Here is a 60,948-nt window from a genome sequence, read left to right on the forward strand (position 1 = left end):
TTTTTTTGTATTACCATTTTTTCCAGAAAAAAGCACAAAAATAAAAACAAAGTCGGGATCAAAACGACTTTTTAATTAATGATGAAAATACATAAAATAAAAAGGCCCTAAACAAGTTCACTTTCGTCTTGGGTGGGACGAGAGGATTTTTTTTGAAAAACATAAAGCAACAAACAAAACATATTATTTGAACAAATGAGTAGTAGAAATAAATATCAGCAAAGACCCAATTGCAGCTAAACATTCCATGTACCACCCGAAGCTCATGAACCTCTTGCTCAAGCTGATCCATCTTTTTGTGTTTGTACGAGTGTTTGCATATGCGAGCCGAACTTGGATAAAGACATCAGACCACTTTACTGACGGATTGACCGTTTGTAGATAGAGACAAAACATGAGACACGGACTAGAAACTATAAATGCACATGATGTATGATATGTTTATGCAAAAAATGTACAATTTTTTTTTTGTTATCGAAGGATTAGTCAAGGTGAATTGTAAACATCGCAGATGAACATGATTCCATTTGAAAATTTGTAAAGATATTGCAATCGGTTCTTTTTTTCAAAAGGTAAGAACGAAACCAAGGAAGAAGTTCTTAACAAAAGCCAAAAGCTTTAGTTAAGATTTTAAAGTTTGTATTTCTTGGTGTTCATCTTTACAAGGTGGAATATCTCTGATGTTTACACAAATTTATCTAAATCATTCGATGTTTTGATGAGAAAAGTTTTTTTTATGCATGTATGCATGATTATGCTACACAAACAGTGAAAACGTGGTGAGGTTTAAGTCCATATGTTGGAGCCAAGGATAACAACGCCATTTGGTAAGGACTATGGTTTAATTTGCACTTGTATCACAGGTTCTACCAAGTTCCCAAAGTCTACAACCCCCTCCGAATTTTATCAGATACCGAGAAAACACCCGGTCCAACAACGTTCGTAGGAAAGTCTCGTTCGAGTGTAGTATCGCGTGTCGACTAATTCCGAGAAAACACCCGGTTAACCACCGCACTACGTCTTAAAAAGCCAAGATGGGTTTAAGGGTTACTAAAGGTTCTTAGTGTTCAAATGGAAACTTAAGAGTAATAAAGTCTAAACGTGAAAACACACGCCGACATATATCACTTCAAGCTCCTCCGCTAAGTGTGGTTATCTCACATGTGTCAAGACACAAGTATACCCTCGGTATGACACTATGAGTTTACCACTCCTATCTTATATTTCTCTCAAGCCCGGGTGTAAGACTTATCTCACCACTCACGTTTAAGAAATGAGAAGAACAAACATACACGTAATTTCTATCTTTTATTTTTTTTAAAAATTTTTTTTTGCAAGCTTAGCACAAAATTTAAATAATGCCAAGTTAGGCTTAAACCTCTTACTTTTTCTCCCCAGTGAAGTCACCATTTCTGTCGCGTCATTTTTCGAACGGTCGAAATGCCATTTGATTGGCGTTCGACCCGCTTTTGATCCTTCACGGGTACGTAGGCAAAGGGCACGCGTCCTTCCAAATCAATAAAAATGTAGATAAATTAGGTCTCTATTTTCTTTTATCATTTCACATTCCATTTTTAAAGCAAGCAAGTTTATAGCACAAAAGTTAAATAAAATCAAGAGGTTCTCGTAGAGTACTACGAATATTTAGGGTGCTTAACACCTTCCCTAAATATAACCAACCCCCGAACCCTTAATCCCTAAAAATGTGGTATTTGAACCTTTTTCCACTTTCTTTTGAAAAGAATTAAATGTTCAGTCGTGAAATCAAAAGCGGATCGAACGCCAATCAAATGGCATTTCGACCGTCCGAAAAATGACGCGACAATATGTATATGAAATCATTTATGCATGAGATAAAATTACTTATGATACATTTGAGTTATTATGTGTGAGTAGAAATGCATATACATATTGAAAAATATTATGTCCATGCATTTCATAATAAACGTGACCACCAGAGAGGAGTCACGAGGTGCACACCGGAGAGGTGGCACGGGGTGCGTTTTTAATAACCACCTTATCCCGTAGTGGATCATTGAGTCTGATAGATGGGTAGATACTCATCTCCTTATGTGGAGTTGCCACAACCCTCTGCGGAGGTGTATTAATTCCGGAATCATTTGCATGTGATGTCCTGTCATAGGCTTCACACTCATGTAGAGTCTGCATTGCATTAGGAATCGAGTCTTAATAATATTTATTAATCTTAATTTCTACTTGTTTCCAAACATGGGTTAAAATGATATCTTTAATCCATGTATAATGTTTTCTCTGTTTATGCTTCTTGTATATTTGTTATTTTCGGACTGGTGACCCTTTTAGTGGATATGTGGGCTATACGCCATTAGATTATGATGATTCCGATGGAGTCGAGATACGACGGCGGACGATGATGAATCCACCACCACGGATGCGCGTACTATTTCGCCTTGGGGGTTTAACTTAGCTTCGGGATAGATAAAGTTCACAGAGGACGTACTCGAGACCAGTCGCATAGTTAGTAGGAGAAATCCTTTAGGGTGAGGTCATTGGTAGGTCCAGTTCCCAACTTTATATTTTTTATAGTTAAAGATCAGCTTAGGGTCTTTTTTATTTTAGTGAATACTTTTGATAGGAAATTCTCCCTCTGAGTAGGGATGTAATTGTGTCTTGTAAATTATTCTGTTGCCAAACAAAGCTCTATATAACTCTGACGTTCATTTTTTAAAGGAACATTTAATTTATTTTATGAATAAAATTCCATAACATGTGTTTAATAAAGTTTAACGCTTTTCTTTCATTTAAAAAAAATAAAGACGCACAATATTTGGTGCTGAAAAACGGGGCGTTACACAAAGTGTATGGAAGTTATAAACACAAGCCAAAAGTAGAAAACAGGGAGAGAAAGAAAGAGAGAACACAAAAGAATTGTCCATTCTCGTCCTCCAAACAAACTGTTTCCCAATCAACCCATGGTATTTTACTAATATCTCTACCTCCCCCAACATACACACACACAAACAAAAAAAACATTCAAAAATAGATTCAATAGAGGATATGATACATTTGGGAGCCTTAAGGAAAAAAAGAAATCGGAATGGATAGCAGGACAAACTTTAGAAACCCCTAGTTAGACAGCATTTTGGATACACATGATTCGACACAGACAAAAACGTCAAGTTGGAGTTAAAACTTGTCCCTATGATAGAAAGTTGTAAGTTCGACGGATTGTGTTTGCACTTGGCATAGAGGTTGCAAAGTCTTTTAGCTTCGACAAAGGAAATTCATATTATTCATGAAGGACCAAATCAAAATGTCAAAGACACGTGGGAGATTGTCAATAAATTGCAAAACATGTGTCGAAGGCATTTAGTTTGTGACTGTTATTTTTAGTTACTTATTACTAGTATATAAAGTAGCTTTGTATAGGAAAATAAGGGTCACAAATCAAAATAAAAAATCCTTTATCTCAAAGTATCCAATTTAAAGCTAGAAAAGAGTAACAAGAGAATGTATGTATGATTTGATGTACCATTCTTCATTTATGCAATAAAAATGCTTTTCTTTTAAGGTGTTTACCTTCATTTCTGAAGTTTTATTTCTTTTAATTCTGAAAACCTTTTCAACTTTGTCGAAGGAGACATTTATATTATCTATTTTCGGATTTAAAATTATGAACATGATGAATATTCAAACTTTTTTGAGAAATAGTTGCACAAATATATCCTAGGATTACTAGTGTGATCATGCAAGCAATTAATCTAAAATTAGTGATTGCTCACCCAAAACACCCCTTAAATATAAGATTCTACTATTCAAGCCTCAAAAGACTGGGATCACCGCCAATTAGATACATAAAAAGAGTTCTTCTTATTTTACAACTCAGCACCAAAGAAGCCTCAGTTAACCAAGAATCAGGGACATTCACCCCATCAACATACCCTAATTGAATAACTGATGTATATATAGATACATTAGTCATTCAATTAATCTACAACGTGAATTTTTTTTCTTATAATAAAGATCGGAGGGAGTACATAGAACTTGTGATGGAAATAGCTCATGCCAAGACAAAGGGTTCACTTCTCAACCAAGCTAGACTTCTTATTTTGAACCAGCAAGACTTCATATTTTTGCTTTTTTTTTTTTAATTTAGGTAAAAGTGATGGTACCCAATTTAGGGCAATGAAGATTTTACGATTCAAAATGAGCACTTACAAAAGTATTTACATTTACTTCCTTAAAAAAATTAACGACTTAAAATTATATATATACCTATTTGCAGTTACAAAGATTATGTCATATTGCTGTATAAAAAAATTGAGTAAATCACCAATTTTCCTCCAATAATTATAATTTTTTCACGGGAAAAAGTTTTATTCATTTCATTAGATAATAAGTCATTAATACAGGTGGTACATCAATAAACAATTGAGAGCTAGCTTCTGATGGAGCTCCTTGTGCTAACTCGTTAGCGATTCCATTTGCTTGCCTCCGGCTAAACTCAAGCGTAGAGTTGTTAAAAGAATCTCTAAGTAGGTGCTTACAGTGACAAATAATGCTGCCAAAGTCGTTGTTATCATTGAAAGCATCGACGATGACCTTAGAATCAAGAGAAAAATTCATCATATCAAGCCCCAAATCATCCATCCATTGCAGCGCTTCAAAAAGCCCTAATGCTTTACTGCCATCTATCGAACATAATGGGGAAAATCATGGGATTTCGCTAGCACAAAACAGTAATTGGCATCACAAATATGTTGGTGATTTCCAAAATAATGGAATCACTTTAGATCAAAATTTGTAACTTTTCACCAAGAGTTGTAACTCTTCATGGGAATCTTTCATATACATTGGAACCTTTGGCAAATAGGTGCTTAATGAAATTTTGCATTGATTCAAGTGTATATGATTATAACATTTGGCAAAAGGGTGGTTAATGAACCTTAGCATTGATTCAAGTGTGTATGATCATAACCTTTGGCAAAAGGGTGGTTAATGAACCTTCATTCAAGTCAAAGGGGTGCTTTCTCTCATGTGAAGGGTCATATAATGCACTATAAATGCATGGCATTTGGGCATTAGTTTGACAGACACAGAACATGAATTTTGTTGCATTAACAACATAATTCTTCATCATTCTCTTACCCTAAATCATCCATCAATTCTCTAATGCATGAGTGAATTGCTGGAACCATAAATCTGTAAAATATTGTCAGGAGATACGCTAGGTGTGGTTGTGCAATACACGTCAAGGAACTTATAGTATCCTGAAGGGGATTCGCCGATCATTCCTTATTGCATCCAATATACAGTTATTGGTGGGGGGCGAATCGAACCTAAAGGTTATTGTGGTAACCCCATGCGCTTTAAGTTTTACATGCATAACCATTAAACTTTTCAGGTTTCAAGTGCAGCAGCATCTTCCCAACAATCAAGATATACAACAATCTTTGGAATTTATGTGCACACTTCATCATGTTCATCTTCATCATCTTCTTGATCAAGTTATTGCAGCAGACCCCCCAACACAAGCTCCAACAATCTTTAGGTTCGGTTTATGATTTAATGTGATTAATGGCTGCAAAGTTATCGCTTGAAATCCATTTGATGTTAATTTAAACATGGGATAATACGCATATAAGTGATGACGTATTAGTAAATATTTGGTGTTCTAAATGCATGTGTATTTAATTACGTGAACTTCTTGTTTTCTGATTGTGAGTACGCAATGTGATTGCTTACATGATATATAATTGTTACTGCAGTTTCTATTTGTATGTTGGCCTTTAAATTATCTTGGTAGTTTCATACCTTGACTCATAGAGTAAACGAAATTGGAAGAATAATAAAGATAAAAGTTAAGATACTTGTCTATCTTAGAATTAACATATGGTGCTATACTCATATATGCATGAATTAGAAACTCTTTAAATATGCATCAAGTTAAGATAAATATTATCTTGAATTTGAGTTTGGTAATTTTTGAGCTTAAAAATTGTTCAAATACAATGATTGTTGTTTTATTCATTTAAAATTAGTGTATGTGTTTCGGTCATAAATATCAAGTGGTTGCTTTAATAATATTATTTGCTTTGTGTAAGAAATTATCATCATTAATAATATTGTGTTGATATTGTATGTGCATGATAATATGAAAAATAATTATTAATTTCTTGTTTATCATGACATTAAAATAATTTGGGTATGCTTTCAGTTATTGTAAGTTGATATATGTTCATGGAAGAAAGTCATAGAGAATATTAATGATTTTGGTTCATTGTTTATTTTTCTATGTGATTGTTTATTGAAATTTAGCATTGAACATATTTAAACATAAACTTGAATTTAATACAATGAATTTATGATATATGTATTAGTTATATGATAACTAAAATCAAAATGTTTGTGTTATATTGAATTTTATGTGGAGTATATGACTTGCATGTTTAATCCCATCTTTTGAAGTTGGGTTATGACATTCTTTTATGATCAAGTTTTATTTTGCTATGTATATGTTTAAATGCAGTCAATGTATGATATATCTTGACTAGATATAAAAGAAAATTTGAAGTTCAAATTAAAATGCATGTTAAATATTGTTATAGCAAAGGTGTAATGACATAAACGTTGTGTATTATTATAGTATACTCAATTGACAAAAGTGTCATGGTTCGATGATAGTTGGTGAATACTATCAAGAGTATATAAGTTGATCCATAGACATAGCTATGAGAATACAAAATCTATGTGAAGAATTGAATATTCAAAGTTTATAAAAGTTAAAAGAAAATCTTGCAATTATTTGACGAAATGATTGACAAGGAATGATGTCTTTGGAAATGATGTTGAATACATTGAAGACATTATTAGGGATGTGGTGCAAACCCAAATCTAATTGATCACCAATGGTGGAAACTCAACCCACACTTGAGTAGCATCAAGTCTTGGGTTCAATGGTGAAAGTACACTATTAGAGTGATTGAAGTACTTGACAATAGATACATCCCAAGGGGTAAAAGTACTTGGACCATAAGAAGAAAAGGGTAGGATGAGGTTTTCATTTTAATGGACATATAGCATATATTTGCTGGAATATGCATATTTATGGGGCATTCCCGATATAGTCTACCTATGTGAGAATGAAGTTGGGCCGCTTCACGGATTTCAAGGGTTTGACTCTTAAATTCTCATGAAAAGGGATATATGAGACAATGCCTTCTTAATGTGTCATCTTACAAGTATCTTTATCAATGATATTGAGATTCTATGTGTAAGTTATCCACACTTGTTCTAATGAATAGTTGGTTCAAAGCTTGCCTACCATACTATTTGGGAATGAGCGAAAACTTAACTTACTAAGTAATGGTTCAAATCACGAGATACCATTATCTGAAGTCATGAAATTTCCGAATTTCTGAGATTTAGTATTTTGAAAATGGTGGGGGGTTGTTGGTGATTTCCAAAATAACAAAATCACTTTAGATCAAAAGTTGTAACTCTTCACCAAGAGTTGTAACACTTCATGGGAATCTTTCATATACATTGAAACATTTGGCAAATAGGTGCTTAATGAACTTTTGCATTGATTCAAGTGTATATGATTATAACATTTGGCAAAAGGGTGCTTAATGAACCTTAACATTGATTCAAGTGTGTATTATCATAACCTTTGGCAAATGGGTGGTTAATGAACCATAACATTGATTCAAGTCAAAGGGGTGTTTTCTCTCATTTGAAGGGTCATATAATGCACTATAAATGCTTGGCATTTGGGCATTAGTTTGACAGGCACAACATGAGTTTTATTGCATTAACAACATAATTCTTCATTATTCTCTTACTCTAAATCATCCATCAATTCTCTAATGCATGAGTGAATTGCTGGAACTATAAATCTGTAAAATATTGTTAGGAGATACGCTTGGTGTGGTAGTGCAATATACGTCAAGGAACTCATAGTATCCTGAAGGGGATTCGCCAGTCATTCCTTATTGCATCCAATATACAGTTATTGGTGGGGGCGAATCGAACCTAAAGGTTATTGTGGTAACCCCATGCGCTTTGAGTTTTACATGCATAACCATTAAATTTTTCAGGTTTCAAGTGCAGCAGCATCTTCCCAACAATCAAGATATACAACAATCTTTGGAATTTATGTGCACACTTCATCATGTTCATCTTCATCATCTTCTTGATCAAGTTATTGCAGCAGACCCCCCAACACAAGCGCCAACAATCTTTAGGTTCGGTTTATGATTTAATGTGATTAATGGCTGCAAATTTTGGGAGAGATGAAAGCTTATATTTTCACCCATGACTACAGTGAACGGTAAACAAATTCCTTTTATGAATATATGTTATGCAAATTTATGGATAAATATTTCATATGTGATGTGTTTGTGTTAAATTTATTTGTGGTTGTAAATAATATATGCATGATAAATTTTGATATGTATGAAAGTTATCGCTTGAAATCCATTTGATGTTAATTTAAACATGGGATAATACTCATATAAGTGATGACGTATTAGTAAATATTTGGTGTTCTAAATGCATGTGTATTTAATTACGTGAACTTGTTGTTTTCTGATTGTGAGTACGAAATGTGACTGCTTACATGATATATAATTGTTACTGCAGTTTCTATTTGTATGTTGGCCTTTAAATTATCTTGGTAGTTTCATACTTTGACTCATAGAGTAAACGAAATTGGAAGAATAATAAAGATAAAAGTTAAGATACTTGTCTATCTTTGAATTAACATATGGTGCTATACTCATATATGCATGAATTAGAAACTCTTTAAATATGCATCAAGTTTAGATACCTATTATCTTGAAATTGAATTTGGTAATTTTTGGGCTTAAAAATTGTTCAAATACAATGATTGTTGTTTTATTCATTTAAAATTAGTGTATGTGCTTCGGTCATAAATATCAAGTGGTTGCTTTAATGATATTATTTGCTTTGTGTAAGAAATTATCATTATTAATAATATTGTGTTGATATTGTATGTGCATGATAATATGAAAAGTAATTATTAATTTCTTGTTTATCATGACATTAAAATAATTTGGGTATGTTTTGAATTATTGTAAGTTGATATATGTTCATGGAAGAAAGTCATAGAGAATATTAATGATTTTGGTTCATTGTTTATTTTTCTATGTGATTGTTTATTGAAATTTAGCATTGAACATATTTAAACATAAACTTGAATTTAATACAACGAATTTATGATATATGTATTAGTTATATGATAACTAAAATCAAAATGTTTGTGTTATATTGAATTTTATGTGGAGTATATGACTTGCATGTTTAATCCTATCTTATGAGGTTTGGTTATGACATTATTTTATGATCAAGTTTATTTTGCTATGTATGTTTAAATGCATTTAATGTATGATATATCTTGACTAGATATAAAAGAAAAGTTGAAGTTCAAATTAAAATGCATGTTAAATAATGTTATAGCAAAGGTGTAATGACATAAAAGTTGTGTGTTATTATAGTATACTCAATTGACAAAAGTGTCATGGTTCGATGATAGTTGATGAATACTATCAAGAGTATATAAGTTGATCCATAGACATAGCTATGAGAATACAAAATCTATGTGAAGAATTGAATATTCAAAGTTTATAAAAGTTAAAAGAAAATTTTGCAATTATTTGACGAAATGATTGACAAGGAATGATGTCTTTGGAAATGATGTTGAATACATTGAAGACATTATTAGGGATGTGGTGCAAATCCAAATCTAATTGATCACCAATGGTGGAAACTCAACCCACAATTGAGTAGCATCAAGTCTTGGGTTCAATGGTGAAAGTACACTATTAGAGTGATTGAAGTACTTGACAATAGATAAAGCCCAAGGGGTAAAAGTACTTGGACCATAAGAAGAAAAAGGGTAGGATGAGGTTTTCCTCTTAATGGACATATAGCATATATTTGCTGGAATGCATACTTATGGGGCATTCCCGATATAGTCTACCTATGTGAGATTGAAGTTTGGCCGCTTCATGGATTTCAAGGGTTTGACTCTTAAATTCTCCTGAAAATGGATATATGACACAAGGCCTTCTTAATGTGTCATTTACAAGTCTCTTTATCAATGATACCGAGATTCTATGTGTAAGTTATGCACACTTGTTCTAATGAATAGTTGGTTCAAAGCTTGCCTACCATACTATTTGGGAATGAGCGAAAACTTAACTTACTAAGTAATGGTTCAAATCGCGAGATACCATTATCTGAAGGCATGAAATTTTCGAATTTATGAGATTTAGTATTTTGAAAATGGTGAGGGATTGTTGGTGATTTCCGAAATAATAGAATCACTTTAGATCAAAAGTTATAACTCTTCACCAAGAGTTGTCACTCTTCATGGGGATCTTTCATATACATTGGAACCTTTGGCAAAAAGGTGCTTAATGAACTTTTGCATTGATTCAAGTGTATATGATTATAACATTTGCAAAAAGGGTGCTTAATGAACCTTAACATTGATTCAAGTGTGTATGATCATAACCTTTGGCAAAAGGGTGGTTAATGAACCATAACATTGATTCAAAAGGGGTGTTTTCTCTCATGTGAAGGGTGCGATCGCGATTCAATTGAATTCCCTTTTCATAATTCTGCTATTGCGATTCATTATGTTGCAAACATCTACTGTGATTGCGATTCACCTTGTACAGGAGCAATAGTGGGCAATAGTGCGATAAAAAAAACAAAGGTGTTATTCCCTTCTTTTCAATTTTGTTTCAAACAGCAACGTGATCGTTCTGATAAACATAAGGCAATCAATCTGCTAGGGCTTTCCGATTGTTGAAGGTTTTATCTCCATTGTTGTGAGAGTTTTTGTGTTTCTCTTCTCTTAAGAGTTTTGTGGTTCTGGTTTTCTTGAGTGTGGGTACCATGACAGAGGTGCATTTGGAAGACTTATCACTGAGTGACGACGAGGGACTGAGTTTCGATATCGAGGAGGAAGAGAATGCTGAACATGATCCTCGTCTATGTTTGGTCGGTTGTTTTCTTGTTAATCGTCTCGTTCGACTTAAAGAGATGAAAATACGGATGTCTGAGGTGTGGCGACCGGTGAAGGGGGTGGCGGTGAAGGAAGCGCAACCAGGGCTATTCTTGTTCCAATTCTTTCACAAATTGGATATGGAGGAGGTACTTATTGGAGGTCCGTGGACATATGATAGTCACTCATTGGTTTTGGAAAAGCTGCGAATAGGAGTGCCGTTGAAGGATATACAATTGAACTATTTGAATCTCTGGGTCAGGGTTTATAATTTGCCAACCGGTATGATGAAGGAGAAAGTCGGAATGGGATTAGGGAACTATATTGGTGAGTTTTTAGAATACAATGGAAATAACAATTCTAGCTTCTGCCGTGAGTACATGAGGTTGAAGGTGAGGTTTGATATCAGACAGCCATTGAAGATAGGGAAGAAGATCAAGGCGAAAGGGGGAGAATGGTTTGTGGTGAATTTCAAGTATGAGAAGTTAGGAACCTTTTGCTTTGTGTGTGGGGTGCTAGGACATAGTGAGAATAAGTGTGAGGATAGGTTCTCTCAGCCAGATGTTACGATTCCAAAACGGTGGTCAAACGTTATTAGGGAAAATCCATGGAAGCCAGGGGGAAGACGTCATCACAGTGGTTGCGGGAAGATGGGGGCTCTAAGGCTGATGTGGTAAAGGAGGGAGGGAGGAGAGCCGAAACAGATGGACAGTCTGAGTCCAGTAGTCAGCAGGCATCTCCGACTTCTGTGGAGAGAGTGACCACGTGTCAGGTTCTGGCGGGTAAGCAAACTGGTTCTACGCTTATGTCAGGTGGGGCCATCATTGGTGTGAAGGAGTTAAGGCATGTAAATGCTCCTTTATTGACTTTTACTAAAGATATAAACTCGGGTACATCATGTTCAGTCATTTCCTCAGCTATTGATAACCAAAATCAGGTGCACAATACTAGTCAGAAGGAAAATAGTGCAGACATGGAATATCAGTTTCAAAGAAAACGTATGCGAGAAGACAAACAACTTGTCGAGGATTCCACAAATCAGACAAACCAGCATTTTTTATCGGCACGTCCTGGCAGCCAGGACTGCCGAGACCAATGATTATTTTAAGTTGGAACTGTCGGGGATTGGGCAGCCCGAGTGCAGTTCCAAATCTACGAAACCTGGCCCGAGGACACAAACCAGACATTCTTTTCCTCACTGAAATGTTGGCTAATACGCGCAGCATGGAAAATATATGTGTCATGTTGGGATATGACTCATGTTTAGCAGTTGATGTGGAAGGCAGGAGCGGTGGGCTGGCAGTGTTTTGGAAAGATGTTTCTAATTGTCGTGTGTTAAATTACTCTCGAAATTTCATTAATATGATTGTGGAGGATAAAGAAGCTGGTGATTGGAGATTAACTTGTTATTATGGTTTTCCTGAACGTGCTCGTCGTCGTGATGCTTGGGATTTACTTCGGGAGTTGCGGGATATGTCATCTCTTCCGTGGTGTATCATTGGGGACTTTAATGACTTGTTGTCTCAACAAGATAAGGCTGGTATTCATCCTCATCCTAATTGGTTGTGTATGGGTTTCCGTGAGGCGGTTGATGATTGTGCCCTATCCGATATTTGTTGGAACAAAATGTGTTTAACAATGAACCTTAAAGAGTTTTGATGATAACAAGGTATTAAAAATTGTAAATTGGACTTGCTAATATTTGTTCAAGTGTACAGGACCATAGTTAAAAATTTACATCATATAATGGTTCTGAAAAACAAAAAGAGAGCTAAGGAATCAAGAAAAGGAAGCTTGAAAGCATCTGAAGAGAAGCATCTGAAGAGAGGCATCTGAAGAGTGCATCTGAAGACAAAAGTGCTCCTGAAGAATGATGACGTCATCAGAAGCTGAAAGTCATCAGAAGCTGAAAGTCATCAGAAGCTAAAAATCATCAGAAGCTGAAGTACGTCAGAAGCGGATAGTTCAGAAGCGACCTCATCAGAAGGTGAAACTCATCAGAAGCTGATTATCATCACAAGCTGAAGATTCAAGGATCAACACTTCAAAAGATGTCTATTGGATTCGAAAACACTGCAGAAGACTACTGGAACTTTGCAACGGTCATTTTGGTAAAGATTTGAAGGCTTTGGAAGCTTATCTTCAAAAAGCGTTGACATTGTACTTTGTACGAACTGTACAACCACCTTCTCCACTACTCTGTTTTGTGTCCACGCTACAAGACAAGAAAATAACTCCAGAATACGGCTACGCCTGTAAAGATGTTCCTTCACAATGGGAATGGATTTCAAATTGGTTCTTCATAGGACAACAACCAAATCAGGCAAGAGATCATTGATGAAAGATCAAGCTTCAACAACGACTCTTTTGGATGTGCTGGCAATTTCACAACGTCTCTTTCACACCTCTGTATAAAGGAGTGAAGACTTAGACATTTGGTAATGCTGAACGAAAGACTCTCAACATTTTTACAAGTGTCAAACCTCTGCTGAAATTGTTCTGCATTCACTTAGAATTTCTGTTTCTCAAAGTTCTTATCCTAGAAATTCTTAAGTCTTAGAGTCTGTATCTGATTGTATTGTGAGCACCTCTGATTGTATATCAAGTGTTCAACCTCAAACATTATTCTTTGTAATCTTGTTTGTTTAGAAGTCTCTTGCAGTTGTGCTCGAGCATAGAAGTCTCTTGATTGTGTTCTTGAGCATAGGAAGACTTTTGCGAAGTGTGCTTAAGCAAAGGAAGTCTCTTGCTGTGTGCTTGAGCAATTGTAATCAGATATTACATTCTAGTGAAATCTCCTTGGAAGTGCAAGGGGAACTGGACTACTTCCGGATTGTGGAAGGAACCAGTATAATTGCTTTGTGTCTTTCTTCTTCGTCTTCTCTCTCTCTCTGTTTTATTCGGCTGCGTTCAGATTCTGTTTATCACTTTAGAAGTTGTTTCACTTAGCTTCTGACTAGTGTGTTCAGTTTTTAGAGAAAACGAAGAAACGTCTAACACAATTCAACCGCCCTTCTTGTGTTTTTCTCACCTTCAATTGGTATCTAGAGCCTTGGTCTGATAACTCAACACTTAACAGTGTAACAGAAAAAGATCTGAGAAAAACATGTCTAGTGGACCATTTGGCTCTGGATCTGGGCCTGACCTTACTGCTGTTGCAGATGATTATGACAACAACAAGAAATTCAGCGTAGGAAAGAGTCCTAAGTTCAATGGAGACCCTGCAGAATTTTCTTGGTGGAAAACCAAGTTCTATAGTTTTGTCATGAGCGTAGATGAAGAACTATGAGACATACATGAAGAAGGTGTTGGTGACTTGGTTCTTAATGAAGAAGGAGCTGTTGTTGATAGAAAGAAACATACTCCTGCTCAGAAGAAGCTCTACAAGAAGCATCATATTATCAGAGGAGCACTTGTCACTGCTATTCCTAAAGCAGAGTACATGAAGATGAGCGACAAGTCCACTGCTAAAGCTATGTTTGCTTCTCTCTGTTCAAACTATGAAGGTAGCAAGAAGGTCAAAGAAGCAAAAGCTCTTATGTTGGTTCATCAGTATGAGTTGTTCAAGATGAAGGATGATGAAACTATTGAGGAGATGTACTCAAGGTTTCAAACCTTAGTCTCTGGACTACAAATACTGAAGAAGAGCTATGTTGCTTCTGATAATGTGAGATAGATACTCAGAAGTTTGCCTGCTAGATGGAGACCAAAGGTGACTGCCATTGAGGAAGCTAAAGATTTAAACACTTTAAGTGTTGAAGATCTTGTTAGTTCTCTCAAAGTTCATGAGTTAAGTCTTAATGAACATGAGTCTACTAAGAATTGTAAATCAATAGCCCTTCCATCCAAAGGCAAGTCATCAAAAGCTCTCAAAGTAGTTGAATCTGAAGAAGAAGAACCATCTGGTTCAGACTCTGAAGAAGATGCGGCTGAGATGGCTATGCTCTCTAACAGACTTCAGTATCTGGCCAAGAAGAACAGAAAGTTTCTGACCAGAAGGGGTAACTCAAGAAGCTCAAGGAAAGAAGATCAGAAGGGATGCTTCAACTGTAAGAAGCCTGACATTTCATTGCTGATTGCCCTGATCTTTAGAAGGAGAAGTCAAAGGACAAGTCAAAGAAGTCAACATTCAAACCAAGCAAATTCAAGAAGCGGATTAGGCAGAGTTTAATGGCCACCTGGGATGATTTACGAAGTGAATCTGGATCTGATAAAGAGGAGCTGATGAAGATGCAAAGGTAGTTGTTGGGTTAGTAGCTACAACAACTTTAGAAGATGGATCAGAATCAGATTCTGAAGATGAAAATGAGGTATATTCTAAAATTCCCAGAGATGAACTTGTTGAGTCACTTAAAGAACTTCTTACACATTTTAAAAGAAAAATTTACTGATTTAGTTAAACAGCAAAAATCAACTCTATTGGATTTGAAAGCTTCTGAAGAAGGACTTAGGGGCTCTGACTTCATCTGTAAAATTTATGAAGATAAGCTCAGGTTCTTATGTCAGAAGCTACAAGAAAAGTGTAATGAAAAACCTTTAAGCAACCATGAAATTTCTCTTGAGGATTTTATCATGACTGGTATTGACAGAAGCAGGGTTGCTTCAATGATTTACAGCATTTACAGAAACAGTGGCAGAGGGATTGGTTTTTCAGGAGGGAAACCTAATGAAATCAGTCTCAAAGCATGTTGTGAATGCATCAAGGAAGGATTGAAAACCTTCTTTGTACCTGAAGGTGGTGAGTTGGAAACTGTTGTTCAATCAGAACCTGAAGCTTCTGGCTCTAAGGCTAAGATTAGGATTCTAAAGAGATCAGGATCAGGATTCCAAGACTTCAAAGATCAGGATTCTAAAGAGATCAGAACCTGTTCCTCAGAGTCTGGTGAAACCACAATATGAGGTTCTGAAGTCTAAGTTTCAGAAGAAGACATTTACTGCTTCTGAAGTATCAAAATCAAAGGTTGTTAAACCTAAGGTGATGGTTAATCAGAAGCAACCCAACTCACAGCACAAGGTACAAGAAGTGAAGAGACAAACTTCTAGTACTAACCTGAGAGGACCCATAAGACAATGGGTACCTAAATCTGAAACTGTCAATAATGCAGATATGTCTAAGAGCAAAGGAGATACAAAAATCATGGTACCAAGACAGTGGTTGCTCAAGACACATGACAGGAGAGAAGTCCATGTTCCTCGGCCTAACAATGAAAGAGGGAGGAAATGTGAAATTTGGAGGCAATCATTCTGGCAAGATCATAGGTACAGGAACTATTGGTAATTCCTCTACCTCAATTAATAATGTATGGTTGGTAGATGGTCTTGAACATAACCATTTGAGCATTAGTCAATTTTGTGACAATGGTTATGATGTGTTATTTGAAAAAGCCAACTGTACTGTAATCAACACAGAAGACAAATCCATTGTGTTCAAGGGAAAGAGGGTAGAAAATGTCTACAAAATCAATTTTTCTGAACTGGCTGACCAGAAGGTGATTTGCCTTCTATCAGTGAATGATAATAAATGGATGTGGCATAGAAGGTTAGGACATGCTAACTGGAGATTAATCTCTAAGCTTAGTAAGTTACAACTTGTCAAAGGCCTTCCAGACATTGACTATCATTCAGATGCACTTTGTGGCACATGCCTGTAACATCCCGCCTGTCAGTGTCTGAACTGTATCAGTCGATCGTCCCAGAGAACGTATTTTGAAAGAAAGTTAATGGAGAATATTTATTATGTAATATCAGCTTATTACGGAGTAAGTATCAGTGTCGCTTTTAACACGCTTAAAGGCAAGGGCATTTTGGTAATTTCGCGAGGGAAGGATATTTAATTGATTTTATCCCAAAAATATCTCATTTCCAATTCTCTTTCTCTCTCTAAGTTGGCATAAGCTTTTCTCTTCCTTCTCTCTTCTCTTCACCCACGCCATTCCTTCTTCTCCCAACCTCCTTCAAGCTTCTAAACTTCTTTCTTCTTGGATTCTAGGTTTAGAGATGGATCTTTTATCATGGTTTTCTTCTTCTTCCTCTCTCTTAAGAACAACTAGAAACTTGGGTGATCTCACAATTCTTCTTCTCTTCACCAAGGGAAAATCCATGAGGCTAGGGTTTGTTTATTCAATGGTTCCTTGGTTGATTCAAGTAGAGCAAGGTTTCTTTTATGAAATCATGAGCACAAGAAAACTAGAGGATCAAAGCTAGGGTTTTGCTTGGGAACTTGTTGATGCTTCAAGATTTTGTTTAGGTGAGTTCCATAGATAGCTATCCTACCCTTTGGGATTATGTTATGCCATGTTAAATGAATACGAATAACATGATAATTCTAGGGTTTAAGTATAAGTTTAGTTACCCCAATTGTATGCCATGCTTGCTTGTCTTGTGAATACTTGCTGAGTTTATGTTTTACAGGTTTCTAATGATCCTAAGGGTCATATAACACTTAGAGACACTTGGTTTGAGGTTTTTGGGTCAAAAATACCATTTTTAAGTGTTCTGGACTGTCCTAACTCGCCACGGCGAGCTATTACTCGCCACGGCGAGCTAGACCTGCGAATGGGGGGTCCTGCACGCCCCCAACTCGCCACGGCGAGTAACCACTCGCCTCCCCAGTGAAATCACTCGCCTAGGCGAGTAAGACAGTGAGAATCTCATTGTTTTGCTCGCTTTAGGCAGGCATGGGGCTTGGCGATGCGGTTTTCTCCGTGGTGTCTTTTTACGAACGTAAACCCCTCAACCCAAGGTCCTAAATGATGATCAAAGAAAGCATGATTCTTATGATATGAGGCAAGTATTAAGCATGTTAGTAAGGCATGGCATACGATAGAAACAAGATATGAATCGGGTAGCAAGTTAATCTCTAAGCAAGGGAAAGAACTAGAGCCTCGACATAGTTGTCGAGAACTAGCAAGATTCCTAGAATGGTAAGACGCGAAGTTAAGTTCTTCGCATAGACATATTAAGAGTATTATCTTATTAAGAAGAAAGAACCATACGAGTATGGCATGATGTGAATCGATTTCGTATCCATTCACAAAGTAAGATAAGCAAAGCTTAAGTTTACCTCTAGCAGGATCGTTTAAGGATCCGAGGTAAAAGAGATAGTATGATTAGGTTTAACCTTCATATATGCATTAGACTAAGATTATAATAAGAGTGTTATGTCTCTTGAATTCCTTCCAAGGTTGGGTTCAAGGGGTTCCCCAAGGGGAATGGTTAAGCCGAAAGGGAGCCGCATTTCACTAAGTTAGGGTGTCGTGTCTTTTATATTCCTTCCAAGGTTGGATATAAAAGGTTCTCCAAGGGGAACGGGGTAAGCCGTAAGGGACCCGCACGTTCACTAAGGGAGTCCGGTGCGCTATTGCAAAGCATTTTCACCGGTAGTAAGGGATTAACTTCCGGGGTTACTCCACTCGGAACTAATCCGTAAAATGAACTCAGATAAGTTGTTTGTTACACGCTAACATAATCAATGAAGCTGACTATGCATTTTCATCATATGTTTATGTGTTATGTCATAGAGCCTTGACATAGACTGTCAAGAATTAGATAAGATAAAGTAAGAAGATAGTCAAGAACTAGCAAACTAGAAAGAGTCACTTTTGTGGCAAGAATAAGATAGATACAATTATTCAAGTAAGCAAGTAAGCGAGTAAAGAAAGATATACCGAAGACGATCATAGGTTTCCCTAATCGTCCGGTTTAGAGTTGTGTCATGACTTTAGCAAGTGAAGGCCTTGAGGTATAGATAGTATCTTGGCATTGCGGTTTTAGTTTTCCCTTAACCGCCATGACACGGGTAAGATGAGAAGCCTATAACAAGTTAAGATTTTATGACGGCCCTAGTATGCACAACCGTCTAAGAGAACAAGTCCCCACACACGTATAATCAACCGTCAGGTTGTAAGGTAGACACGTGGTGACCGTAGGTTTCCCCTGAGGTTACCTATAGCCTAGGATTTAGGGGAACTCACTGAGACATTATGTCTCATCCCAATCCTTTTTTGTTTCAGATAAGCAAGTTGGTATGCAAGCTTGAAGCCGAATGGATATTTCAACAAGGGATCGTTCGTACCGCAGCAGGGGGACAAGGGTTCCAAGGATGTATTTATTATACTTTAAAGAAGATGAGTTGTATATCTTTGTACGAACGCATTGTTGTTATACTAATATTCATTCGAAACTTTTATGTAGTATAATTTAATGTATCCAATACTAAATTCAACGCACGTGCTAGACTTTCTAGATACGTCTAGTATGGGTGTTACATTTGGTATCAGAGCAGGTCGATTCAGACCGTGCCTTGGGTCATTAAGTTACAACAAGGTAGTGGGACCATTGGGTTCCGGGTAAAAGTTCTAGTTGTCATTGTTAGTTGAGCCTGATCAACTCAATTTAACATTCGACGATTAGGATGGATGCCTGAGAGCTGAATAGGACCCAGGAGGAATGAAGAAAGAGATGAAGTTGTACCAAAAAGTAAGAACTCAGGATGAGTAGTAAGTAAGAGTTTGTCGTGCCAGAAAGTGGTCGGTGAACTAAGTAGTAGAAGTATAGATCCTCCGGGAATGTAAGATAATGCTAAGAAGGAACGTTCCGACGGTTCCGGGAAAGATGTGGAAGGTACTCGTATACACGTAATTAAGAGTTTGGAAATAACTAAGTATGATCTGAAGTTTCAGTAAGAGCTGTTGTTTGAACAGAATTATTGTATAGGAAGGAATTGTATTCCGGAACGTAAGCGCAAGGTTATAAGTTAGAAAGAAGTTGATGTTGACGGAATTAATAAGCTCCCAGGGATATCATTATGTGAATGAAGTTATGGATTTGAACACTCAGAGTGGACAAGGTTCTAGTGTTCTGAAAGTGCATTAATTCGCAACGTAGCAAGGCAAGTTACTAGTAGTAGAAGAAGTTAAGGATTTAAGCGAAAGTTTATATCGTCAGGACTAAGCCGTTGATTCTGACGAGATGAGAACTGTATTGAAATAGGTTAATGGTTGCCGTGTATTTATTTTAATTTAGATAAGTTATGAGGTTTGATATTTTACAATGATAGGAATGAATGATGTGCATTGGTTACTTGAGAATAAAAACTTTACATAAAGAATGTTTCTGAAAAATAGAGTCGAAGAAGCTCACCAATAGCAAGCCGAGAACGAAACTTTTCGTTTTCTACCAATTCGTTCCTATGGTTTGCAATGACTATTGGGGAGATATCTTCGCAGTAATCTTTTATGTGACGAAAATCATTTATGACATCGAGTGACAAATGCACATCGTATCCTAAGATTTTCATAGGAAAAGGCATGAGCAACTATTAACGGAAATCGATGCGGTTAAGGTAACTTTGGAAGTTAATATGTCAAGAGTCGAGAAAGAGTTCAGATCAAGAGTTTAGAGGTTCTGATAATTAGAATGGAGGGCACGGAAGTAAAGAAGTTAAAGAGGTGAAGAGTTGTACGAAGTCACAAGGTTCTCGGATTTTGTGGAGTTATGAGTATCCCTCGAACTTATGTTTTGCTTAATTAATTTGCTAAAGCTCGTTAGGATGTTGAATCATAAAGTTTAAAAGATTTTAGAAAGATATATGCGTATGGGTGATTGAAGTTGACATTTTGAAATCAAAAAGAAATTTTTCAGGTACCGGTTGTTACGACTTGCGTAGAGTATACTAAACTCACTAGGACTAAGATTTGATGGCACGTATGTGTTGTCAACTCGTCCTGTGAATTTAGAGCAACAACTGGGCTTAGATTCATTATATTTTATAAAAGTATATAGCGGAAGAGCATCAGCGTCAATAACCCATGTGCTAATTTACAAGGTTTTCTTTGAAAGAAAAGTCAACGAGCAAGCATAGATACGATTAAGCAAAACGTAGTAAGAGGAAAATACGAACACACCGTGATAGATGTATAAGGCATATATGTACAAGTGCAAGATGAGTTTACCATGGAAAGTTTTGAGAAGAGTTCACGAAGATATTATTCAATGATAGAAGGAGTGTGAAGATTACTCGTCTCAACGGATTAGAGAACTAGTCAAAGCCAACCGGTGGAAATCAGAGTAGCGCCGCGGAAATTAATTGGTAAAGTTGTGAACGGTGACCATGGAACATGGAACTTTGGTTATAAGAATCTTCGTGAAGAAAGTTTGGGAAAGTAATATAAGTTTTAATAAGAAGTACTATGAGATGAACAGGAAGTTCTCGATGTGTAACGTAAGTGTTGATACTCACACAGTCAGTGTTGATTAAAGTAGAAGTATAAAGGAAGTATCTTCGCTTAAGTAAGACAAAGAAGACTCGAGATACCACAGATGAAGTAGTCGGGTTGTCTAAATGATGTTGTTGAATATGTAGAAGAGCATGTGCTATTATAATGGAATAAGGTTTATGAGTTTTACAAGATGAAGAACATACCCTCCTATACCAAACTTGTTAAATGATAACGATACTTTCTAGAATAGCGATAAGCTATGGTTGTAGTTTTCTCAAAATTAAGATTGGTATTAAGGAATTTGTGAACGAAATTGTTTTAAAAGTATTATATTAAACATTGATGAAACCAAGGGAGTGCGCCATAAATGAGCAAACTCACCTAAGACGTACCGACTTCAGGACCAACTTAATATAGACAAGTTTGGGACGAGTTGTAAACCTTTTTAATAAAAACTTAGAGACTCGTCCTGTGGTTCTGAGGTATCATTATAAACTTGGTTTCAAAATGAGATTTTCTTTATTCAAGTAAATGTTCGTTCCAAGAATCTATGTACCAAAGTTTAGAAATTTCTTGAAGTAAAGTACTAGATTGAGTATCGTTATTAATTAACAAGAAGCGGTATTCGGAAATGTGCAAGTAATAGGAGGATAAAGTTTAAAGAGGAGATGGCAATGCTCGTGTGATATCAATATCATACGGGATGCACGGTTTTGTACTAAAAGTGTTCAATGCAATTGCAAATGGACTTAGCAGAAAGTTTAAAGTGAGTAAACCATAGATTTGGTGATTAGATTATCAAGAGAATCGACATAATGGTTTTCGCTTCTTTATGTCAAGTTAGAAAGGTTTTTGAAGAGCTTAGAAGAGTTAAGAGTTTTGTGTAATCATCAAGATAAGTAACATAAGCAAGAAATATAAATCGCAAGATGCGGTAAGAAAGATCATGTATGCATAGTAAGATGTATGCATGATAAGATATTTCAGATGCCAGAAAGCACTGCAGGGCAAACCTGGATTCCGGTAGGACCCCAGTATAAAGGCAAATCCTGAGTGTTTTAGTTAGTAAAAGGTTACTTACGTGAATGGTTATGCTAAGAAGATGAGATATGGAATAGAGACAACTAGTCCACATGCAGCAAAAGTGTGTTTTGGACACAAGGTTCTAAGATGGTTCTATGATTTTGAGAAAGATATTAGGATTGAGGAAATTATATTCGTTTATGAGAATAAGAAAGAGGATGTGTTACGTATTTTGATGAGGAAAATATGCTTCGAACTCTGTGAAATGAGTATTAGCAGGCCTCATATAACTAAAGTTAGAGAAGGCAGGCCGCAGATGCGACGATTGATAGATGGTTTCTAAATTTCGAGGACGAAATTTTTTTAAGGGGGGTAGAAATGTAACATCCCGCCTGTCAGTGTCTGAACTGTATCATTCGATCGTCCCAGAGAACGTATTTTGAAAGAAAGTTAATGGAGAATATTTATTATGTAATATCAGCTTATTACGGAGTAAGTATCAGTGTCGCTTTTAACACGCTTAAAGGCAAGGGCATTTTGGTAATTTCGCGAGGGAAGGATATTTAATTGATTTTATCCCAAAAATATCTCATTTCCAATTCTCTTTCTCTCTCTAAGTTGGCATAAGCTTTTCTCTTCCTTCTCTCTTCTCTTCACCCACGCCATTCCTTCTTCTCCCAACCTCCTTCAAGCTTCTAAACTTCTTTCTTCTTGGATTCTAGGTTTAGAGATGGATCTTTTATCATGGTTTTCTTCTTCTTCCTCTCTCTTAAGAACAACTAGAAACTTGGGTGATCTCACAATTCTTCTTCTCTTCACCAAGGGAAAATCCATGAGGCTAGGGTTTGTTTATTCAATGGTTCCTTGGTTGATTCAAGTAGAGCAAGGTTTCTTTTATGAAATCATGAGCACAAGAAAACTAGAGGATCAAAGCTAGGGTTTTGCTTGGGAACTTGTTGATGCTTCAAGATTTTGTTTAGGTGAGTTCCATAGATAGCTATCCTACCCTTTGGGATTATGTTATGCCATGTTAAATGAATACGAATAACATGATAATTCTAGGGTTTAAGTACAAGTTTAGTTACCCCAATTGTATGCCATGCTTGCTTGTCTTGTGAATACTTGCTGAGTTTATGTTTTACAGGTTTCTAATGATCCTAAGGGTCATATAACACTTAGAGACACTTGGTTTGAGGTTTTTGGGTCAAAAATACCATTTTTAAGTGTTCTGGACTGTCCTAACTCGCCACGGCGAGCTATTACTCGCCACGGCGAGCTAGACCTGCGAATGGGGGGTCCTGCTCGCCCCCAACTCGCCACGGCGAGTAACCACTCGCCTCCCCAGTGAAATCACTCGCCTAGGCGAGTAAGACAGTGAGAATCTCATTGTTTTGCTCGCTTTAGGCAGGCATGGGGCTTGGCGATGCGGTTTTCTCCGTGGTGTCTTTTTACGAACGTAAACCCCTCAACCCAAGGTCCTAAATGATGATCAAAGAAAGCATGATTCTTATGATATGAGGCAAGTATTAAGCATGTTAGTAAGGCATGGCATACGATAGAAACAAGATATGAATCGGGTAGCAAGTTAATCTCTAAGCAAGGGAAAGAACTAGAGCCTCGACATAGTTGTCGAGAACTAGCAAGATTCCTAGAATGGTAAGACGCGAAGTTAAGTTCTTCGCATAGACATATTAAGAGTATTATCTTATTAAGAAGAAAGAACCATACGAGTATGGCATGATGTGAATCGATTTCGTATCCATTCACAAAGTAAGATAAGCAAAGCTTAAGTTTACCTCTAGCAGGATCGTTTAAGGATCCGAGGTAAAAGAGATAGTATGATTAGGTTTAACCTTCATATATGCATTAGACTAAGATTATAATAAGAGTGTTATGTCTCTTGAATTCCTTCCAAGGTTGGGTTCAAGGGGTTCCCCAAGGGGAATGGTTAAGCCGAAAGGGAGCCGCATTTCACTAAGTTAGGGTGTCGTGTCTTTTATATTCCTTCCAAGGTTGGATATAAAAGGTTCTCCAAGGGGAACGGGGTAAGCCGTAAGGGACCCGCACGTTCACTAAGGGAGTCCGGTGCGCTATTGCAAAGCATTTTCACCGGTAGTAAGGGATTAACTTCCGGGGTTACTCCACTCGGAACTAATCCATAAAATGAACTCAGATAAGTTGTTTGTTACACGCTAACATAATCAATGAAGCTGACTATGCATTTTCATCATATGTTTATGTGTTATGTCATAGAGCCTTGACATAGACTGTCAAGAATTAGATAAGATAAAGTAAGAAGATAGTCAAGAACTAGCAAACTAGAAAGAGTCACTTTTGTGGCAAGAATAAGATAGATACAATTATTCAAGTAAGCAAGTAAGAGAGTAAAGAAAGATATACCGAAGACGATCATAGGTTTCCCTAATCGTCCGGTTTAGAGTAGTGTCGTGACTTTAGCAAGTGAAGGCCTTGAGGTATAGATAGTATCTTGGCATTGCGGTTTTAGTTTTCCCTTAACCGCCATGACACGGGTAAGATGAGAAGCCTATAACAAGTTAAGATTTTATGACGGCCCTAGTATGCACAACCGTCTAAGAGAACAAGTCCCCACACACGTATAATCAACCGTCAGGTTGTAAGGTAGACACGTGATGACCGTAGGTTTCCCCTGAGGTTACCTATAGCCTAGGATTTAGGGGAACTCACTGAGACATTATGTCTCATCCCAATCCTTTTTTGTTTCAGATAAGCAAGTTGGTATGCAAGCTTGAAGCCGAATGGATATTTCAACAAGGGATCGTTCGTACCGCAGCAGGAGGACAAGGGTTCCAAGGATGTATTTATTATACTTTAAAGAAGATGAGTTGTATATCTTTGTACGAACGCATTGTTGTTATACTAATATTCATTCGAAACTTTTATGTAGTATAATTTAATGTATCCAATACTAAATTCAACGCACGTGCTAGACTTTCTAGATACGTCTAGTATGGGTGTTACAATGCCAGAGAGGGAAAATTGTGAAATCATCTTTTAAATCTAAAGACATTGTTTCAACCTCCAGACCCTTGGAATTACTTCATATTGATTTATTTGGACCAGTTAGCCGTGCATCCTTATATGGAAGCAAATATGGATTGGTTATTGTTGATGATTACAGCAGATGGACTTGGGTAAAATTCTTAACGAGTAAAGATGTTGCTTGTGATGTATTCAGTAGTTTCTGCACTCAAATTCAATCTGAAAAGGAAACAAAGATTTTGAAAATCAGAAGTGATCATGGTGGAGAGTTTGAAAACGAGCCATTTGAAGCTTTTTGTGAAAAACATGGAATTGTCCATGAATTCTCTTCTCCTAAAACTCCACAACAAAATGGGGTTGTAGAGAGAAAGAATAGAACTTTACAAGAAATGGCCAGAACCATGATTCATGAAAACAATTTAGCAAAACATTTTTGGGCAGAAACAGTGAATACAACATGTTATGTCCAGAATAGGATCTATATCAGACCTATCTTGGAGAAAACAGCATATGAACTCTTTAAAGGAAGAAAACCCAATATCTCTTACTTTCATCAATTTGGATGTACATGTTACATTCTGAATAACAAGCTCTACCTAAAGAAATTTGATGCCAAGGCCCAAAGAGGAATCTTCTTAGGTTACTCTGAAAGGTCAAAGGCATACAGAGTGTATAATTCAGAGACACTCTATGTTGAAGAATCTATGCATGTTAAATTTGATGACAAAGAGATTGAAGATAAAACTTCAAAGCAAGGAGAAAGTTTTGCAGAGATACAGGTTCCAGAAAGTACTCCAAAACCTGATCAGATAGCTGAATGTGAAGATAGTCCAGAAGATGAACCCACATCAGAAGCATAAGATGAAGCTGCTTCTGATGAAGCACAAGATGGCTCACATCAAGAAGATCCTCCCAGAAACACATTCAGGCACAAGTCTTCACATCCTGAGGAGCTAATCATTGGAAACAAAGATAGTCCAAGAAGAACAAGATTATACTTTAGACAATAAGATTCAATGATTGGACTCATATCAATGATTGAACCTACAACAGTTGATGAAGCACTTTCAGATGATGGATGGATCTTAGCTATGCAAAAAGAGTTGAATCAATTTCAAAGAAATGATGTGTGGGATCTAGTACCCAAACCTCAGAATAAGAACATTATTGGAACAAAATGGGTATTCAGAAACAAGTTGAATGAGCAAGGAGAAGTAACAAGAAACAAAGCAAGACTTGTTGCACAAGGGTATAGTCAACAAGAAGGCATTGATTACACTGAAACATTTGCTCCAGTTGCAAGATTGGAAGCAATCAGGTTACTTCTTTCCTATGCAGTTAATCATGGCATAATATTATATCAGATGGATGTCAAGAGTGCTTTTCTCAATGGTGTCATAGAAGAAGAAGTGTATGTCAAACAACCTCCTGGTTTTGAGGATATTAAATATCCTGGTCATGTTTTTAAACTGAAGAAATCGCTATATGGCTTGAAACAAGCTCCCAGAGCTTGGTATGATAGACTAAGTAATTTCTTAATCAGAAATGATTTTAAAAGAGGACAGGTTGACACAACACTCTTCAGAAGGACTCTTGAGAAAGATATTTTTGTGGTGCAAATATATGTTGATGATATAATATTTGGTTCTACTAATGCATCTCTTTGCAAGGGATTCTCTAAGTTAATGCATGATGAATTTGAAATGAGCACGATGGGAGAGCTGAAGTTCTTCCTTGGCATTCAAATCAATCAATGCAAAGATGGAGTTTATGTTCATTTATCAAAGTATACAAAGGAGCTTCCAAAGAAGTTCAAGCTTGAAGATTGTAAAGTGATGAACACTCCAATGCATCCTACGTGCACCTTAAGCAAAGAAGATGAAGGAGCTAAAGTAGATCAGAAGCTGTACAGAGGTATGATTAGTTCTTTGTTATACCTCACTGCATCTAGGCCAGATATTTTATTCAGTGTATGCTTGTGTGCAAGATTTCAATCAGATCCTAGAGAATCTCATATGACTGCTGTCAAGAGAATCTTCAGGTATTTGAAAGGAACCACTAATCTTGGACTCCTTTATAGGAAATCCTTAGATTATAAGCTAATTGGATTCTGTGATGCTGATTATGCTGGTGATAGGATTGAAAGAAAGTCAACTAGTGGCAATTGTCAATTTCTGGGTGATAATCTTATATCCTGGGCTAGCAAAAGACAAACAACTATTGCTATGTCTACAGCAGAAGCTGAATACATTTTAGCTGCAAGTTGTTGTACACAGCTACTTTGGATGAAACATCAGTTGGAAGACTATCAGATAATTGTTAACAGTATTCCCATCTACTGTGATAATACTGCTACTATTTGTTTGTCTAAAAATCCAATTTTGCATTCAAGAGCTAAGCATATTGAAATCAAACACCATTTTATCAGAGACTATGTTCAAAAAGGAACTTTAGATATACAATTCATTGATACTGAGAATCAATGGGCTGATATATTTACTAAGCCTTTAACTGTTGAAAGATTTGATTTTATAAAGAAAAATTTGAACATGCACTTTGTGTCTGATTAAAAGCTTGCTTGCTCCTGAATAGGATTTTAGGTTCTGAAGTCAGTTCAGAAGCTATGGTCCATCAGAAGCTCTTTATTGAGGTTCTGAGGAAAATACGCTTCTGATGATGACGTCAGCATCTGCAGTCCAGAAGCTGGATTTTATGCTTCTGAATAGTAGAGTTAGTGGAAACGTTGGAAGTTACTTTTTATGGTAACTTCTGGCCCACTAACTTGGCAGTTACTCTGAGAACTTCTGACGTGGCTTATATGTATTGGTGTATAATGATGATTTAATAGCTTTGAAAAGTACTTTCACGCGTCCCCAATGTCATTAATGTTATGTTTGTTTGTCTCTTTTGAATTGTAATCGTTTTTACTCTTAACACTTTGTCAATTCACACACTACTCACTTCACAACAAACATTCTTTTTTCAAACCTGTTCGTGCGAAGTAAGCACGATCTCAACCCTAGAAACCCAAAATCTTCATCATCATCAAATGGCATCATCAAGCTCACATCAGTACATTCCAGAATCCACTGCACAAGAGGCCCCTGCCTATGATATCAAAGGAAGAACCATGGAACTTGAAGAATGGGATTTAATGGTTCAAATAGAGAATCCTGTGGATTTTGAATCTTTAGCTTTCCATGGATGTTGGATCAGAAGTAACTATGAAGCGCAAGGTCTCGTACCATACTTCAGAATGTTGAATGGACCAACATACGAAGCCTTGGTTAGGCACTTCTGGGTGAGAGCATCGGTTTATGACAAAGACGCGTCTATAGCTGAAGAGAGGGAGAAGGTTTTGCTTTATCCAAGTCTGAAAGGGAAGACTAGAAAAGAAATGGGACTTGAACCGTTTACTTGCACAGAAATCAGGTCAAGCATCTGTGGAATTCCAGTTGTCATTGCTGAATGACAGATAGCTTCTGTACTCGGAACAGAAGCTTCTGGGAAATATTCAGTGATTGATATTTCAAGTTCTGAAGAAGGCTTCTGAAAAGAAAAAGTAAACCAGGCTATGTACAACTCCACGCGGGTAGGAAAGTATGCTGACTTAAGCATTGATAAGAAGCTACTTCTGAAGATTCAGAATGAAAATCTGCTTCCAAAAGGTGGATGTGATAAACCTACATTGGCACAGAAGGTTCTTCTTCAGCACTTCATCAAGGGAGAAAAGGTGAATGTGCCCAAATACATGTTCAAGTATTTGATTGACAACCTAAGAAAGAGCCAATTGGAAAATAGACCCTGGGTACCTTATGGAAGGCTCTTATCAGAAATTTTCTATCAAGGTGGTATTTTGGACCGTCTCAGTAGTGTTGGAACCTACTCAGATGAACTGCTTGACACTAAAACTGGAAAGTTCATTAATGCTAATACACTCAAGCAGATGAAGCTGATCATATCTGTCACCAAGCTTGATACTAACTTGAGTGAATCCAGAGCTAAGTCTAATCTTATGAAAGACTTTCCACCCATCTACAAGAAGGATCCTCTTGATGTGCATATGTATTTCATCAAGGATCACTTTGAGGCAACTAACAAGGTCATCAGGTTAGAGGATGTACCTGAAGAAATGTATGTTGGTGCTCTGCCACTAGCTAAAGGCAGAAAATCAAAGAGAAAGTTGACTGCCGAAGAGTACTTGGAAGCTGAAAAACCTGCAAAGAAAGCAAAAGCTGCTTCTGACAAGCTTAAGATTGGTGATTCTGCAATGCCATCAATTGAAAAAGTTGCTACTTTTTTAGTTGTTCCTGATCAACCTACAATACCAAAGAAGAAGAGGAAGCCAGCAATAAGGAGGATCAAGGAATCTACTGTTGCTACATCTGAAGTTGTTGAAGCAGCTGAAAAAGCTTTGGAGATCACTACTGAGTTACAAGAGATATCAACCTCAGAAGCAGAGAACTTATTGCTGTCTGCAAGCAAATCTGTTCAGAAGGATTTTGATGCTAAGTCAGAAGAAGTAGTCAATGTACCGTCAGATTCCTCATCCTTACCCTTATCATCAACCTTATCATCATCGTCTGATTCTGATGATGATAAACCCATAGGTCAACGCTTTCTAACACTATTAAAAAGCCATCCAACATCAACCAAATCTTACAAAAAGCCCTCTCAGACAAGCTCCTATGAGCCTGTTGGTCATGTGATTGATCAAAAGTTAGAAGAAATGTCTGAGAGAAGAAACCAATACATTGATAGAATTCTCCTCCATCACCCTCAACCTCTAAACATCAAACCCCTCAACATAATTTCACCTGAAGAGGTTAACCTTAACTCAGGAAAAGCCTTTGAAACAGCTTCTGAAGCAGTTGCTTCTGATAAAGTTGTTTCAGAAAGCCCCCAACAACATACACCTGAACCACAAAAGACTTCATCACCCCAACAACAACCAACCAACACGCATATTTACCCATAACTTAACCCTCAAACAGAGCAAACAACGCCCCAACCTACAGATGTCAACAAACCAACATCCCCTATCAACCCCTCTACAGTCACTTCAATGGATATTGACAATGATAATCAAGTCAATCCCCAAGCTACAACTTCAAATGTACATATTAACCCTGACCAACCATCCTCATCAACCCAACCTGATCAAAATCTCACTATTCCAGAGTCTGAACCTGTTCAAGACCTTTCCCTTAGTGCTTCTGACCAACCCTCAGACCTAGAAATCCTTGAACAACCACCCCAAGACATCCTGGAATCTGAATACATTGAATCTGAGCTACACAAGATCAATTCAGAGATGCAAGATCTGGTTCAGCTCAGAAGATTGATTGACCTGCCAATTGCTTATGAGGAACAATGGTCATCTTTGAAGAAGAAAGCTACTGATCTGATAGAAGTTGTAAGCAGAAAGTGTATCAGGACTAAAGTTGCTACTGTTAGAAGATTCTTGAAGAATCTGACATCAGCTGAGCAAGATAAAACTCCAATGTTGCTTCTGGCAAATGTACCCTTCTACTCAGAATCTGAATACGCTTCAAGGGAAGAGAAGATCTTCAAGATGCTGAAACAGAAGCTGACAAGGCAACAGGAGGAATCTAAAGCAAGGGAAGATGCTCTTCTTCAGAGGCAACTGACTCTTGAAGAATTAGTGAAGTAGCAAGCTGAGCATATGGAGAAAATGATTGCTATGATCCAGCAACAACAACAACCCAAACTTTAGTTGCACACCCTAGCTGTTGTTTTTTTATGTTTGCTTCTGAACATCTTTTGTCCTGCTTCTATTACTGCTTCTAAATATTGTTGAACTGCTTAAATCTACTTTGATACATTTTTGCTCTGATATTCAGTATATATACTTTGCTCTGATTTACTCTATTATTTGTGCTATGATAAGTTTATAAGTTCTGATTATAGTTATACTCTTTCCATACTTGAGTTTTTCTCAATATCTTTTTGTCTTTATTGCTTGAATTCTTTTTGCTAATGACAAAAGGGGGAGTATATGTGATAGTATTTAGAGGCTCTGAGCCCCATTAATGATTATTTGAAAAATATTTTGAAAAACTTCTATCATTTTTTTACCTGAAAGGTATAAGCTATGAACGAAAGAAGGAGTATCAAATTTCAAATAAAATTAAATGGACCATTCTTCTTATCTATAATCTTCTCTAAAGATTTTTTTAAGCTCTGATATTAGTGTGCGCTAAAATGAATTTAATTAACCTGGATAGAACTTAGGGGGAGCTTACAAACCTCACCTTAAAGACTATCAGACTCAGGGGGAGTTAGAGCTTACAAACCTCAGACTCTGAGCTTACAAACCTCAGAACCCCAAAGTCAACTTGTTAATTAGATTAACAACAATTGATCAATTTTAAATACTATTGTTTGTCATCATCAAAAAGGGGGAGATTGTTGGAACAAAATGTGTTTAACAATGAACCTTAAAGAGTTTTGATGATAACAAGGTATTAAAAATTGTAAATTGGACTAGCTAATATTTGTTCAAGTGTACAAGACCATAGTTAAAAATTTACATCATATAAAGGTTCTAAAGAACAAAAAGAGAGCTAAGGAATCAAGAAAAGGAAGCTTGAAAGCATCTGAAGAGAAGAATCTGAAGAGAGGCATCTGAAGAGTGCATCTGAAGACAAAAGTGCTCCTGAAGAATGATGACGTCATCAGAAGCTGAAAGTCATCAGAAGCTGAAAGTCATCAGAAGCTGAAAAGCATCAGAACCTGAAAGTCATCAGAAGCTGAAGTACATCAGAAGCGGATAGTTCAGAAGCGACCTCATCAGAAGCTAAAACTCATCAGAAGCTGATTATCACCACAAGCTGAAGATTCGAGGATCAACACTTCAAAAGCTGTCTATTGGATTCGAAAACACTGCAGAAGACTAGTGGAACTTTGCAACGGTCATTTTGGTAAAGATTTGAAGGCTTTGGAAGTTTATCTTCAAAAAGCGTTGACATCGAACTGTACAACCACCTTCTCCACTACTCTGTTTTGTGTCCACGCTACAAGATAAGAAAACAGCTCCAGAATACGGCTACGCCTGTAAAGATGTTCCTTCATAATGGGAATGGATTTCAAATTGGTTCTTCATAGGACAACAACCAAATCAGGCAAGAGATCATTGGTGAAAGATCAAGCTTCAACAACGACTCTTTTGGATGTGCTGGCAATTTCACAACGTCTTTTTCACACCTCTATATAAAGGAGTGAAGACTTAGAGATTTGGTAATGCTGAACGAAAGACTCTCAACATTTTTACAAGTGCCAAACCTTTGCTGAAATTGTTCTGCACTCACTTAGAATTTCTGTTTCTCAAAGTTCTTATTTGAGCACCTCTGATTGTATATCAAGTGTTCAACCTCAAACATTATTCTTTGTAATCTTGTTTGTTTAGAAGTCTCTTACAGTTGTGCTTGAGCATAGAAGTCTCTTGATTGTGTTCTTGAGCATAGGAAGACTCTTGTGAAGTGTGCTTGAGCAAAGGAAGTCTCTTGTTGTGTGCTTGAGCAATTGTAATCAGATATTACATTCTAGTGAAATCTCCTTGGAAGTGCAAGGGGGACTAGACTACTTCCAGATTGTGGAAGGAACCAGTATAATTGTTTTGTGTCTTTCTTCTTCTCTCTCTCTGTTTTATTCTGCTGCGTTCAGATTCTGTTTATCACTTCAGAAGCTGTTTCACTTAGCTTCTGACTAGTGTGTTCAGTTTTTAGAGAAAACGAAGAAACGTCTAACACAATTCAACCCCCCTTCTTGTGTTTTTCTCACCTTCAATATTAAATTGCATGGTCACCCATTTACGTGGATCAAGAGTCCGGGTACTAATCGAGTGCTAGAAGAAAGATTGGATATGGCTACGGGAAACTCTGAATGGCTGCAACGTTTTCCAGAAGTCAAACTTACAAACTTGCTTACTTCCCACTCAGATCACACTCCAATACTTCTTGATACCGTCCCTACGGTTCGTCATAGGTATAATTATTCTTTTAAATTTTAAAACAATTGGCTCTTAGAGGAAGATAATGAGGAGGTGGTGGTGGATGGTTGGGGTGGGACTATGGGGTTGGAGCTCGGTGATAGAGTTGTGAATTGCTCCACAAAATTGCAAAGCTGGTGTAGGAGGAAGAGAGTTCGGTTTAAAGAAGAAATTAACCAATGTGTTCGTATTTTAGAGGATCTTCGTGCCCAACCGAATGGTATGATGCATACGCAATACGTTGCAACGTGCGAGAAGCATGCTCGACTACTTGTACAGGAGGAGGCCTTTTGGAAGCAAAGAGCGAAAATGCACTGGTTGAAGGAAGGGGATATGAATACTAAGTTCTTTCATACATCAGCGATAGCGCGCGACAAAGTGAAAAAGGTTAGTAAGCTTCGCATGGATGATGGGAAGATGGCTACGTCGCAAGAGGATATGTGTAACGTGGCTCAAGGTTATTTTGAGCAATTATTTTCTGCGACTGCGGGAGTCCATGAACCGGTGCTGGATTTGATGAGCCGGTGTTTTTCGATGGATGCCAATATAATGCTTACAACACCTATTACAAAGGAAGAATTGTGTCATGCCCTTTTTCAGATGCAACCGGACAAGTCCCTAGGTCCAGATGGTTTTAACCCGGCATTTTATCATATATTCTGGCATGTGTGTGGTGATGATATTTTTCAGGCAGTGGTTTCTTGGTTGGATCGTGGTTACTTTCCTTCAAACCTTAGAGAAACAAATATTTGTTTGATCCCGAAGTGCAACGACCCGGATAATATGAAGGATCTTAGACATATATCTCTTTGTAATGTGTTGTATAAGATGGTGTCAAAGTTGCTCGCTAATTGACTGAAACGATGTTTGGATAAATGCGTGTCAGAGGAGCAGTCAGCGATTGTCGAGGGCCGATCTATATTGGACAACGCGTTAATAGCTACTGAGAAAATTCACTCAATGAAGAGGAAGACGAAGGGATGGAGAGGGTAATTGGCTCTCAAGATTGATATTAGCAAGGCTTATGATAGATTGGATTGGGGGTTTCTTCGTGGCGTGCTTATGCGAATGGGGTTCAGTGAGAAATGGATCCAGTGGATGATGATGTGTGTTAGTTCTGTTACTTATTCGGTGCTTATGAACTTTGACAGGGTGGGGCCTATTGTACCCGGCCGAGGGTTGCGCCAAGGTGACCCGTTATCACCATATTTATTCATATTGGTGGTCGAGTGCCTCTCGACTCTAATACATAAGGCAGTTGATATAGGTGATATTCACGGGGTACAAGTATGTCGCGGCGCACCAGTGGTGTCCCATCTTTTGTTTGCAGACGATTGTTTCTTGTTTAGCATGGCCAATGTGGTGGAAGCACAACATTTACTCGCTATTCCTAAAACTTATGAGACAGCGTCTGGACAAGAAATTAACTTATCAAAGTCTGAAGTGTTTTTCAGTCGCAATATGAGTGGGGCGGCGCAGGAGGATTTGTCACGCATTATTGGTGTCCGACATGTGATGGGTACCAGAAAGTATTTAGGTTTACCTTCAATGATTGGTCGAGATAAGAGGTCTGTTTTTTCTTTTATCAAGGATCGTATTTGGAAACGAATAAATGCATGGAGGGGACGAGCATTATCGAAGGCGGGCAAGGAAGTTATGATCAAATCTGTGTTACAATCTATTCCTTCTTACATAATGAGTATTTATCTTCTGTCGAATTCAATTCTAGATGATATTGAAAATATGATCAATGCATTTTGGTGGAGAGGAAGGAGTAACAACCGAGGGATTAAATGGATGGCATGGGAACGAATGGCATGCCCCAAAGAATTTGGTGGAATGGGGTTTCGGAATTTCAAAGCATTTAATCTCGCTATGGTAGCTAAGCAAGGATGGAGCTTTTTGTCTAAACCTGAATCGTTGGTTACTAAAGTCTTTAAATCGAGATGTTTACCCCATTCTTCTTTTTTGGGTGCTAAACTCGGATATAACCCGAGCTTTGCTTGGAGAAGTATTTGGAATTTGCGTCAGTTACTTTTATATAGATGTAGATGGACAGTTGGAAATGGGCAGCAAGTCAGCGTGATGTATGATACATGGGTTCGAGGTACTCATGGAAACTGGATTCAATCCCCACAAGGTCAAGGTGTCCATAGTTTGCGTGTGTCTGATTTGATAGTTGACGAGGAACGGGTTTGGGATATTGATAAGCTTGAATCTTTGTTTCCAGATGATATGGTGCAAGCTATTCTCGACACGCCACTATTTGCGGAAGTTCATAATGATAGAATAACATGGATGATGGAACGTAGTGGGAACTATATTGTTAAGACTGGTTATAAACTGGTTATGATGAAGTTGTTACATACAGATCGGTTTCATGTTGAAGGAGAATGGCATAGAATCTGGAAGGTGAACTCCCCTCATAAAGCACGTAATTTGTTATGGAGGATCTGCAGGGGTGTGTTCCGACGCGTCTCCAACTTCAATCACGACATGTACAATGTGAGGTGCTATGTCCGTGGTGTGATACGGCTGTTGAGGATGATTGGCATGCTTTTGTGGGTTGTACGGTGGAGCGTGAGAGTTGGTATTGGGCAGGGCTTTCGACTGTGCTGCAATCACGAGTTGGCACTGCAAGTAGTTTGGCAGATTTTATTTTTGACATATGTTGTTCCGAAAATTGAGACACTGCTGGTCGGGTGGCTTTACTTCTTTGGCAAATTTGGGCTGCACGTAATGATGTCATTTGGAATGACGCTCATCACACTTCAACAAGCATTGGAAGGACATCACTAGATGCATGGCAGCAATGGCAGGAGGTTCATAAACAACCCTCATCATCGGTTGTGCAACACGGGCAAAATAGAGTGCAAGCTAACAACTCAGTTTGGGAGAAACTGCGTGAGACGTGGTTGAAGTGCAATGTGGATGTCGCGTTTCATGACCGTCAACATATTACATCTTTCGAGTGTTGTGTTAGAGACTCCCGTGGGCAATTCATTCAGGCTCAAACGAAATGGCAACGAGCAAATATGACAGTTTTGGAGGGGGAGGCGGTTGCCTTACTCGATGCCATTCACTTTGTTGTTGGGAACAGATGGGACCAAGTTGTCTTCCAGTCCGACTCAGATACTCTAGTGCAAGCGCTATCGTCTCCGGGCCATGGTGATTCAGAATTTTATGCTATTGTTTCTAGTATTATTTTTTAGCTATCTTTACATTCCAATTTCGAGGTGAAGTTTGTTAGGAGACAAGCGAACATGGTTGCTCATAGCTTAGCTAGGGCGGCCTGTTCTTGGGCTAGTCACCGTATTTTTGATTCTTTTCCTTCTTATATTGAACACTGGTTGATTAATGATAATAGTTAACTTTGTTTTGGTCAAAAAAAATGTTTCTTATGTGCCAAAAAAAAATATTTCTTCGTTTTTTTTGAAAGAAAAATAAAATGTTTCTTCATTGGTAAAATACAAAAATCAAAAGAATAATTAATTACTCCCTTCATTCCTTTTTAAATGTCGCTCCAGTGTGGATTTTTCGTTCCTATTTAACTGTCGTTTTGGAATTTTAAGGGTATGATTTGACAATTATACCCTTTGTCAATTACTTTTATCTTTTTCAATAAAACTAATTAATGATATATATTTGAAAAACTAAAATTTGTTTTTTTAAACAAAGTTTGTTTGTTTTTTTTAACAAAGTTTGTTTCTTGTTATTTGAAATTTAAACAAAATTTTGTTAGCTATAATAATGGTTCCATGAATAGTTAAAATGTTATAAACAAGATAAGTAGTAATTGTTGAAAATTTAAAAGAACAGATCTAAGAGAAAGGAAAAAAAAATAGGATTTTGTTGGAGAAAAAATATTAACTAACAATTGTTTGATACAAGAGATAGATAACCTATTAAATTTATTGAAAAGCGAAATTGTGTGCAAAAAAATATGAATATATTGGTGGATTAAAATGTGGGTATAACAGGAAAAAAAAAAGTGCAAAAATACACTTTGCTATTTTAGTGTTAATATTCTAAAATGACACTTAAAAAGGAACAGAGGGAGTAATATGATGTGCTTTGTAATGAAATTCACAACCATACAAGAGGTTAAAAGTATAAAATTGATGGCAATTCTATATGTGTGCCTATGATGTAACATTGATTCAAATGATGCAAAATGTTTGGTTCAGTAGGATCTTTAAAATTTGGATTGTGTTCAGAACGCTTTTAAAATTGAAAGTTGCAGCAAACAAGTGATATAATTTGTATCTAAAATAAATAAATAAACAAGTGATCTAATTGTGGTAATAAGTTAAGTTTTGCATCTTTCAAAAAAAAATTAAGTTTTGCAAACAATCCTCCATCTTATTTTAGGTCACTTTGATAGACATTAAAATATCATTCACTGTTATGGCATACAATTCAAATGGAGAAAATTTCATTTCTTAGGAACAAAATATAAATTTATGACAGAGACTAGAATGGAAAAACTAGAATTTATATCGGGATTTTGAATCTTGACGTAAAAAAAAATTATTTTCATTTTCAATTTCCTTATGAAACCGATGTGGTTTTCTCATTTTCATGGAGAAAATATGGATCGACAGCCATCTGGACAAAAGTGTCATCTCCAACTAACCAACATAGTAAAAGTAGACATGCAAACCATATTTTGAATTGCAAATATATGAATAAATCATGTATTTCAATTTAACAATCGCCAACGCATAGCATCAAAATACAATTCAACTAAAGATAATGCACATGATTCAGATTTCACCTCTCCGCAAATCAAAATGTCCCATTGTTGAACAAATACCCCACCATTAGATAATAACTTCTTAAATTCATGTCTAGTACCCCATCGTTGGTTATTATTGTGAACACTAATGTATGCGTGAATGTTCTCACCTTAGTTAGTCACAAAAAGGTATCACTCACTCCAGGTATCCTAATTATTCAAGTTCGTTCTGATTCCATCCGATTTAGAGACGAGAACAAGGCCTTTGGTAACCCAAAATTATCACCCATAATCATTTAGTTCAGAAACTATGTATGTAAAATATGCAGCACAAAGATGATTATTACATGGGAAAATGCTAAATCTCACGACTAAAACAATAGCGAAATTTTCACGAACGATGTGTCCATACATTTTCGGCTTCTCTCTGTTGAACTTATCAAAATTGAAGCGCAACCAATTCATTTCTCAAAATTGAAGCGCAACCAGTTCACTTCCACTGCGTGTGTGTCTTTGTTTATCTCATCACCATCGTGTGCGTCTTTTATCGATCACCTCGCCATGCGTAGCTTTCCTTTGTTGTCATTCGACAGAGTTTAAAAGGTTTTCAGAAATAAAACTACAGAAATGAAAGTAAACAATTTAAAAGAAAAGCATTTTTATTGAATAAATGAAGATTGGTACATCAAATCATACGTACATTCTCTTGTTACCGTTTTCTCTCGCTGTAACTTGGATACTTTGAGCCTAAAGGATTATGTATTTTGATTTATGACCCTTATTTTCCTATACAAAACTACTACATATACTAGTAATAAGTAACTGAAAATAACAATCACAAACTAAATGCTTTCGACACATTTTTAGCAATTTCTATACAAGCTCCCACGTGTCTTCGACATTTTGATCTTGGTTCTTCATGGAGAGGGAAGATTATCTTTAAAAAGATAAGAGAGAATTGATTCACACTTTTAAAGACTTCTTGGAATCTTTGTGAGCTCAATTTTTTGCTAAAGCTTCAAACATTCTTATGTTGTTTTCTTGTATGTTTTGTAATGGTGCAAGTAATGTTGAGCCTTCCACTTCTATTTATAGAGTGTCTTGACCTCTTGTAGCCGTTAGAGAGTTACCAATGGTCTTGTGCCACGTGTCTTGGGACCCACCAACTTTTACTTGAAAATCTGGGTAAACTGAAATACTTCAGAATGTTGTTGTGTTCATCAGGATATTGTTCCTTGGTTTATGTGGATGAAGGCCATATGTGTTTCTGGGTTTCATCATATGAATATCACATGAATTTATGGGTTGTACTATGAAGATTGTTGTACATACTTCATAATGTTCCTGGATCAAATCTTCTTAGAAATCTGTCTTGGAATATCATATGAATTTAGGGGATTTTGTTAGCTTTGTACAGTACGAACTCCCTTATGTGTCGAATCCATATTGAATCAGACTAGATCTTGCTTTTAGATTTGCTTTTCACTTTCCAACAACTGTACTATTTATGTCAGAAAAAGCATGGAGCAGGATTGAACTTTCTGAACTCAAGAGACTTCAGAATGTTCCTTTTGTTTCACTTAGGATGATTTGTAAAACTCTCATTTAATGTAATCAAAACCTAATAGTGAAACATCTATGAAGTGCAGTATATCTAGGATGATATTCTTAATGGAATATTCCTAATGTTTTGTACTTCAAATGTTCATAGTCTTGAATGAACATTGAAGATGCCCTTTTTGACTTTAATGAAATAAATCCCTTTATTCCTTGATTGATCTTAGTCAATGTACTTTACTGGGCTTTTATTTATGTCACATAAACCTTGCATGTTCTTCATTTTGTTCATGAATTTCTAGGCTTGGTTCTTGATGTTCATCAGAACAACCTTCAGAACTCCGTCCAACCTTGTGAACTCAGTTTAACTTTCTAAACTCTGACTGAGTTCATAACTCTTTATGTCCTTTGATTTCTTGTATCTTGGTATGATTTAAACTTTGTTCCTGTGTTAGTTAACCACTCAAGAGCACAAGTTAAATACCAAGAAATTAATCAAAGTCCATTAATTCCTTAATTATCAAGGTTTGTTATCTTTAAAATCAATTAGGGATTTTGCCTCAACAGAGGTTGCAAAGTCTTTTAGCTTCGACAAAGGAAATTCAAATTATTCATGAAGAACCAAGATCAAAATGTCGAAGACATGTGGGAGCTTGTCAAGAATTTGCAAAACATGTGCAAAGGCATTTAGTTTGTGACTGTTTTTTTTAGTTACTTATTACTAGTATATTTAGTAGCTTTGTATAGGAAAATAAGGGTTACAAATCAAAATACAAAATCCTTTAGGCTCAAAGTATCCAAGTTAAATCTAAAAAAGAGTAAAAAGAGAATGTATGTATGATTTGATGTACCGATCTTCATCTATATGGAATAAAAATGCTTTTCTTTTAAGGTGTTTACCTTCATTTCTGAAGTTTTATTTCTTTTAATTTTGAAAACCATTTCAACTCTGTCGAAGGAGACATTTATATTCATCTATTTTCGTATTTAAAATTATGAACATGATGAATATTCAAACTTTTCTAAGAAATAATTGCACAAATATGTTATAGAATTTCTAGTTTGATCATGCAAGCAATTAATCTAAAACTAGGACTGCTTACCAAAAACACCGATAAACACCCGTAAAGATAAGTTAAAGATAAGTTTGGGGGTATTTCCGGTGGATTGTTCCTTAGCAGTAACAGAAACCTAGCAGATTTTTCTCTCACCCTTTGAAACCTTGATTAAATTAAGAAACTGCATTGGTTATCTGCAATTTGGTTACTAAACTATCAATCCCTCTTAATTTAGTCCCTAAACTATTTAAATCAACTAAAAGGCCCCTAATTAATTCAATAACTGGAAGTAAACTAACATTAAACTACATTTAGTTAATATGGCTCATAATTATTTCAAATTTCACACGCATAAAATCGAAAATTACTAGTTAATCAATCTGGATAGTGGCTTTTACGATACTCTTCAACTTATTCAAAGGAACACCTCTTTCTTATTCCGTTGGCTCGAATAAAGTAAAATTTTGGGCTTTGAAACTGCAAAATTGATCTTTAATTCATCTTTTCTGTGAAGCTAAGAACCAATATTCTGATTTTGATCTTTTTTTCTAGCTAGTACTTTTCATCTTCATCCTTGTATTTCTCAGATTCTTCAATCGTGCTCATGATTTTCTCAGTAGAGTCTACCTCAGCATCTATGTTAAAAATATACATTTAACATATCCTTCCCGTTGGAATAGTTGCTGCACCATTGGTAAAAAGGCCCATATTCACATATTCACCGTCTCCATACACTTTGCAAAAAGGTCCATATTGAGTTCCACAAACTGCGTACGAGTTATCGATGAACAAAAATCGATATTTTCAAAGAAAGCATCTATCTCAATGGTGGTATCAACAACAAACGCAAATATTATTTTATTTTTTTCACACGACGTTCTTAACCTTCTGAGTTAGTTCATTGATTATGCAAACGCGAATATGCAAAAAAAAGCAACAGCATCAGTTAGTTCATTGATTATCCGAATTACATCAAGGTTGGCAATGGCACCAGCCTCTTTGATGGCTTTAAGCTGAGAATCGTTCAAATAAGCTGGAACTATAACAATTGGATCATTCTGAATGAGCTTAAAGGGCCATAACATCAGATCATTCGGAATAATTGAATTGCAATAATTCCTTGACATCGAAGACATGTCCAATATCCGAAACGTGTTATTGTTCGCCACCAACATTATACCGATACATGTGGCTATACTTTTAATCACTTTTATTTTCAGTGTCAGGGTTGAGTCAAATGTCTATTAGTTCATTGTGCCAGAGAAAGAGAGACCTATCATTGTTGAATGAATCAGGTTGGTTTTAATATCCATGAAATCGAATATAAAAGTTATCTGAATGTGTTCGTGTTAATATTAAAGGTTTTGTTGCCATAATTGTGATATTGGACCAATCGTTCGAATTAAGAGTACTGTTAAAAAATGTATTTAATAAACTTTCTATAATAGATATAACATACATAGATTAGATCATTGGAATAACATCAAGCAACAGATACAAATCATCTTAAAGTACCTTAGCAGCCTGGACACTCACGGTCAACGTTTTATATTTGATGTTCAGTTTCTTTATAATTAAGAGAATGAATTAATGCCAAATCATAAAGATTATTTACTCAACACTAGAATAGAGTCTGAGAAGGATCAGATCCTAAAGTAAGCTTTGAAGGAAGCCGCTAAGACTATAATAGAATTAGCATGGTTTACAATACAGAAAACAGAAAAAGAAAGAAAAAAGAGTAACATGTGAAACACAAACATTAACATAAACATCAATTTTATTAGATAATGATAATAAAACTAAAGGTCTGCATTCAGTCATTTCAAAAGCAAGACATCACTTTAAACCTTATCAAAGAAAAATAAAATTATTAGTCTTGGATATAAGGTGCTTCGACATTCTTTCCAGCCCCTCCAGATAACCCTCAAGAACATCTATTTCTCTCTCTTTCTTATTCTTATCAAGCAAATCCATAGCAACAGTAATTGCATTGTTGATCTTCACAACTTCTTGAGGGGAGAGAATCAGATTAACATCCTTCTTCTTTAAAGAGTTCTTCATATTGTAAACACAAGAATCTAATGCACACATTACCTTGGCCCTTCTTAAAAATTGCATATCTTCCACATGGTATTTCTCAGCTTCTTTAATCATATTTTCAATGTCGAGCATTGACAACCTTTCTTTGTCATTGGTTATGGTGATTTTGTTCATATTGCCTGTAGATATTTCCCTAGCAGTAACAGTTAGGATGCCATTTTCATCAATCGAAAAGCATACATCGAAGGGATGGCCACGGGGAGCTGGAATACAACGAAGCCCAAATGAACCAAGCAGATTATTGTCAGTAGCTCTTGGTCTCTCACCCTCATAAACCCTGATCATGACTCCATACTGGTTATCATGAGCGGTAGAATATCTTTTTGTTTTTTTGACAGGTATGGAAGTGTTCCTAGGAATCACCACATCCATGAAATTTTCAATAGTTACAGCAACACCATGTGACAATGGGGTAACATCTCGTAACACCAAGTTCGGGACATTCTGACAGCCTTCACTCAAAATAGCAGCCTGAACAGCTGCACCATAAGCAACAGCCTCATCTGGGTTGATACCCATGAACAATTCCTTCCCCTTGAAAAATTCTAGCAATAGATCCTGCACTTTGGGAATCCTAGACGAGCCACCCACCATAACAATATCAGCAATATCACTCTTCAATATCTTTGAATCCCTGAGACAGGTGTCAACAATATTCATACACTCATTGAAAAAGTCCATGTTAAGTTCCTCAAATTTGGCACGAGTGATTGACGAAGAAAAGTCGATTCCCATAAATAAAGCATCTACCTCAACAGTGGTAACAAAAGCAAAAGAGAGTATCCTTTTTGCCCTCTCACAGGCAGTTCTCAACCTTCTTAAGGATTTTGCGTTCCGACGAATGTCCACTTTATTCTTCTCTTTTAACTCCTCAACAAAATAGTTCACCATTCTGTTATCGAAGTCCTCGCCCCCAAGGTGAGTGTTTCCTGCCGTAGCTTTTACTTCAAAGACATCACCCTTAATTGTGAGGATAGACACATCAAAAGTACCGCCACCCAGATCAAAAACAAAAATATTTCGGTTACCATCACCGTCACTTCTCTTGTCAAGGCCATATGCAATAGCTGCAGCAGTAGGTTCATTGATTATCCGAATGACATTAAGGCCAGCAATAGTACCAGCATCTATGGTGGCCTTTCGCTGAGAATCATTGAAGTAAGCTGGCACAGTAACAACCGCATTCTTGACCGGCGACCCCAGATATGCCTCCGCAATCTCTCGCATCTTTGTAAGCACCATAGAAGATATTTCCTCCGCACAAAAATGCTTCTCTTGACCCTTGTACTTAACAGTAATCATAGGTTTGTCATTAACACCAGAAATAACCTTGAATGGCCACAACAATATATCTCTTTGAACAACCGGATCACTAAACTTCCTGCCAATTAACCTCTTAGCATCTGCAAAAACAACATTAATTGTAAAATAGCAATTGCATACTAATCAGGGTTTTAAAAAAATGTTTTCAATCGTGAAATCAAGAATCTTTACACAACTGCATTTGAGTAGTTTCTTTAAAAACCAATTTCAATACATGATTTTAACAATGATAAAGAAATAGAAATTTGAATCAAGAATCTTTACACAAAAGCAATTTTTTCAAACCAACAACAAAAGAAACCTAAATACATTCATGAAGCAGTAGATAATAGAAATAGAAATTTACCAAAGATAGTGTTTTCAGGGTTAGTGGCAGATTGATTCTTAGCAGCATCACCAATCAACCTTTGTTCATTGTTGAAAGCAACAAAAGAAGGTGTTGTTCGGTTTCCTTGATCATTGTGAATAATCTCAACTCTTTGGTGTTGATCAAGCCACACAGCAACACAAGAATAGGTTGTTCCAAGATCTATTCCCACGGCACGTCCATCGTATTCTTTTCCCATGATCTTTCTTCTTTTGATGGAATCCATGAAAATAAAAACTCAAAGTCAAACGAATTAGGAAGAAGAAAAAGTTCTAGGGTTTTTTTGTTGTTGAAACTTGAAAGTAACTGTATTAGGGTTTGTTCTCGAAGTGAATAAGCCTTTCTTATATAGGAGGAGAAATGGTACGTAGTATTCAATGGTGATTGTTAAGGAAGGAAATAAGTTACAACCGCACGACCCGTGTATTGAAAATATTGAAAATATCATGTTTTGATCAATTTTGAATACAAATGACAAAACGTGTCACTTTAACAAAAAACAACAGATAATTAACGAATGAATTCCTCAAAAAAAAAAAATTAATTAACGAATGAAGTCAACAAATATTAAGTTGCATAACCGCATTTAACACAATACATGGGCACTAATAAACCGTTATTTCCTTTCTTTCAATGTTTTTTCGTTTCTTGGTTGGTAAAATACAAAATTTAAAGGGTTAAATATGTTTTTGGTCCTTATAAAAATGCGACCTTCTAATTTTATTCCTTATTTAATTTTAATAGTTTTTTAGAGCCTGTTGGTTATAGCTTTTTTTTAGGAAAAAATCGCTTTTTTTAAGAAAATATTCACTTTTAAGAATATTTGCACCCGTTTGTTACAGATTTTTACAAAAAAAATCAGAATCTAAAAAAAATCTAAAAACAGCTTCAAATGAGAAGCTGTTGAGAGCAGCTTCTCAAAATATATTTTTTTTATAGGAGAGAGAAAATATGGATTTAAAGATTGAAATAAGTTTGTAACAAAAAAATCGTTTTTATATAGCTGTATCCAAACAAACTAAATTATTTTTTATAAAAAAATGATTTTTTACTATGTTAAACAAACGCAAAATAGATTCTGATTTTTCATAAAATCTCTAAAAAATAATCTCTAAATTATTTTATGTCAAAATCACTTTTATTTTAATCCGTAACAAACGGGACCTACAAAAAAATTATGCACCCAATATTAGTCCTTATTCAATCCAAATTTGTTTAATTTATGCTTAAACTCTTAAGTTTTTCTACAATTTTTTACAGGCGTGTTAAAAACGTTAAAAAAGTTCCTCCGAAAAAATTATCGCAAAAATTTGATTTCTACATCCATATTTTTCTTACTTATATCTTATACTTTTGTTGTTTTAAAAAATTCATATTTAATTTATTTCATGCTAAAAAATTCTAGATTTTAGTAAATGAACCTTTCATAGTGTTCTAAACTTGTATAAAAAGAATCTTTAAAAAATTTAAGAGTTTATGGATAATTAAACAAAATTTGTTTTAGCAGGGACTAAAATTATAAGTAAATTTTTTTTTGTAGGGATTAAAAAAGCTATTAAAATTAAGTAAGAACTAAACTTAGAAGGTCACAGTTTTATAGGGACCAAAAACATATTTGACCCAAAGTTAAATGAATAATTAATGAATATACTTTGTTTTGTCAAAAATAAGAAGAAGAAAAATGTGTTGCCACCATAACTAATTAATATGATAATTCATAATTTTATATTTATCAATTGTGTGACAATATATCATCGGATACATGTGTAAAAAAAAAATTGATGGTAATCGGGGTTTGAACCCCGAACCTTGCATATTTTATGCATTGTCTATACTAACTGAGTTAAGTTTCCGAGGAGGGATACATGTGTAAAATAATTGTACACTAACAAAATATACTAATTAACTTTTAATAATTGCAGATGAAGACGTGAATGAACTCCATGACATATCTGTAAATTTGGATACAATGGCTCGAGTTCAAACTAGTATAAATTGGCAGAAGGCTCGGATGAAGTGGTTACAAGAAGGGGACGCGAACTCAAAAAAATTTCATGGTGTTATGTCTTCTCGTCAGCACCGTAATGATGTTCATATGGTCAAGGTTGACGGGTGTCACTATTGAAGGGGTGCATAACATTAGAACGGCGGTCTTTAACCATTTTTCCAGTCACTTTAAATCTCATGGTGCAGATCGGCCAGAAATTGGGAATCTCCCATTTCAAAAGTTGTCTTTTGGCGAAGCGGGTAATTTAACAAACCTTTTTCGTTGGAAGAAGTGAAGCAAGCGGTGTGGGATTGTGATAGTTACAAGAGCTAGGGTCCAGACGGTATCAATTTCGGATTTATAAAACAATTTTGGGAGTTGATGAAAGAAGATTTTATGCAATTTATTGTTGAATTTGACTGAAATGGAAAGTTGTTGAAGGGGGTTCATTCTACTTTTATTGCGTTGATCCCGAAGGTTACTAGTCCACAACGGCTAAATGATTTTAGGCCTATTTCTCTGGTGGGGTGTATGTACAAGGTTCTAGTTAAGGTGTTGGTTAATAAGCTTCGAGCAGTTATAGGTAGTGTGGTCTCTCACTCCCAATCCGCTTTCGTTAAGGGAAAAAAAATTTAGACGGAATCCTTATAGCTAATGAAGTAGTTGACGAAGCTAAGCGTTTGAAGAAGGAACTATTATTGTTTAAGGTCGACTTCGAAAAAGCGTATGATTCTGTTGACTTAAACTACCTTGATTCCGAAATGGCTTCTATGAATTTTCCAACTTTATGGCGGAAGTGGATGTCAGAATGTGTTGGAAATGCTACGGCTTCAGTTCTGGTCAATGGGTGTCCGACATAGGAGTTTCCAATCGAGAGGGGTCTTCGTCAAGGGGACCCTCTTTCGCCATTTTTATTTTTATTGGCTGCTGAAGGGTTTAATATTGTGATGAAGGCTATGGAGGAGGCTCATATGTATAAGGGTTATGGTGTTGGCCGAATGGGGGAGGTGCAACTTACTCACCTTTAGGTTGCGGATGATACAATGATAATTGTGCGCTCAATGCGTGCGGTGTTATTGTTGTTTGAGACGATGTCTGGACTGAAAGTGAACTTCAATAAGAGTATGATCACTGGTGTTAACATATCTGATTCATGGTTGGCAGAGGCAGCAATGGTGATGAATTTTAGAACGGGGTCGACTCTATTTCTGTACTTGGGTCTTCCTATTGGGGGGATTGTTGAAAAATGAGTTTTTGGAAACCAGTTGTTGACCGCATTGTGGCTCGCCAGTCCTTCTGGAATAATAAATTTCTCTCATTTGGTGGTCGCCTAGTATTACTGAAATATGTCCTGTCTTCGCTTCCGGTTTACTTTCTTTCCTTTTTCAAGGCTCCCGCAAGTATAATTTCTTCTATTGAATCTATTTTTAAAAGATTTTTTGGGAGGGTGGTGAGGATCCTCCTGACCCCCAACCCTCCATCCTCCTTCGGGACACACACAGAGTCCCAATTTATCCAAGCCATTTTCCTATATGATTTGGATAGTTTGTGTTTGGATTCTTTGGAAGGAAATGAATAGTTTTATTTTTCATCTTAAGCAGGTCTCAGTTCGTCACTTATTTAACAAAGTCAAACCTTTACCATTTTGGGAGTTGGAGGCGAAAATCCAGAATTTAGCTTTTGATCTTAAGCTTTGGTGGTGTAATTATATTTTGTGCATGGGTTTTGTCACTTAGCTTTTCATCTTGTTGTTTTTTGTTCGGTGTTTTGATACTGCAATGAACTATTTCTATTCTTAAATTCAATCCTCGCACGAATTGACCAAGTGCATTTTTTAGTGGAAGAATGCCTTCAAATCATGAAAGGAGTCTATCAATATCTATCGATAAATGCTATTCTTTACCGAGCATACGGGAGATGAAAGTGAGGAAAGCTTACATGGCTCCTTGTCTAAAATGCCATCGCTTAGACTCTTCATCTCACTAATTTCGTGGTCTTCATGGATAATTTTCTATTAAATAATCGAAAGAAACAATGTATTGTGACATAAATATAAATATATGAAAACAATTTATTCTCTTCTATTATTGCATGAAAATAGGAAAACAATTTATTCTCCTCACAAATTTCACCATCTTTTTTCTAATATGTCATCGATTAATCTATTCATCTCTCTAATTTGCATATAAAATAACAAAAATGTTTATTAGAAACATTACATTAATGTTGATATATATTTTAGAATTAGTTATACGTTTTTAAAATTATATCATATCGACTTTCAAATGTGCAACGGGCTTTGTGCAAATATTTAACAAAGTTTTAATATATATTTAATAGAAACACTACATTTTTTTAAGGAAAAAAAATGTAGTGTTTCTATTAATGTTCATATTTTGAAAACAATCATGGGTTTTCAAAATTTTATCAAATCGGTACATAAAAATTTACAACTACAAATATAAGCAAATAAAATTCACAATGGGGGTGATGCAAATATTTAATGGATTTTTACATATAAGAAAAAAAAATTAATCGAAAAATTACCATAATGCTAATAATTTTTATTTAATAATTATTCAATGTTACGTGGTCCGTGCAAATACACGAAAAAGAATATTACTATTAAAATATGGAAATTGAAAATCTTCCAACAATATAATTAAAGAAATTTTTGTTTTAGTTACTAAGAAACATTATTTATTTTTAATTTTTTTTTTGAAGAAATTTTTAATTTTTTTTTTTTTTTGCACAAATCAAAATGAGATATATATTAACAACACCGATGATGCTCCCTGCACAAGAAGTGTGAAAGAACAACACCGATCAAAGTTTACAAAAGATTCCCTCACACTCTCCTCCCAAGCTAACAAGCCGCGTCTCCAAACCCACGCCAATCCCCCCGCCTCCCAACCTAAACTCTCTATCTCTTTCACAGTACACTCCTTATTTATAGCTAAATCAAAGAGTCTAGGAAATTTTAATCGCAAAGGCGTTTCCCTGACCCAATTATCGAACCAAAATAATGTTGTGCCACTGTCTTCGGCAATCCGACGAACATTTTCGTCGAACCAACTTCCCACTCCCTCACCTCCCCCCCCCCCCCCCCCCCCCCCCCCCGGTGGACTCTACATATCATCTGCCACCACAAAGAATCATGCCTGCCTTCTTCATCTAGACACCCTCCTAACTCTCCATAACGCTCCTTTAGAACGGGGTACCACAACCCCTCCTTATCCACCAATAACCTCCAACACCATTTACCCAACAAAGATAAATTAAACGCTCATATCTCCACGCTAATATCGACACCGTCATTTCCAAACATCTTCCCTACCCACCCCCACCCCCCAATCTAGAGTATACACCTCAACAACAAGCTCTCTGTTAAATCAAAAAAGCATGTAAACCTATCACATCGCAAACCAAGCATCTTGCCAAAATAGCATGTTAACTCTATCCTGCACCACCCTCTCGAATGTTTCATCAAACCAACTGACCACTACCAACCCCTATCCACCAAGTTGATCTTAATTGCCAACCCTCTCTAATATGACCACAGTCAAACCCACCCATCATCACTAATACCTTATACCACAAATTCCTTTATTTACATACATCCTTAAACACCATTTTCCTAAAAACACTAAATTAGATCCATGAATCCAATGAATTAACTTTGGCAATATTATTTGTCACTGTAAGCCAGGGATTCTTTTAAACCTTTTAAAAGTCATTGTTAGTATTATTATCACCATTGAAAGCATTGACGATGACCTTTGAATCAAAAGAAAAATCCCTCCTATCAAGCCCCAAAATAACCACCCATTGTAGCGCTTCACAAAGCCCTAATGCGTCACCAACATCTATCAAACATAATGGAGAAAACCATGGGTTTTCACTAGCAAAAAATAGTCATCGGCATCACAAATACACATGTCAACCTTATTTTCACATGAAGAGAAGGATGCATCAACATTACATTTAAGTCTACCTGGGGTCGGATGCTGCCATTGAATGTTGTGAGTGTTTCTCGACCCTAGTAAAGTTTATGTAGTAGGTATAACATTAGTCCTTCTTAACTCTTGTGAAATCTTACCATCGTCAAGCATATGCATTGCCATATCAATAAACCTGGGAGTTTGTTTCATCAATTTGTTGTCATAATTTTAAATTGTAACGTTTCCACAAAATCCATATAATGGTCGCAAACAAAGCACATTGGGATGGTGGGAGTTTGTGTAGTAACGTGAAAACAACCTCGGTCGTATTGTTATAAACATGCAAGGCCTGCTCCACCAAAACCCCTAGTTGTGTTGCTCGTCGTACCTGAATCGTTTAGGGGAAAGATAAATAAGCATACATTGTATCTTCAATATTCTCACTATAAATAACACACTCGATGGGATAGTTAACTCTATTAACAATATGCATTTGTCCTTTGGACAAAAATAATTATATATAAGGGACAAAAAAGGAAACACAAGACTATCGCAAAGAGAAATCTCATATTAATGGCTCAATATATGAAGAGACATTGGAGGATTAAAGAGTTGTACTTGCAGCATTCAAATCAGCCAACTAACCAGAATGTTTAGCTCAACAAATAAAGGAAACTTCTCTATGTTTCATTGGCATGTCCAATTTCTGAAACGTGTTATTGTTCTACACCGGCATATGCATGGTGCCGATATCTGTGGCTACTTTCAATCACTTTTACTTTTCCAATGTCAGGGCTGTGTGTCCAAAGGCGGAGCCCTTTATGGGCTGGGGTGGGCCACGGCCCACCCGGAGAAATTAAAAAATTAACGAGTATAGGTTTATTTTGCAAGATTTTAAACAATTTTGTGATGTTTTTGCTTTTCGGCGCATCAAAATCTCTGCAAAATGGTGTAGTGGCCCATCCAAAAATTAAAAAATAAAGGCTAACCCCCCCCCCCCCCCCCCCCCCCCCAAAAAAACTTTCAAAAACTTGCAATGTTGGCCCCCTAAAATTTAGCCCATTTGCATCTTTGGTCCTTTTGGTCAATTTTGACCAAGTCAATGCTTATTTGGCATGCCACGCGTGTGATTAACCATTTAAAAAAAATAAAAATGTCACATTTTAAATAGTTGAATTTAAAAAATAAAAAAAAAGGAAATGAAGAAGGAGAGGCACTTGAGAGGTTCATCAACCCCAACAACATCTTTAATCTCCTTCATCTTCTCTTTCATTTTCTTAATCAACACCAGAAAATACAACATGAATCTTTTCAACAATAAGAACAATCTCATCAACAACAATAACAATCGAGATTTTGAGAAGAGAGAGTGAAAAAGAAAGATCCGGACAACATTTTCAATCACAGCTTGTTTCCACCACCTCCAACGAAGGTTCAGATTCCGTAACATCGAAACACAAACACCAGAAACTCCAATATGCAAAACCGAAACAACCACCATATCAAACAACGACGCAAGAGCAATAAAACGAAAGTTGTTTTGAAAATTTTCATGTATGATTTACCTCCCGAGTTTCAAATCTCATCAATGAAAGTAGCATATACACACTCTTCGACACCGACAACGACGGCAAGATCGCACCATCGGAGCTCGAAATCTTGTTGCTTTCTCTCGGCGGTAACCCGACCCAAGCCCAACTCAAATCCATCGTCGCCGAATGTTCTCCTTTCGATTTCTCTCAAAGTTCTCGATAAAGATGCTACTGGATTTGTTTTTGTGAATGAGCTTCATCATATTTTGACGAGTATTGGTGAGAAGCTTGAGCCTGCTGAGTTTGATGAATGTATTAGGGAAGTTGATGTTGGGTCTGATGGGAAGATCCGTTATGAAGATTCATCGCAAGAATGGTCGCCAAGTGATGAATGCAATTGCTTTTTATATTTTTCTGGTGTTTCGTTATTTTCTCTGTTTAATTTGTGATGTAGTTGTGCTTGTTTATGAAAATAAGGAGGAAGTTGATGAAGAAGGAGGTTGAGGAACCTCTCACGTGCCTTTCCTTCTTCATTTCCTTTTTATTTTATTTTTTCATTTTTTTTTAATTCAACAATTTAAAATATTGCATTTTTATTTTTTTTAAATTGTTAATTACACACGTGGCATGCCAAATAAGCGTTTACTTGGTCAAAATTGACCAAAAGGACCAAAGATGCAAAGAGGCTAAATCTTAGGGGGCCAAAATTGTAGTTTTTGTACATAGGGGACCGAAATTGCAAGTTTTTGAAAGTTAGGAGGGAAAAGTGCACTTTAGCCAAAAATAAAAAATCATAGGTCTATTTTGTGAGATTTTAAACAATTTTTCAACGGTTTTGGATTTCGGCGATTCCATAAGTGGCTTACGTGATTTTTGTCATGCCTATGCTTGACTGGTTACCGGAGGATTACATAAATTCTAATTTGTGGGGGGTTTCAAACCTCTTTTATATTGTATGTCAACTAAAAATTGTTCCAATTAACATTTGTACTGTAAAAAAAAGTTTCATAATTTAGTGATCCCACCCAAGCCATTTTTTCTGCCTCCGCCACTGTGTGTGTCTAATATCTATTAATTCATTGTGCATGATCTCAGCCAGATTAGTTTGACCCTACCATATAGCTACACATGAGTAGGTTTTGCCAGGGTAAATTCCAATTGCAGAAGAGAAAGAAAGACATATCATTGTTGAATGATTCTGGTTTGTTTTAAAATCTATCGAACGGAATATAAAAGTTATCTGAATGTGTCCATGTTAATATTATAGGTTTTGTGACTTCTTATACTTCCATAATTGCGACATTGGATCAAGATTTTTGATTAAGATTACAGTTAATATAGAATATACACACACCTTAGCGGCCCTGCAAGTCATGGTCAATGTTTTATATTTGATGTTCAGTTTCTATATAATTAATAGAATGAATTAATGTCACTTCCAGGTAATTAATCATATAAACATGATTAGGCAAGTCAATTCATAAAGATTATTTACTCAACACTAGAATAGAGTCTGAGAAGGATCAGATCCAAAAGTAAGCTTTGAAGGATGCTGCTAAAACTAGAATAGAGTTAGCATATGGTTTACAATATAGAAAACAGAAAAAGAAAGAAAAAAGAGTAACATGAGAAACACAAACATTAACATAAACTTCAATGCTAATGATAATAAAACTAAAGGTCTGCATTCAGCAATTTCAAAAGCAAGACATCAATTAGAATCTTATCCAAGAAAAATAAAATTATTAGCCTTGGATATAAGCTGTTTCGACATTCTTTCCAGCTCCTCCAGATAACCCTCAAGAATATCTATTTCTTTCTCTTTCTTATTCTTATCAAGCAAATCCATAGCAACAGTAACTGCATTGTTGATCTTCGCAATTTCTTGAGGGGAGAGAATCAAATTAACATCCTTCTTCTTTAAAGCATTCTTCATATTGTAAACACAAGAATCTAAAGCACACATTACCTTGGCCCTCCTTAAAAATTGCATATCTTCCACATGATATTTCTCAGCTTCTTTAATCATTTTTTCAATGTCGAACGTTGACAACCTTTCTTTGTCATTGGTTATGGTGATCATGTTCATATTGCCTGTAGATATTTCCCTAGCAGTAACAGTTAGGATGCCATTTTCATCAATGGAAAAGCATACCTCCAAGGGATGGCCACGGGGAGCTGGAAGACAACGAAGCCCAAATGAACCAAGCAGATTATTGTCAGTAGCTCTTGGTCTCTCACCCTCATAAACAAGAAAATTGACATTGCACTGGTTATCATAAAGGGTGGAATATCCATTTGTCTTCTTGACAGGTATCGAAGTGTTTCTAGGAATCACCACACTCATGATATTTTCCTTATATGTTGCGATACCAAGTGACAATGGCGTAACATCTCGTAGCACCAAGTTGGGGACATTCTTAAAGCCTTTGCTCAAAAAAGCAGCCTGAACAGCTGCACCATAAGCAACAGCTTCATCTGGGTTGATACCCATGAATAATTCCTTCCCCTTGAAAAATTCTAGCAATAAATCCTGCACTTTTGGAATCCTAGATGACCCACCTACAAGAACAATATCAGCAATATCACTCTTGTATATCTTTGAATCCCTGATACAGGTGTCAACAATATTCATACACTCATTGAAAAAGTCCATGTTAAGTTCCTCAAATTTGGCACGAGTAATTGATGAAGAAAAGTCGATTCCCATAAATAAAGCATCTACCTCAACAGTGGTAACAAAAGCAAAAGAGAGTATCCTTTTTGCCCTCTCACAGGCAGTTCTCAACCTCCTTAAGGATTTTGCGTTCCGACTAATGTCCACTTTATTCTTCTTTCTGAACTCCTCAACAAAATAGTTCACCATTCTGTTATCGAAGTCCTCGCCCCCAAGGTGAGTGTTTCCTGCCGTAGCTTTTACTTCAAAGACATCACCCTTAATTGTGAGGATGGACACATCAAAAGTACCGCCCCCCAGATCAAAGACAAAAACATTTCGGTTACCATCACGGTCATTTCTCTTGTCAAGGCCATATGCAATAGCTGCAGCAGTAGGTTCATTGATTATGCGAATGACATTAAGGCCAGCAATAGTACCAGCATCTATGGTGGCCTTTCGCTGAGAATCATTGAAGTAAGCTGGCACAGTAACAACAGAATTTTTAACCGGCGACCCCAGATATGCCTCCGCAATCTCTCGCATTTTCGTAAGCACCATAGAAGATATTTCCTCAGCACAAAACTGCTTCTCTTGACCCTTGTACTTAACAGTAATCATCGGTTTGTCATTAACACCAGAAACTACCTTGAATGGCCACAACAATATATCTCTTTGAACAACCGGATCACTAAACTTCCTACCAATTAACCTCTTAGCATCTGAAAAAATAACATTAATAGTAAAATAGCAAGTGCATACTAATCAGGGTTTTAAAAAAAATGTTTTCGATCGTGAAATCAAGAATCTTTACTCAACTGCATTTGAGTAGTTTCTTTAAAACCAATTTCATTACATGATTTTAACAATGATAAAGAAATAGAAATTTGAATCAAGAATCTTTACACAAAAGCAATTTTTTCAAACCAACAACAAAAGAAACCTAAATACAAACATGAAGCAGTAGATAAATAGAAATAGAAATTTACCAAAGATAGTGTTTTGAGGGTTAGTAGCAGATTGATTCTTAGCAGCATAACCAATCAACCTTTGCTCATTGTTGAAAGCAACAAAAGAAGGTGTTGTTCGGTTTCCTTGATCATTGTGAATAATCTCAACTCTTTGGTGTTGATCAAGCCACACAGCAACACAAGAATAGGTTGTTCCAAGATCTATTCCCACTGCACATCCTTCGTGTTCTTTTCCCATGATCTTTCTTCTTTTGATGGAATCCATGAAAATAAAAACTCAAGTCAAAAGATTAGGACGAAGAAAAACTTGTAGGGTTTTTTTGTTGCTGTTGAAAGTAAACTTGTAAGTCTTTTTTATATAGGTGAAATGGTGCGTAATATCCGAATGTGAAATGGTGAATGTTATGGAAGGAAATTCGTTACAACTGCATTAAAATTGATTATTGATCAATTCCATGAATTGATTATTGAAAAATTAAAAATGTCATTATTTATCAATTATCATAACTTCTTTCAAAAAAAAAAAAATCAATAATCATAACTGCATTAATGACTAATAGAAGTCGACAAATATTTGCATAAACAGCATTTGACAAAAACATGGGTGGAGTAGTAAACCGTTATTTGCTTTCTTTCAATGTTTTTCCGTTCCTTTTAAAAAAATGTTTCTTATGTACCAAAAAAAAAAATGTTTCTTCGTTTTTTTTGAAAGAAAAATAAAATGTTTCTTCGTTGGTAAAATACAAAAATCAAAAGAATAATTAATTACTCCCTTCGTTCCTTTTTAAATGTCGCTCCAGTGTGGATTTTTTGTTCCTATTTAACTGTCGTTTTGGAATTTTAAAGGTATGATTTGACAATTATACCCTTTGCCAATTACTCTTATCTTTTTCAATAAAACTAATTAATGATATATATTTGAAAAACTAAAATTTGTTTTATTAAACAAAGTTTGTTTGTTTGTTTGTTTGTTTCACAAAGTTTGTTTCTTGTTATTTGAAATTTAAACAAAATTTTGTTACCTATAATAATGGTTCCATGAATAGTTAAAATGTTATAAACAAGATAAGTAGTAATTGTTGAAAATTTAAAAGAACAGGTCTAAGAGAAAGAAAAAAATAGGATTTTGTTGGAGAAAAATATTAACTAACAAATGTTTGTTCCAAGAGATAGATAACCTATTAAATTTATTGAAAAGCGAAATTGTGTGCAAAAAAATATGAATATATTGGTGGATTAAAATGTGGGTATAACAGCAAGAAAAGGTGCAAAAATACACTTTGCTATTTTAGTGTTAATATTCTAAAATGACACTTAAAAAGGAACAGAGGGAGTAATATGATGTGCTTTGTAATGAAATTCACAACCATACAAGAGGTTAAAAGTATAAAATTGATGGCAATTCTATATGTGTGCCTATGATGTAACATTGATTCTAATGATGCAAAATGTTTGGTTCAGTAGGATCTTTAAAATTTGGATTGTGTTCACTTCAACTCTTACTAAAATGTTTGATGTAATTGACGAATTGGAAGAACGCTTTTAAAATTGAAAGTTGTAGCAAACAAGTGATATAATTTGTAACCAAAATAAATAAGTAAACAAGTGATCTAATTGTGTTAATAAGTTAAGTTTTGCATCTTTCAAAAAAAAATAGTTAAGTTTTGCAAACAATCCTCCATCTTATTTTAGGTCACTTTGATAGACATTAAAATATCATTCACTTTTCTTTTTTTGACAAAAAATATCATTCACTGTTATGGCATACAATTCAAATGGAGAAAATTTCATTTCTTAGGAACAAAATATAAATTTATGACAGAGACTAGAATGGAAAAACTAGAATTTATATCGGGATTTTGAATCTTGACGTAAAAAAAAATATTTTCATTTTCAATTTCCTTATGAAACCAATGTGGTTTTCTCATTTTCATGGAGAAAATATGGATCGACAGCCATCTGGACAAAAGTAAGTGTCGTCTCTAACTAACCAACATAGTAAAAGTAGATATGCAAACCATATTTTGAATTGCAAATATATGAATAAATCATGTATTTCAATTCAACAATTGCAAACGCATAGCATAATTCAACTAAAGATAATGCACATGATTCAGATTTCACCTCTCCGCAAAGCAAAATATCTATTAGTTCATTGTGCCAGAGAAAGAGAGACCTATCATTGTTGAATGAATCAGGTTTGTTTTAATATCCATGAAATCGAATATAAAAGTTATCTGAATGTGTTCGTGTTAATATTAAAGGTTTTGTTGCCATAATTGTGATATTGGACCAATCGTTCGAATTAAGAGTACTGTTAAAAAATGTATTTAATAAACTTTCTATAATAGATATAACATACATAGATTAGATCATTGGAATAACATCAAGCAACAGATACAAATCATCTTAAAGTACCTTAGCAGCCTGGACACTCACGGTCAACGTTTTATATTTGATGGTCAACGTTTTATATTTGATCATTCGAATTAAGACTAGAATAGAATTGGCATGGTTTACAATACAGAAAACAGAAAAAGAAAGAAAAAAGAGTAACTAAAGGTCAATGCTATTAGATAATGATAATAAAACTAAAGGTCTGCATTCAGCCATTTCAAAAGCAAGACATCACTTTAAACCTTATCAAAGAAAAATAAAATTATTAGTCTTGGATATAAGGTGCTTCGACATTCTTTCCAGCTCCTGCAGATAACCCTCAAGAACATCTATTTCTCTCTCTTTCTTATTCTTATCAAGCAAATCCATAGCATTGTTGATCTTCACAACTTCTTGAGGGGAGAGAATCAGATTAACATCCTTCTTCTTTAAAGAGTTCTTCATATTGTAAACACAAGAATCTAATGCACACATTACCTTGGCCCTTCTTAAAAATTGCATATCTTCCACATGGTATTTCTCAGCTTCTTTAATCATTTTTTCAATGTCGAACGTTGACAACCTTTCTTTGTCATTGGTTATGGTGATCATGTTCATATTGCCTGTAGATATTTCCCTAGCAGTAACAGTTAGGATGCCATTTTCATCAATCGAAAAGCATACGTCCAAGGGCTGGCCACGGGGACCAGGAAGACAAGGAAGTGTAAATGAACCAAGCAGATTATTGTCAGTAGCTCTTGGTCTCTCACCCTCGTAAACAGGAATGAGGGCACTGCACTGGTTATCATATATGGTGGTATATCGATTTGTCTTTGTGACAGGTATGGAAGTGTTTCTTGGAATCACCACACTCATGATACTTTCAAGTGTTGCTGAAATACCAAGTGACAATGGCGTAACATCTCGTAGCACCAAGTTGGGGACATTCTTAAAGCCTTTGCTCAAAAAAGCAGCCTGAACAGCTGCACCATAAGCAACAGCTTCATCTGGGTTGATACCCATGAATAATTCCTTCCCCTTGAAAAATTCTAGCAATAGATCCTGCACTTTGGGAATCCTAGACGAGCCACCCACCATAACAATATCAGCAATATCACTCTTCAATATCTTTGAATCCCTGAGACAGATGTCAACAATATTCATACACTCATTGAAAAAGTCCATGTTAAGTTCCTCAAATTTGGCACGAGTGATTGACGAAGAAAAGTCGATTCCCATAAATAAAGCATCTACCTCAACAGTGGTAGCAAAAGCAAAAGAGAGTATCCTTTTTGCCCTCTCACAGGCAGTTCTCAACCTTCTTAAGGATTTTGCGTTCCGACGAATGTCCACTTTATTCTTCTTTTTGAACTCCTCAACAAAATAGTTCACCATTCTGTTATCGAAGTCCTCGCCCCCAAGGTGAGTGTTTCCTGCCGTAGCTTTTACTTCAAAGACATCACCCTTAATTGTGAGGATAGACACATCAAAAGTACCGCCACCCAGATCAAAAACAAAAATATTTCGGTTACCATCACCGTCACTTCTCTTGTCAAGGCCATATGCAATAGCTGCAGCAGTAGGTTCATTGATTATCCGAATGACATTAAGGCCAGCAATAGTACCAGCATCTATGGTGGCCTTTCGCTGAGAATCATTGAAGTAAGCTGGCACAGTCACAACCGCATTCTTGACCGGCGACCCCAGATATGCCTCCGCAACCTCTCGCATCTTTGTAAGCACCATAGAAGATATTTCCTCAGCACAAAACTGCTTCTCTTGACCCTTGTACTTAACAGTAATCATAGGTTTGTCATTAACACCAGAAATAACCTTGAATGGCCACAACAATATATCTCTTTGAACAACCGGATCACTAAACTTCCTGCCAATTAACCTCTTAGCATCTGCAAAAACAACATTAATTGTAAAATAGCAATTGCATACTAATCAGGGTTTTAAAAAAATGTTTTCAATCGTGAAATCAAGAATCTTTACACAACTGCATTTGAGTAGTTTCTTTAAAAACCAATTTCAATACATGATTTTAACAATGATAAAGAAATAGAAATTTGAATCAAGAATCTTTACACAAAAGCAATTTTTCAAACCAACAACAAAAGAAACCTAAATACATTCATGAAGCAGTAGATAATAGAAATAGAAATTTACCAAAGATAGTGTTTTCAGGGTTAGTGGCAGATTGATTCTTAGCAGCATCACCAATCAACCTTTGTTCATTGTTGAAAGCAACAAAAGAAGGTGTTGTTCGGTTTCCTTGATCATTGTGAATAATCTCAACTCTTTGGTGTTGATCAAGCCACACAGCAACACAAGAATAGGTTGTTCCAAGATCTATTCCCACGGCACGTCCATCGTATTCTTTTCCCATGATCTTTCTTCTTTTGATGGAATCCATGAAAATAAAAACTCAAAGTCAAACGAATTAGGAAGAAGAAAAAGTTCTAGGGTTTTTTTGTTGTTGAAACTTGAAAGTAACTGTATTAGGGTTTGTTCTCGAAGTGAATAAGCCTTTCTTATATAGGAGGAGAAATGGTACGTAGTATTCAATGGTGATTGTTAAGGAAGGAAATAAGTTACAACCGCACGACCCGTGTATTCAATGAAAAAAACAAATTTGATCAATTCCATGTAAAATTAATTATTGAAAATATCATGTTTTGATCAATTTTGAATACAAATGACAAAACGTGTCACTTTAACAAAAAACAACAGTTAATTAACGAATGAATTCCTCAAAAAAAAAAATTAATTAACGAATGAAGTCAACAAATATTAAGTTGCATAACCGCATTTAACACAATACATGGGCACTAATAAACCGTTATTACCTTTCTTTCAATGTTTTTTCGTTTCTTGGTTGGTAAAATACAAAATTTAAAGGGTTAAATATGTTTTTGGTCCCTATAAAAATGCGACCTTCTAATTTTATTCCTTATTTAATTTTAATAGTTTTTTTAGAGCCTGTTGGTTATAGCTTCTTTTTAGGAAAAAAAATCGCTTTTTTTAAGAAAATATTCACTTTTAAGAAT

General features: G+C 35.9%; 5 protein-coding genes and 1 long non-coding RNA gene across 6 annotated transcripts; 2 read left to right on the plus strand and 4 right to left on the minus strand.

The window, feature by feature from the left end:
• Window positions 1-28,327: 28,327 nt before the first annotated feature.
• On the plus strand, window positions 28,328-28,750 carry LOC146905215 (uncharacterized). The gene has a single exon (XM_085728485.1). The coding sequence runs from the start codon at window positions 28,328-28,330 to the stop codon at window positions 28,748-28,750; it is 423 nt and encodes a 140-aa protein (XP_085584611.1).
• Window positions 28,751-28,852: 102 nt separating this feature from the next.
• Window positions 28,853-30,952, plus strand: LOC146905216 (uncharacterized). Its single transcript, XM_085728486.1, has 3 exons — window positions 28,853-29,441; window positions 29,583-30,148; window positions 30,275-30,952. The coding sequence occupies exons 1-3, from the start codon at window positions 28,853-28,855 to the stop codon at window positions 30,950-30,952; spliced, it is 1,833 nt and encodes a 610-aa protein (XP_085584612.1).
• An 11,277-nt stretch (window positions 30,953-42,229) lies between these two features.
• Window positions 42,230-44,739, minus strand: LOC146905217 (heat shock cognate 70 kDa protein-like). The gene is made up of 2 exons (XM_085728140.1): window positions 44,412-44,739; window positions 42,230-44,145 (listed from the first exon to the last, which is right to left on the minus strand). Exons 1-2 carry the CDS (start codon window positions 44,656-44,658, stop codon window positions 42,494-42,496), a joined length of 1,899 nt encoding a protein of 632 aa, XP_085584266.1. The 5' UTR covers window positions 44,659-44,739; the 3' UTR covers window positions 42,230-42,493.
• Window positions 44,740-51,577: 6,838 nt separating this feature from the next.
• On the minus strand, window positions 51,578-52,596 carry LOC146905218 (uncharacterized). Its single transcript, XR_015019821.1, has 2 exons — window positions 51,926-52,596; window positions 51,578-51,830 (listed from the first exon to the last, which is right to left on the minus strand). It is a non-coding gene; the product is annotated as an uncharacterized LOC146905218 (long non-coding RNA).
• Window positions 52,597-53,518: 922 nt separating this feature from the next.
• LOC146905219 (heat shock cognate 70 kDa protein-like) lies at window positions 53,519-55,796 on the minus strand. Its single transcript, XM_085725836.1, has 2 exons — window positions 55,538-55,796; window positions 53,519-55,270 (listed from the first exon to the last, which is right to left on the minus strand). The coding sequence occupies exons 1-2, from the start codon at window positions 55,782-55,784 to the stop codon at window positions 53,616-53,618; spliced, it is 1,902 nt and encodes a 633-aa protein (XP_085581962.1). The 5' UTR covers window positions 55,785-55,796; the 3' UTR covers window positions 53,519-53,615.
• Window positions 55,797-58,072: 2,276 nt separating this feature from the next.
• LOC146905220 (heat shock cognate 70 kDa protein-like) lies at window positions 58,073-60,395 on the minus strand. Its single transcript, XM_085728164.1, has 2 exons — window positions 60,068-60,395; window positions 58,073-59,802 (listed from the first exon to the last, which is right to left on the minus strand). Exons 1-2 carry the CDS (start codon window positions 60,312-60,314, stop codon window positions 58,163-58,165), a joined length of 1,887 nt encoding a protein of 628 aa, XP_085584290.1. The 5' UTR covers window positions 60,315-60,395; the 3' UTR covers window positions 58,073-58,162.
• Between the last annotated feature and the right edge of the window lie 553 nt (window positions 60,396-60,948).

The sequence above is a fragment of the Medicago sativa genome, chromosome 7 (assembly GCF_051527215.1).
Source record: "Medicago sativa cultivar Bolivia chromosome 7, Bolivia_mono, whole genome shotgun sequence".
NCBI lineage: Eukaryota > Viridiplantae > Streptophyta > Magnoliopsida > Fabales > Fabaceae > Medicago > Medicago sativa.

Excerpts from the sequence above, each read along its gene's own strand:
- LOC146905217 (XM_085728140.1), bottom strand. The coding sequence starts at position 44,658 with ATGGATTCCATCAAAAGAAGAAAGATCATGGGAAAAGAATACGATGGA. Across the intron at positions 44,146-44,411 it reads CCCTGAAAACACTATCTTTG|ATGCTAAGAGGTTAATTGGC; the intron begins GTAAATTTCTAT and ends TTGTTTTTGCAG.
- LOC146905220 (XM_085728164.1), bottom strand. The coding sequence starts at position 60,314 with ATGGATTCCATCAAAAGAAGAAAGATCATGGGAAAAGAATACGATGGA. Across the intron at positions 59,803-60,067 it reads CCCTGAAAACACTATCTTTG|ATGCTAAGAGGTTAATTGGC; the intron begins GTAAATTTCTAT and ends TTGTTTTTGCAG.
- LOC146905219 (XM_085725836.1), bottom strand. The coding sequence starts at position 55,784 with ATGGATTCCATCAAAAGAAGAAAGATCATGGGAAAAGAACACGAAGGA. Across the intron at positions 55,271-55,537 it reads CCCTCAAAACACTATCTTTG|ATGCTAAGAGGTTAATTGGT; the intron begins GTAAATTTCTAT and ends TTATTTTTTCAG.
- LOC146905215 (XM_085728485.1), top strand. The coding sequence starts at position 28,328 with ATGGCATCATCAAGCTCACATCAGTACATTCCAGAATCCACTGCACAA.
- LOC146905216 (XM_085728486.1), top strand. The coding sequence starts at position 28,853 with ATGTACAACTCCACGCGGGTAGGAAAGTATGCTGACTTAAGCATTGAT. Across the intron at positions 29,442-29,582 it reads TGCTCTGCCACTAGCTAAAG|TTGTTCCTGATCAACCTACA; the intron begins GCAGAAAATCAA and ends CTACTTTTTTAG. Across the intron at positions 30,149-30,274 it reads TTGAAACAGCTTCTGAAGCA|CAAACAACGCCCCAACCTAC; the intron begins GTTGCTTCTGAT and ends CCTCAAACAGAG.